This window comes from Jaculus jaculus, chromosome 6 (assembly GCF_020740685.1).
Source record: "Jaculus jaculus isolate mJacJac1 chromosome 6, mJacJac1.mat.Y.cur, whole genome shotgun sequence".
NCBI classification, from domain to species: domain Eukaryota; kingdom Metazoa; phylum Chordata; class Mammalia; order Rodentia; family Dipodidae; genus Jaculus; species Jaculus jaculus.
This window is the reverse complement of record NC_059107.1, coordinates 81509339-81581427: the sequence shown is the minus strand read 5'-3', so window position 1 is coordinate 81581427 and position 72089 is coordinate 81509339. Positions and strand designations below refer to the sequence as shown.

At 38.0% G+C, this 72089-nt stretch overlaps 1 protein-coding gene across 1 annotated transcript; it reads right to left on the bottom strand.

Moving 5' to 3' along the window:
- Positions 1-37589: 37589 nt before the first annotated feature.
- On the bottom strand, positions 37590-55148 carry LOC123461520 (apomucin-like). Its single transcript, XM_045152209.1, has 14 exons — positions 55124-55148; positions 54149-54202; positions 53195-53248; positions 52093-52131; positions 50631-50684; positions 48446-48499; positions 47857-47910; positions 42856-42887; positions 42610-42772; positions 42256-42293; positions 41063-41173; positions 39987-40026; positions 38834-38942; positions 37590-37764 (listed from the first exon to the last, which is right to left on the bottom strand). The coding sequence occupies exons 1-14, from the start codon at positions 55146-55148 to the stop codon at positions 37590-37592; spliced, it is 1002 nt and encodes a 333-aa protein (XP_045008144.1).
- Positions 55149-72089: the final 16941 nt, after the last annotated feature.

The following is a 72089-nucleotide window of genomic DNA, read 5'->3' as shown; positions in this document are numbered from 1 at the left end:
GTACATTCTCATCTACTCACAGCTTATTGCCCAGGCTATGTAAATCTAAATGCTGTTGCTGGGCTAAGTGGCTGACACCTATGGCAGGTGAGACAGAAATATTATTGACAGGAGGCCAATGGCTGAGCATTTATACCCTCAGCTGAGTGTCATGGAAAAAGTAGTTCTATAGGTTGGAGACAAGCACTAATTTTATGTCCTGCATTCCAAGGAGCATTGCCTTTGGTGCAGAGGTTTTTGCAGGGAACACCTGTCTGCTTGCAGGGTCTGTCTCTTACTGCACCACACTCTGCATTTCTTTTTAAACTGGCTCCACTCACTCATTATTCCCTTTACTTTGCTACAGCCCTGGGAGCCAAAAATAGAAAATAAAATAGTGGGGAAAGGGAGTGTTTCAGAATATGTTGCTCTTTTCTTATGGATCCATATAATATGTTAGTGATCAATTGTGGGCTGTTGGGAAAACAACACCATGCTCCTAATTATTTGTTCAGTGCACAAAGTTCAGACATAAATATATATTAAATCAAAGGGATAAAATAGATCACAGTTTAATGTTAATATCAGATATATATAATTAATGGATAAGTACAATTACATTATACATTTTATATTTTGCTTATAAGCATATGTATATGAATGTTTTTTGTGAATATTCATGGATATACTTAGTGACTAGTCCTTCTATAAAAATATTATTTGACAAATTCAAAGGAACTTTTTGCCAACTAGAACATTGAATTTTCAGATTTTAGTTTAATAGCATAAATATTAATACAATTTCTGAGTCAAAGTGGTTCATTTTAATTACCATACATCTGTAATTCTAAATTGGGATATGAGAAGACAGAAAAGCACTGGGGGAGTGTACTCCATTCTTACAGAAGTAATCATGACATAATATAATTGTTTTTACCTCACTTTTCTCTATTAATCCTACTGTGTTAATTATGATAAATATTTTTTCTCAGTAGAAAGACAACATATAATTATAAATGAAAATGAAATGACACTCTAGTATTTGGTCATGAGCAAACTATGATTTGAATATATCGTGTAGTCTATACTTACCTGTAAATTTAAGGAAATAATCCTCTAAGTTCCCAGTCAGCCTAAGAATTCTATAGATACAAGTGTGTATGCATCCAAATTTCATGCCTTATAACAGACATTTTCATATTACTATTATTATTATTCAAATGAGTTTTTCATGTTAATTTAACTTAATTTCACTTTATATATTTTATTACAGGTTATATTCTTTAATTTAATTTATATTCTCTTTCCTGCTTCCATTTCCCTGGGGCTCTCCTCAGTGAGGTTATGGTATTCACTGTGAAGTCATGAAGACCCCAGTCAGTCCCGGGAGAGAACCCACTCTGTGCTCTTACAATCTTTTTGCCCCTCCTCCTCAGTGTCTTCTGAACTGTGGCAGGCCTGTTGCCAGTATGATTTCATATTGATATCTCTGTAGCCTTTGGATTTTTGGCTTGATAGGTTTTGATTGATCACTATGCCTGTCACCATTTCCCTAGAGCTGGTTGTCAGGCTAGCAGTGAGGGCAGTATTCATATTGCCACTTTCTCTGCAATTTATCCTGAGCACTGGCAAATATGGTAGAGAAAGGTGGCACATTTCATGGTGGCCAGGTAGCTAATTTTGTCTTAAGCATGGATCTTGGTTTTCTTCTGTTTTCTCTGCTTTCTGTCTGTAAAACAAAACAGATTGTGCAACCAAGAGTGAGAGCAGCTTGGCTTAAAGGTGACATGCAAGTTATTTGCGAGACGTTTTGGTGTGCCAGCCCACTTGTATTCTCCAGAGGCCAGTGGGGCTTCTCTCTGAAGTCTATGAATTTCCTGACCATTGGATTCTGACTTGGTTCCAGTACCAGATATGAGTTATCTCCCACTGAGCATGCCTCATGTCCAATCAGAGAACAGTTGGTTAGCTGCAGAGGCTGTGTGTCATTATTTATTGCATAAGTGTGTACCGCTTGTTTACAGAGTCCCTTGCTGATTCATGCTGTTGGTGAGCATTGTCTTCTAGCAGCTCCCATCAGGGCTTCCTGAAACTAGAGGGCTAGCCAGGAAGGATCAAGCTTCTATTTCAATTCCACGTTGTTATTCTGATGTCCTGTGACCAAAGCCTGTGGTTTCTTCAGCAATGGGATCTTACGCATTAGCTCTGGCCGGTAATCAAGTGTTTTGGCAATAACTTACATTGTTTTGGGGACCTCTTCAATCTCTCTGACCAACAGCTCACTGTGGGTGAGTAACCCAATTCTGGGCCTGGGATTTTCCAGCCAAAGTCCATGCTTTTATGGTTAAGTTTCTCCACCTTCTTTCTGGGCTGTCTTCTCTCCCCCATTATTGGTGGTTATACAAAGGTTTTATTGTTCTTATCAGATCATTCTTTGGATAACATTAGACCAACCACTGAGGCCTGAAACCAACCAGTCAAGTCCCCAATGTGTTCACACCTCAGGAGGTATGATGAGTTGGGGATGCTTGCCACTTTTCTCTAATAAAACAAAGAAACTCTTTATTATCAACTCTTTAAACACCAGCAAAAGTACTGTTAGGAATGATTGAAAATCAGCAATATTAAAAGATCTTCTTTCAGATTTCTCAAATATATACATAGTAAAAAATCTAAATAGTTTTTAAATTAAAATAGGTCATAAGAGAAACATAAGAAATGCTTAGTTAAATGTTTCAGTATGATAAATTTTAATAAATATTGTTATTACTAAGTATTGTTGGATTACCCAGGAAAATTCATTACTGCATAAAATTATAATTAATTTATAATGAAAACTTGCTGACTCAATTTCAAAAAATTTAAACATTGTTGTGTTAAGTCAAATATAAATACTAGTAAAAATATCCCCAGTTTAGAGAAATTTGGTTTTCCTACATTGGCACAAATTGTCTCTTTAGTTCTTCTCGCTTTTATATTATCAATATTTCTCCTGTACAAGTATATGGGTACTCCTCCGAATCAAGCAGGTATCTCAGCACAGTAATAATAGGTGATTACCCAGATGAGTAGGGCTCAGAAACACATTCACTTATCATTGCAGTAAAGCCTGGTCATTGCAAACACTGCATCTTACAACAATTACCATTAATGGCTGATCAGTAGGAAAGAACTCAAGATTTCTTGCATTAGCTTTATTCACCATACTTTTTAATTTTTTTAAATAAAAGAGCTTATCAATGAGTTAATTAAAAATGGATGTGAAGAAATGATCTGCATAACATGTGGCATGAAGAAGTGGGCTTGGACCACCCTCAGCCTAAATCCAAACTCTGTCAGATCCCACATGATTGGACTTAAGAAAGTCACTTCATATCACTTCTCATTTTTAAATAATACAAAATTAAAAACATAGTTGTATATTATTCATTAGGTTGATCTGAAGATTGAATAAAAAAGTAGATTTAATATCCTAGAACAATTCTTGCTACAGAGTGAAATGTCAAAAAAGTAATCTTTTGTTTTTAAAGGCTTCATGCTGCAGAGCTCTTTTCATTTAAATTTGTTTCTTTGTTTGAGGAAGAGGGTGAGAGAGAGAGAGAGAGACAGAGAATGGGCATGCTAGGGCATCCAGCCACTGCAAACAAATTCCAGATGCTTGCACACCCTTGTGCATCTGGCTCACATGGGTCCCAATGAGTCAAACTGGGATCCTTTCCCTTTGCTGGCAAGTGCCTTAACCACTAAGCCATCTCTCCAGCCCAACAAAGTAATCTTAATCAGCATATGCTTAAGTGCTTCAAATATTATTGATAATAGGAATTTTTAATATAAGATAAAAACTGAGTTGGCTATGACTTAAATGGTCAGCACAAATTGAGACTGGTAAAAGGAGGTCAATTTCTGCTGTGGAAACACATATGCAAGCTAGATTTTGGGTTCTCAACCATAAGAAATAAGCTTTGTAGCAAAGAGGATTCATTCTAATGATATTCAAATGTCTGACATTTTCCAAAAGTAAAAATTATACAGTGGCAGAGTTCAATCAATGATAAAATAAATTAGAATGAGTGTGATAGTTTTCAGAAGATATATTTCCCTTTATCAGATTTTTAATTTTTGATGCATTTTAAACTTTTTATTGATGACTTCCATAAATATAGACAATATACCATGATCATAATCTCCTCCCACTTAACCTTCCTTTCCCCCTTCCCAAATATCCCCTTCTACTTTCTAACCAGTCTCTCTTCTATTTTGATATCATCATGTTTTCCCCCTAATATTCAGGTCTTATGTGGGTAGTATCATCAGCCACTGTGAGGTAATTTTGACACATTCTTAATGCTGATTTTCAGAATGCTGCGACAGTTAATCTGGATTGTTGACTTGATTGGATCTAGAATCACAAAGAAAATAAACCTCTAGGCATGTCTGTAAGGGAGTTTCTAAATTAGCTTAATTGAGATGGGAAGACCCAGGATAACCAGAGGAGGCATCATTCTATGGGCCAAGGCACTAGACAGAATGTAGAAGGAGAAAGCGCACAGCAGCACCAGCATTCATTGCTCTCCACTTCCTAACTGCCCAATGTGTCCAATTTGCTTCATGCTCTGTGACAGACTATGTGATCCATAATGTACTAGTTGTACAGGCATGACAGATACAAGATTGGAGTTTTTGCAGTTTTAGAGAGCCAGACAATATATGACAATGTAGGACTCCCTAAGAAGTCATTTCATGAAGCTGTGAAGATAAACCTATGTAGAAATAAATACTTTAGTGTGCTGGAGATACCAGGACCATGGGACATCTTCAGTCTCAGTTCAGACAACCCAAGGGAGAGGTTATATGAGCTGCAGGCAGCAGTATGGGAAGGGTAGCTCTATATAAGCCATGTGGAGTTCAGATGATTCCATCATAAGTCCCAGATGCTGTTAGAACTGCAGGAGTTATTTTTGCCCTGCTACGTTACAGACTTCCTTGGCCTGATCTTTCTTTGCTATGCCTTCGTCCTTCCCTTTTTGGAATAGAAGTGCTTACTCAGTGCCATTGGGTATTAGAAGTATGTAAGTGTTTATTCATTTTATAGGGTCTGTCATTTGAAAAATTGCTTTTGGTCTCTGAAGAGACTTTGGACTCTTGAACCATGTTGACACTGCTAAAAACTGTGGGGACTTCTGAAGTTGCACTGAATATATTTTGTATTATGAGATTGCCATCACATATGAGGACAAGAAATAGATAGTTAAGGATTAAAAGTAAAATCTTTGGGCATTAAGTTCATAGAATGTGGACTCGTAATAGTTAATGTGGGCTGTCAGTTTGGATCACTGTGAAACATTCTTCATTGAGTTAAGTGAGTTGGGTAAACACATCCTAATTGTGAGTGTCACCTTTCCATGGTCTAGGGTCTCAGTCTGAATAAAAAGGAGAAAGGGAACTCAGCACTAACACTCATTGCTATGTGCTTCCTGCCTTCTCATACAATGTGCCCAGTAGCCTCCTGCCGCCATGCCTTTTCCATCATTATGGAATTTACCCTCAAATTATAAGCCAAAATAAATCCTTCATTCCTTAAGTTCCTTTCATTATGTATATTTTACAGCAATAAGAACAACTAATACAAATGCATTGTGTTGAAAAATTGTCCTGTACAATCTTTGATTCAAAGCGAAAAAAAAATATTTGTTTACTAAAGTGCTTTAAAAAAAAGTTTCTTAATTGAGAAAAAAAGTTTGGGCTGACAAGATTGCTCTCCTCTTAAAAATGCTTGCTTACAAAGACTACTGGCCATGGTTCAGTTCCATAGCATCCACTTAAAGCCAAACTCAAAGAATGGTACATGTGTCTTACATTTCTTTGCAGCAGTAAGAACACTAATGTAGTTATGTACCACACACGTAAGCACATGCACACTCATGCAAACGCATAATATGTGCAGATAAATACATTAAAAATTTAAAAATAAACACAAGTCATCCAACCAAGATGATCCAATGTGAATGGACCCAGCATATTGCTTCATTTAATTTTGCTTTGCCTTACAACTCCTTGAATAAATTAATGGTAGAAATCGCTATTTTAATTTAACATTATATAGTTGGAAAGCTATTCCCTAGACAATATAGCATTCTTTTTCTCTGCAAGAAGTAGCTGGCAATTTCCATTAAACTATGATATCACATAAGAATAAGAAATATATTACATTTAGATGTAACATCTGAAAGTGTAAAGCTACTAGAAGAAAACATGGAGAAAGCTTTGTGACATTGGTCTGGTCAACACTTTGTTTGAACATGACTGAAAAGTACAGGGAACAAAAATTATGAGAAGGGGAACAAACAAAAAAATGTCTTCCACAGCATGGATTATTTTACATGTGATGAAGAACCAATACTCAAATTATGTAACACCTCATTGCAACAAAAATAATATTCCAATTAAAAACCAAGTGAAAAACAAAAAATTATATTCCAATTAAAAACTAGGTACAAACTCAGAGCAAAAATTTCTCAAAGAACAAATGAATGCCCATTAGGTCTGTGAAAACATGAAAAACATCACTAATGGCTTGAGAAATACAAATTAGATCACAAAGAAATAGCACTTCACTCTTCTTAGGATGAATATTGTCAAGAAGATAATAGTGTTGGCAAGGACATTGCTGGTGGGAATGCATGTTGGTACAGATATTATTCCAAAAAGAGTTTCCAAAAATAGTTAAAGTTGAATTACCAAATGTTCCATCATTCCCAGTTCTTCACGCCTAACCAAAGGAATTGAAACCAGGATTTGAAAGGGATATCTGCCCTTTTGTGTTTATTGGGGCACTATTCACAACAGCCATGCTGTAGCCTAGGTGTCTCCACCAACTGATGACTGGAGAAGAAAACTACATCACCTATATACAACAGAATATTACTTGGCCTCAAAATAGAGGAATAAATGTCTGCCATTTTGACAATATTGATGACCTTTGAGGATATTATGCTAAAGGAGATAATCCAGGCACAGAAAGACAAATATTTCTTGACCTCACATGGGGAATCTAAACACATTAAGCACTGAGAAGCAGAGAACAGAATAATTGTCAGTGACTGAAAGAGTGGAGGATGGAGACATGGAGAGATATCAGTCAAAGGGTACAAAGTTTCTACTAGAAAGGTTGAATTCCACATTGATTACTGGCTACAAGTAATAATAATAATACACTATGTAATTAAAAATTGATAAAAGAAGAGATTTTGAAGTTTCTCCCCATCAGATTATAAGTATGTGAGTTGATTGATAATTTATCTTGATTTCATCAGCCCAAAAAGTATTAATATGTCAAACTATCAATATGGCCTTAATGATATGTGATTTAAGTTGTTGTTTATATTTTAATAAACTTAGGAGGGAAAACTTGTGATAAAAGAAAAATAAGAAAGTGGAAGAGAGATGCTAAAATTTTAATACATCTAATATTGCTACTACTCTATCTCTGTTTATCTTTGAGTATTTTGCTTCAAATTATATGACTTTAATAATAATCTTGTCAGTAATAGTAATATTTTATGAATATCAACATAATTTCCACTGTAAACTTTTGTTCACTTTAGAAGATTTAATTGTTCTTGTGACTAATTCCTTTCTCAAAAGCCTTCAAAATTTAGTTTCTTGAGCTGGGTGTGGTAGTGCACGCCTTTAATCCCAGCCCTTGGGAGGCAGAGGTAGGAGGATCACTGAGAGTTCAAGGCCACCCTGAGACTACATACTTAATTCCAGGTCAGCCTGTACCAGAGTGAGACCCTACCTCAAAAAACAAACAAACAAACAAAAAATTTAGTTTCTTGTAATGGAACTGAATAAAATCGTTTTCAATCTTTTCAAGGAAATTTGTCAAACTTACACATTTTGAAATAATTAGGGTTTGTATTTAAAATTTCAAATTATCTTTTAACTTTTGCCATATTTAAAAAAATTAATGACATTTCCTACTAATTTAATAAGTCTTTTAGAAATCCTTGAGACTAAATTTGGTTGGGGGTTAGGATATAGTTTGTAAAAAATCAGAGTTAGTATGTGTTTTTAGGTTACTGATAACATGACTAATATCATGTTAACACTGATTGGCATGAGTTCCTGTAGTGGTAATATTTAGACACATGTGTATGTCTGGTTTGTAGACTTTCAGGGTATAAGTGTGAAGACAGAGTTATCTTCACATGGGTACTCATAGTTGAAAAGCATCCTTGGGCCTTCAATCTCTACTTTTTGGAATGCCTTAGGGATCTAACCTCAATACCTTGCTGTAGTGTGATTCAGTTGCCAACTGATTTCACAAAGGTCCATAGTTTCAAGATTGCCTGCAACCCGTGAATGATTCCCTAGTATGTATTTACTTCAGGTTCAGAAATCCGGCCTTCTCTGTGGCAGTTCTACCTGGTTGCAGACATTTTAAAGTTAACATATACAAAAATCCTCTTCCAGTGATCCTAGTTCAGAAAATGACTCCATTCAATTATTCATGACACAAACCTTAAAGTGATCACTAGGGCTTCTATACCTCACCCTGGCTATGTCTTATTCCCTCATGACTTCTGTCATGGCTCTGACCAATGTTAACCTTTGCCTGAACTGCTGCAACCTCAAAATGACCTCTGCCTGTGTCTCATAGTCCTTACACAATGAAACATAGGAGTATTACTGGTAACCCTTTTAAAATTCCATGTTCTCAGTGAGAGAGAGAGCTAGAAAGAAGGAAGGAGAGAGATATTTAATGTTTACCTATATGCCTAGATTCTTTCATTGCCTACTTTAGCTTTGTTTTGGGTCATTTTCCTCTCACTCACTCCTGTAGACACATTGGACACTTTGGAAATCCTTAACCATATTCTCAATTTCCATATTTAGTGCCTTTAAACTTAAGCATGGATATTTGGAATAGCCCCCACTAGATATATTTATGAAGCAGACTTCATTGTTTGTAGTTCAACAATCAATAATTGCTTTCTTAAAGAGTCCTCTTGGGACCCCATTCTAAAGTAGCCTTGTTCTGATTCTTCTTTATTACTCATATTTACTTAGTTAAAAGCAATGCTCTCCATTATAATATAGCTTTGTGGGGATTTGGAGATTTTAAAATAAGTGATATGTCATGAATATTAAAAACAGTACACCTTTTAATTAATAGTTAATAAATATTGTTAAAAGAACCAGTGAGGCTCCCCTGAACCCAGATTCCACTCCCCATCATCAGCTCCTAACAATAATATAGGCTGTTCCAACCCACTATGTATGGACCCTCAGGAACACACAGAGTAAAGAATGTCTTTAAGGTCTGCTCTAACATAGACAGCCATGTTTACATGCTCAGAGGGAGGGTACGGCAATGAAAGAAGTGTCACAGAGTGTGGAAAAAAGAGAAACAGGCACAAAATTCAGGAGGTGACAAAGCAGTTGTTTTTCTGGGAAAGATATTTGGCAGGATGGCTTTATGGTGAGATTATTGTTTGAAGAGACCTCAGATCTTGTGTTTGGTTACTAAACTCAATAAGCAGTAATAACATTATTGTTTCCCAAGAAGTTTGCTTCTGATAAAAAATGTTAATATTGTGAAATTTGATTTATGAACATTTCACAACAGTTGATCATTTCTGGTTCCATCTGTTAAAGTCATACTGCAGTTTTTGTCAGTTTACACTCTTTTCATATGAACAGGCTTTCATGTCCTGAAAAGGCATTAATGAAACCAACATGTGTGAATAATATAGCATTGTCACCAATGTTTGTGTCAGACTTCCCTTACTAGGATTTGACAGAATTCCAAGACACAAATCACCGTAAAACATTTCTTCAGTCTTAGCAGTTATGTCCTTGGTTATTGTGGATGAGTTAAATTGGTGGACTACAAATGGAATTTTTGAGAGTGAGGCTGAAGGCAGAGTAAACAGGTATAGGGATCGGAGCTGCAGGGTGGAACTAAGGATGTTCTGAGGAAGGAGTCTCTGGAGATAAAAATGAAATCTCATGCTTGTCTGACTCAGATATGGTTATGCAGAGGGTACAGAATGTGAACTGTAAAAACATCTGAATCTCCTGGAAGGGTGCCATGTGGCTTATGAAAGGGCCCCAGATAACAATGCAATCTGGTAGTCATTTGTTAACTGTGGACCACATATATACTCTCTTTCGGGGTGGGGGGCAATACAGCTTGAAATTTTACACTCTTTCCAGGAAATGTTCTTCCTTCAGCTGCCGTAAAGAACAGCCAGGAAAAGTCCCATTTCATGCCTTGACCTGGTCAATGACCTGGGGTGTACAATCCAATTTAAGTATCAGCCAATCAAGCCTGAGCTTCCATGCATTTCTCTTGTTTGGATAGCAGATTGACATGGGAACCTGGGCAAGAACTTTCTCTATAGAAACTACCCCTCTTTATGTTCCTTCTATTAGAGTTTGATTTTGTATGGCATACTGTATTTCTCTGCTTTGAAATTGCTTATTGAAAAACATACCACCTTTGTCTTAAGCTCTTTCTTGTTAATTTTTTAATAGACAACAGCTAAGAGAGAGAGATCTAAAATTGAAACAAAATGATTCATGGAGGAGGACAGAGGCAAAATTTGGATCTGTTTCTTGGGTTCATGAGCCTACAGATTTCTTTTGTGGGTTGCTCATCTATATGGCCCATGAGTAGAAAGAGGACAGTTAAGTACACTGAAGATAAAATTGCTTTACCTACATAATTTTCAAACCAATGTAAGTCTAAATATACTTGCATTAAGAAAACGTGCTGTCAGATACACAAAGCAGTGCATGTGTCTAGAGTTCATATCCAAGCCCTGGCATGCCCATACTTTCTCTCTCCTTCTCTCTCTCTCTCTCTCTCTCTCTCTCTCTCTTTCTCTCTCTCTCTCTCTCTCTCTCTCTCTCTCTCTCTCTCTCTCTCTCCCTCTCCCTCTCTGTCTCAAATAAATAAATAACATATTAAAAATCATGCTATAAATATGATCATCTAATAGTGTGAGTGCATACTTCATTATAATTATTATTCATTTAGGGTTTTTGTTTGAGGCAGGGTCTCACTCTACCTCAGGCTGACCTGGAATTAACTATGTAGTTTCAGGGTGTCCTTGAACTCACAGCAATCCTCCTACTTCTGCCTCCTGAGTGCTGAGATTAAAGGTGTGCACCACTACTCCCATCTCACACTTTATTTTTTTTATCACTTTTAATCCGGACACAAACGGCAATGGTACCATAAAATTCTACTTCCTAAAAGACAGACCAAATGGTTGAACCTTCACTAGACCCTTACAGGAAACACCTGAACTACAAGACACTGGAGAGGGTAGGATCAAAACTGACCTAAATCTTCTACATCTTCCCTCCCTCCCTCTCCCCCTCTCCCCTCTATCTCTATCCTCTCTAACTCTTGTATATTAGTTATCTTTTTCCTCAATTTCTTAGTGGACACTGACCTGTAACCCCCACTTCCAGCTTGGGCCTACCATCCACAATGAGCTTTTGATCAGAGAAACCTACAAGGTTTCCCAAAACAATGACAGACTTCTGTCAGAGTACTTGATGACCCACCACAGGCCAGTGGTAAGACCCTATTGCTGAAGACTCCATACACAGCTGACATGTAAAATGGAATGACATGGCCGGAAGCCAGGAGAGAGTCAGTCCCCAGACAGTCAGCATGTCTAGTGCCAGAAGGCACTACATAGGCGACTGGGGGAAATGACCAAGATCTGTCCAAGCAACACATTGTTTAACCTAATTAGCAACAAATAACCGGATGTGATGCCCACACAAGTGCAATAGTGGTACACAGCCATGGTGAGGAATCAATTGCTCTTGATTTGGCTAACTGATCCACTCAGTGGTACTAGACCCATAGCTGGAGCTGGGAAACAAGTCAGAACCATACCCAAACACAAGCCCACTCTTCAATATCAAGTTACCATCAATCACGGGGTATAAGAGGGCCTAAATCTACCATACTGTCTATCAAAAAAGTAAGTCTTATCTCAATTTTCCAGGTGATAACTTACTCTCCGTTAGAGAATCTGCTTCTCTTTTCCAGATAGATGCAGATCCTAAGAAGAGAGCTGCCCCAACATACCTCAAAAGGGGCCCGACTGAAACTAAGGACAACTGGCGAAATAAGCAAGGGTGATGTTTTCCTGTGAACCAGATACCAGCACAAAGGGGAAGGAGATCAACGCAGAGAAAAATCAACTCCTACCAAAGCAGAGAGTCAGAGCCTCAGAGGCCCCCAACACCTCAGCACTGAAGCAGACCAAAAATGAACCCAACATGGCTCAGGGAAATTTTGCGGAAGAGGGGGCAGAAAGAATGTCAGAGTCACATGTTGGGTCATGATTTGCAGAGACATTTATCATACCAATAACTGGGGGCTAACTCCACAGTGCACGGCCCATTTTCATTAACAAGGAGGGTCTAATGGGAAGGGGTAGATCACAGATGAGCCTAAATAATGGTACCAAACTGCCTGTATTTACTGAAAAGAAAACTAATAAATTAAATTAAAAAAAAATTCTCAATAAATATTTTCTAAATACTTTTCTATTATTGGTGGCTGGGGAGATTGCCTGGAAACCCTGATGGCCTGGGTTTAATTTTCCAGCCACTCAGATAAAGCCAGATATAAAAATGAAGCACAAGCACCTTTAACCTTTGGAAGAAACCCTGACATGCATGTGCATGTACATACACACACACACACACACACACACACACACACACTAAATGAAAAACAATTTTAATGTATATAATTTGCCATTTTATATGTGGACTTGGTTAATTCTTTTCTGATTTAATGAAAGATGATCCTTACTAATCTTATCTATTCATGTATTCTTTCTTGCATGAATGTTTGTCACAGACCAATTCCCACCTTTAGTTTCCATCATGCTATTTGCTAAAGGCAAGAGAGGTTATTGTTAATTAAGTCCCATTTCTTTACCTCTCCTTGTAGCTTTCCCTGAACCTCACGGCAATGTTGCTTACACAGTAGGTGAGCATCTTCACTTGCCCCTCAAGTTTGACCTGAGCCACACACACTGTCTCTCTTAATCAGTACAGTACAGATTTGACCCAGATAATGTGCTTTGGTGATTGCACATGTCGTCCTGTGCTTCTGCCATCACCATGAAAGGGTACTGAGGGTCACATATAGCAAAGCCCCTCACATGACATGAACTGAGACTAAGCTACTCAGTTTACCTGGAAATTCATGACCTGGAAAGAATGCTTATTGTTGCTTACCCACACAGACAAGAACTGATTCCTCTCCATGTTCAACTCTTGAAGCCATTCATTTACTCATTCGTGCATTCATTCATGGCATCAAAAACTCTTGGGATTCTACTCTGTATCATGCAATGTTTGATTCAGATATCTGATGCAAATACCCTAAGTACACACAGACACACACACACACACACACACTCACACACACTTGTGTGTGCCATATATATAACCCATATAATGTTATGTACAAATTTAATGGCATATATATATTCTGGTTTCTTATCACTTCCACACCAAATTACTATAACTGTAGTTGCTAAAATCATCACAAATGTATGATGTTACAGTTCTATAAGTAAAATACTCCAAAATGGATCCTACTTGACTCAAATCAAGGTGTAAATAAGTCTGTATATTTTTTGGAATTCTTAGAATATTTCCAGACGCTCTAGAAGAGAGCTGTTACCTTTTTCAGCTTTTAGATTATGCTCACATTCCTTGGCTCATGATCCATTTAACCCATTTTCAATGTCAACAATATTAAGTGAGTCTCATACTTCCATCTCCCTGGTTATCTCATCATCCTCCACTTATGAAGCCTTATAATTACATTGGACCCATCTCATGAAGTAATGATTATCTTTATCTAGGGGTCAGCTGTTTAGCAAGTTCAATCAATCTACAACCTTAATTTACTATTGCTAAGTAACTTAACACACTCTAAGATTACAGATTTAAAGATGTGGACATGTTTGGGGCAACCATAGGAACAAATACACATTTTAATTCAGAATTTCTAGCTATAAACTGGACATCTTCAGAGGTTTCCAAAATGGTATCCCATATGCTAGCACATTAACCTTTCCATCGGAAGTATGCAATTATTCACCCCAAATGGAATAAACAAAGACTATAAATAACTTCATGTCAGCTAGGGTCAGATGTTGTCACCAGATGAGTTCAATTAAAGTTGAATTTTGCTGTCAAGGGCACTATTTTTAAACCTTTGTTTTTGAAGTGTGTGCATGTTTAAATTTTGTTTGAAAGTAATAAAAATATTAACATTTATCCAACTTTTGTCCCTAAGCGCATGTTTAGCAAAGTCATAGATAAATTTTGTCTGATCTTGAGCTTTTAAAAATAGAATCATAAAGTATATGTTCCCTGGCATCTTCTTATTTGCCTTAATATTGTTTAGTTTAATCTATATCATTGCATGTATTTACTTGTTCATTGTATTTCCTAACATTTTTCATAGTATCAACTTTGTAGATTAATTATAGTTCATTTGTCCATTCTATCCATGGATGTCCATCAGTGGGTGTTTGACTCTCTTTCCACGATAATAAGAGTTTCATGCTCCACTGCCTGAGCTAGCTGGGTGTCCTTAGGAGATATTAAAATTAGCACAACTGTGCACATTCTTGTGTTTATAAGATAGGCCAATCAGATAGTTATTGATGTTTACTTAAAGCGGATAGTACCAAAACACTTTGTGAAACTATAGAATTCACATATTACTTGTGAAATTGGGGGAGGGAATAAGTAAAAATGCAAACTAAGGAATGAGTTCTATTGCTTGGAAAGAACACTGCATTCTATCACCAGTGGTTTATGGTTATGACTGTACCTTATAGCCTTGAGTCTCCCAGAACTGAGTTTTCTAAGTTAATTAGAAGATTGGAGTGGATGGGCACATTAGATCCAACTCTGAGTCTGTGGTAAACTGGAGAAGTAGGTTGTGCCTTCTGTCACCAAGCAGCCTATGTTCCCATGAGACTGAGCTATACTATTTCTTGGGCTGTGTTATAATGTTGTCCTCACTCATGGAATAGGTTTAGAGAAACATCCATTTATTTAAATGTAAGAAAACCTGTGGTAAAGCCTAAGGGATATATGGAAAAAGCTAGAATCCATAATAAAGCAGTGATCCCTCCAAATACGTTCAACTGATTTCAGTGGAGAGAGGTAATACTGGAGCAAAGACCAGTGGAAAGAGGTAGCAGTGGTAATTGTTGAAAGAACCAGCCAGGTGAGGACTAAAACGAATTTGTTGGGTTTGGTCACTCAAAGTTAATTAATCTTGGAAAAAAGCAGTTGCTCAACAGTTATAAGCATTCTGAAGTAGGAACACCTGAATCCTTAAAAATCTTACAAATATAAGTGGGCAGTATACTTCAATCTCAATTTGAATTTATCATGACCTTTAGTATTACAGAAGAACATATATTAACTTCTTAATTAGAATCTAGAAAAAAGTGTTCTAGTCTGGGATTTTGAGGTGGAATAGAGTCAGAAGAGCTCGGCATAGGATGGCATGCTCATAAGCTACAGCAGACAGTTCTCTCCAGCACCCTCACTGAAACTGCCTGTATCTAAAACTGCCATCTCCATTGGGACCTAATTGGGACAAGTGCTTAAGTTCTAGATGCTTGATTCCCATTAGAAATCTTCTCCCCTGCACTGCATGGGCTCAGTCTGCCCACTATTGGCTGTAGGATCCCATCTGAGGCCCAGCGTTCAAATGCCTAGCCAGGTATAGGAGGCATATAGAACACCAAATCAACCTAACCAGAAAAAAAAATGCCACATGAATAATACTCAAACAGTAAATATGAAGATTTAAAAAAAAAAAAAAAGATTAATGCTGGAAGAGGAAACATCTCATCATATACAAAGGCAGATCCATGACAATAGCAGCTAATTTTTCATCAGAAACATTAAAAGTCAGGAAGGTAGGGAATGATTTATGTATTTATTCATTTATTTGAGAGAGAGACAGAGAAAGAGAGAGAGGTGTGGAGGGAGGAAGAGAAAGGGCATGCCAGGGCCTCAGCCACTGTAATGGAACTCCAGACACTTGCACCACCTAGTGGCCACATGCGACCATGCACTTGCCTCATCTATGTGTTTGGCCAAAGTGGAATCTGGAGAGTGGAACATGGTCCTTCGGCTGCAGGTAACCACCTTAACTGCTCAGCCATCTCTCCAGCTTTATGCTGAGTTTTAAAAGATCACAACTTCCAAAACAAACTACTATACCAAACCACGACACAACACCAAGCAAAAGCCTAAGGTATAGTATCTATGTGCTTTAATGGAATCTTAGTCCCCAAAATCCCCTTGTTCTCTCTCCCTTTCCCCCTGCTTGTTGAAGTGTCTGCTACCATCACACCTTAAGTAAGACTCCTACCCATACCCTTGATCTCACATGAACCTGAATTTCCATGTTCTATGAATTTCTGCTTTGTATCTCTCATCCTATGCCATCTGATACACAGTGAACTGTACTTTGCTCTGATTCCAGTGCCCCAGGGCAGTGACTGACCTGGTTTATGGACACAATCCACCTAAAGATTAGGTGAAAAGAAGTTTTACCAGGGTTGGGGATACAGCACAGTAGTAGTGCTTGCCTAGCACATTCAAGGCCTTGTGTTCATCCTTCCAGACCAGCAAAAACCAGCTGCAATAACAAAAATAATAGCACTGAGGCAGCTGATAATAGGAGGGTATTGTAGTTACATTCTCACTGCTGGAAAAATTACCTGACAAGGTACCTGAACAAAAGCTTGCTTTCGATGCCTGTGAACTTGGGCTCACTTCCATAATACCCATATAAAGTCAGATGTACAGAATGGTGTTTGCATCAGGAGTTTATTTGCAATAGTAGAAGGCCCTGGCATGCCCATCTCCACACACTCTCATTCTAAGTGCAAACAATAAATAAAACTTTTAAAAATAAGTATAGGAACCTACTACATTAGCTCAAGCTAAAGAAAAGAATACCTAGTCAAAAAGATGATGATACAAGAAATGAATCCCTGTCTTTAGAACACAAAAGGTTGCTTGGGCTGAGAGTGGTTCACATCTATTTTATTTCTCTGACTCTTTCTCTAGAGCAGTGTGCTCTCTCAGTCCTGCTTCTTGCTTGTCTCCTCAATTCTCTCTAACACTTTTAGGTTCTGCCCTGATGTCATGTTGCTTTTTCGGGTTTTGGGTGATGTTTTATAGCAGTAAATATGAAAGTAGTTTGTGATGGAATCAGAATTTGCATTTTCTTTACCTTTTGAAATCAAACTTCTAGCAAAATCTATCTAGGACTTGTTTTTCTTTTTTCAATTTTTCTTATTAACAACCTCCATGATTTAAAAACATATATGATGTTAGTGCCCTCCCTCCCCCACTTTCCCCTTTGAAACTCCATTCTCCATCATATCCCCTCCCCCTCTCAAACAGTCTCTTTTATTTTGATGTCATGATCTTTTCCTCCTATTATGATGGTCTTTTGTAGGTAGTGTCAGGCACTATGAGGTCATGGATATCCAGGCCATTTTGTGTCTGGGGGAGCACGTTGTAAGGAGTCCTACCCTTCCTTTGGCTATTACATTCCTTCTACCACCTCTTCCACAATAGACCCTGAGCCTTGGAAGGTGGGGTAGATATATTGAAGTGCTGAGCAATCCTGTCACTTCTTTCCAGCACCATGATGCCTTCTGAGTCATCCCAAGATCACTGCCATCTGAAAAGAGAAGAATCTCTACAAAAAGTAAGAGTAGCATTAATAAAAGGTATGAACATTAAGAGAAGTGCTTACCAGGCAGTTTGATAAACACAGTATATGCACTTAGCCAGACAACATCAGATGTTACACCCCTAGGGTTCATGATTACTCCTGTTTTAAGTTTTCAGTATCAGGGATGTATTCCTTCCCATGGAGCACCCCTCCAGTCCAATTAGAGGGCATTTGGTTTCCACCATGACAGATATGCCACTATTGCACCTGATGCTTCATTTGGCCTGGCTGGCCAAACATAAGAATTGCAGTGTCCACTGTTGAGTATCATCACTGGTAATATCTCTTTCTCCCTCTGAACTGCATGCAGAATGACTTCTTCCAGCTTTCTGTCAGCTGGTCTACATGGAGGAGGTTATCAGCTCAGTTCCAACAGGAATTCTCAGTGACCTTGCAGCCCAAATATGTGGAGTGTTCATCAATAGGGTCTTACCATTTATTCCTGGTTAAAAACCAAGAGCCTCGACAATGGCCTATAATGTTTAGGGAACATCAGGGGCCTCCCTAGCCAACAACTCACTGGAAAGTATCCATCCCTACACTGAAAATTTTCTAGCAATAATCTATGGCTCCTGAATCCATTGTCCAAAAAGTAGGTTTCCATATGATTTATTTATATCCTCTTAGATTTTGATTAGCCCTCTGTGCCGGAGACTGCTGGCTGAAAGGGTTGGAACATGACGGGGAGTGAGGATTAAGGAAAGACAAAAGAAAGAGTGAAAGCATGGACTCCAGTCCAGGGCTGAAGCAAGGCCTCAAGCCAGGACTGAGGACATGGTTTATTTCACAGCATTCCTTTTTATATCTTTTTTACAAACAGTTTTTCCATGGACAAAGATTTTATGAGCTTTACAAGTTCCTTATCAAAAAACCTTCCTGTTACAGAGTTTTTGCATTTCAAACACTTCTCAGTACAAAAGACCAGCAAAATGGCTGAATATACATAATCTTGCTTATAGGTAGGCTGCTATAATTTTGCTAATGTCTTGCTGCCAGACAGCTTCTCAACACTGAAGATACATAATCTTGCTATAGTTTTGCTAATGTCTTGCTGCCAGAAGCCCAGAGCTATGGGTACAAGTCCAGCCAAAATGGCTCCCGACACCTCTCTCCACCTTTCCTTTCCTCAATCTATTCCCCGACCTCTCTTGGGCCTTTGCACCCCCAATAATCTATTCTTCTACTTACATATATACAATACCATCCTATTAAATACCCTCCTCCCTTGCTTCATCTTCCCTTTATATCTTTTTTTCTAGCTTACTGGCTTTTGCTACTGAGGTTTCTTCCTACTCACACAGAAGTCCAATCATCTGTTTCTAGGGTCCACATATGAGAGAGAACATGTGATCCTTGGCTTTCTGGGCCTGGGTTACCTCACTTAGTATAATCCTTTCCATATTGATCCATTTTTCTGCAAATTTAGATAACTTCATTTTTCTTTACCACTGAGTAGAACTCCATTGTATAAATGTGCCATATCTTCATTATCCACTCATCAGTTGAGGGAAATCTAGGCTGGTTCCATTTCCCAGCTATTGTGAATTGAGCAGCAATAAACATGGTTGAGCAAGTATCTCTAAGGTAATAAGATAAGTCCTTAGGATATATGCCTAGGAGTTCTTTAGCTGGTTCATATGGTAGATCTATTTTTAGCTGTCTTAGGAACCTCCACACTGATTGCCACAATGGCTGGACAAGATTTCATTCCCACCAGCAGTGTAGAAGGGTTCCTCTTTTTCCACATCCCCGCCAACATTTATGATCATTTGTTTTCATGATGGTGGCCAATCTGACAGGAGTGAGATGGAATCTCAACATAGTTTTAACCTGCATTTCCCTGATGACTAGGTATGTAGAACATTTTTAGAAGCTTATATGCCATCCATGTTTCTTCTTTTGAAAACTCTCTTTTTAATTCCATAGCCCATTTTTAAATTGGATTGTTTTATTTCTTATTACTTAACTTTTGAGTTCTTTGCATATCTTAGATATTAATCCTTTATCAGGTGTTTAGCTGGCAAAGATTTTCCCATTCTGTAGGTTGTGTCTTTATTTTATTCACAGTGTGCTTTGCCATACAAAATCTTTGTAATTTCATCTGGTCCAAGCAGTTAATCTGTGGTTTTATTGCCTGAGCAATTGGGGTTATATTCAGAAAGTCTTTGCCAAGACCAATATATTGAAGGGTTTCCCCTACTTTTTCCTCTAGCAGTTTCATGTCTAATGTTAAGGTCTTTGATCCATTTGGACTTAATCCTTGTGCATGGAGGAAGAGAAGAATCTATTTTCATCCTTCTACAGATACATATCCTGTTTTCCCAGCACCATTTGTTGAAGAGACTGTTGTTTCTCCAATAAGTACTTTTGGCATTGTTATCGAATATCAAGTGGCTATAGCTACCCAGACATACATCTGAGTCCTCTGTTCTGTTCCATTGATCTACATGTCTGCTTTTGTGCCAGTATCATGCTGTTTTTGTTACTATGGCTCTGTTGTATCGGCTAAAATCAGGTATGGTGATACCACCAACCTTATTTTTGTTGCTCAGTATTGTTTTAGATATTTGAGATTTTGTGATTCCAAATGAATTTTTTTACTGTTTTTTTTCTATTTCCGTGAAGAATGCCATTGGAATATTTATGAGGATTGCATTAAATGTGTAGATTGCTTTTGGTAAGATTGCAATATTCACAATATTGATTTTTCTGATCCAGGAGCAAGGGACGTTTTTCCATTTCTTAGTGTCTTCTCCAATTTCATGCTTGAGTGTTTAAAAGTTTGCATTATAGAGATTCTTCACTTCCTTGGTTAGGATTATTCCAAGGTACTTTATTGTTTTCGATGCAATTGTGAATGGGAGTGATTCTCTGATTTTATCCTTGGTGGGCTTGTTGTTTGCATATTGGAAGGCTACTGATTTCTGTGTATTTATTTTGTATCCTGCTACATGGCTGTAGGTGTTTATCAGCTCTGTTTACTGGTAGAGTCTTTAGGGTCCTTTATATATAGAACCATGCCATCTGCAAATCATGATAACTTGATCTCTTCCTTTCCCATTTGTATCCTTTTTATGTGTGTCTCTAGCCATATTTCTATGGCTAAGACTTCCAGTACCATATTAAATAAAAGTGGGGACAGTGAACACCCTTGTCTTGTTCCTGATTTTAGTGGAAAAGCTTCCAGATTTTCCCCATTTAGTAATATGTTGGCTATAGGCTTGTCATAAATAGCTTTTATTATATTGAGATGTGTTCCTTCTATTCCCAGTCTCTGAAGGACTTTTATCATGAAGGGATGTTGGATTTTGTCAAATGTTTTCTCTGCATCTAATGAGAAGATCATGTGATTTTTGTCTTACATTTATTGATTTGTGTATGTTGAACCATCCCTGCATCTCTGGGGTAAAGCTTACTTGGTCAGGGTGAATATATTCTGATATATTCTTCTATATTCTGTATTCTGTTTGCCAATATTTTGTTGAGAATTTTTGCATCTATGTTCATGAGGGAAATTGGTCTGTAATTTTCCATTTTTGTTCTATCTTTGCCTGGTTTTGGTATAAGGGTGATACTGGCTTTGTTGGAGGAGTTAGGTAGGATTCTTTCTTTTCTTATTTTATGGAAAAGCTTAAGAAGCAATGGTGTTAGTTTTTCTCTGAAGGTCTGATAAAATTCACCAGTGAATCCATCTGGGCCTGGACTTTTTTAGTTGGGAGAATTTTTTTTTTTTTTTTTTTTGCAAGGTAGGGTCTCACTCTAGCCCAAGCTTACCTGTAATTCACTATGGAGTCTCAAGGTGGCCTCAAACTCATGGGGATCCTCCTACCTATGCCTCCCAAGTGCTGGGATTAAAGGCATGCACCACCATGCCCAGTTTAGTTGGGAGATTTTTGATAGCTGTTCGGATCTCAATGCTTGTTATAGGTCTATTAAGTGATTAATCTCATCTTGATTTAATTTAGGTAGGTCATATAAAGCAAGGAAATCATTTTTTTTCAGATTTTCATACCTGGTGGAGTATATGTTTTTATAGTATGTCCCTATGATTTTTTGAATTTCTCTGGTATCTGTTGTGATGTTGCCTTTTTCATCTCCAATTTTATTAATTTGTGTCTCTTCTCTCTTTCTTTTAGTCAGATTTGCTAACGGTTTATCAATCTTGTTTATCCTTTCAAAGAACCAACTCTGTTTAATTGATTCTTTGGATTGTTTTTTAGGTTTCTATCTCATTAATTTCTTCCCTAATCTTTATTATTTCTTCCCATCTACTGATTTTTGGTTTGCTTTGTCTTCTTTTTCCAAGAATTTAAGGTGAAGTATTAGGTCGTTTACTTGAGACCTTTCTAATTTCTTAATAGAGGCACTTAAAGCTCTAAATTTCCCTGTTAGAACTGCCTTCATTGTGTTCCAAAGATTTCAATATATTGTGTTCTCATTATCATTTGACTCTATGAAATTTTTAATTTCCTTCTTGATTTCTTCATTTACTCACTCATCATTTAGTAGAGTGTTGTTTAGTTTCCATGATTTTGTCTATGCTCTATAGCTTTTCTTGCTATTGATTCCATTGTGGTCAGATAGAATGCAAGAAATTATTTCCATTTTCCTGTATTTGTTAAGATTTGCTTTGTGTCCTATTATATGGTCTATTTTAGAATGTTCCATATTCTGTGGAAAAGAATGTATGTTCATTTTAGTATTCTATGCAGTATTTGGATGAAATGTCCTGCATATATTTGTTAGGTTCATTTCTTATATGACCTCATTTAGTCCAGATGCCTCTCTGTTTATTTTTTGCCAGGATTACCTGTCAATTGATGAGAGTGGTGTGTTGAAATCTGTGACTTTATCTGTGACTTTATTTCTAATAGTGTTTGTTTGATGAAGTTGGGAACCCCCATGTTAGGTGCATATATGTTAAGGATTGTAATGTCCTCCTGTTGGATGGTGCTTTTAATCAATATAAAGTGGCCTTCCTTACCTTTCCTAACTAATGTTGGATTGAAGTCTACCTTGTCAGATATTAAGATAGCAACCCCTGTTTGTTTTCTAGGCCTATTTGTTTGAAACATTATTTTCCAACCTTTCACCCTAAGATAGTGTCCATCCTTTGTAGAAAGGTGAGTTTTTTTGAGGCAACAAATTGTAGGATCCTGCTTTTTAACCCAGTCTGCAAACCTATGTCTTTTGGTTGGGCATTAAGGCCATTGATATTAAGAGATATTATTGAAAGGTATGTTTTTATTTTGCCATGTTTTTGTAGCTCTTCCAATTTTACCTTTGCTCTCTTGTATTAACTAGTATTTGAGTATGGTTTGTTTTTTTCCAGGTTCCTTCTGTGTGTGCTTTTCTTTCTCTTCAGTATGGAGGATTCTTTTTTTATTTTCTGTAGAGCTGGTTTTGTCTTCAGATATTCTTTAGCCTGCTTTTGTTGTGCAATGTCCTTATTTCTCTGTCTATTTGAACGGATAGCTTTGCAGGATAAGGTAACCTTGGTTGACAGTTGTTATCTTTCAGAACTTGGAATACATCACTCCAAGCCCTTCTGGCTTTTAAAGTTTGTGTTGAGTAATCTGCTGTGATCCTGATGGGCTTGCCTTTGTAGGTAACTTGATTTTTCTCTTTAACTGCTTTCAATATTTTTTCTTTGGTTTGTATGTTTGGTAGTTTAATTATAATATGGCGAGGAGAGTTTCTTTCCAGGTTTTGTCTGGCTGGGGTTCTAAAGACTTCCTGTATCTGCATTGGCACCTCTTTCCCAATTTGGGGGAAGTTTTCTTCTATTATTTTGTAGAAAACACCTACTCTGCTTTTGGAGTGAGTGAAATTCTTCTACTTCTACCATACCCTGAATTCTTATATTTGATCTTTTCATAGTGTCCCAAATATCTTGAAATTCCCATTCATACTTTCCTATTAGTTTGTCTTTCTTTGTGTTGGACTGTAATAGATCTGCCACCTGGTCTTCTAGTTTAGATATTCGGTCCTCTCCTTCATCCATTCTACTGGTGAGATTTTCTATAGAGGTTTTTATTTCATTGACTATGTTCTTCATTGCTAGTAATTTTGACTTGTTTTTCTTTATTATTTCTATTTCCTTATTTATGTCTTGTATTGACCGTTTTATTTCATTAAATTGTTTTCCTGTGTATTCTTTGATTCCTTTGTTTTCCTCCTTGACTTCTTTGATCATATTTATAATCATTCTTGTATTTTTGCATCTTGGATTAATTTAATACTTGGACTTTCTAGTTAGCTGAAGTATTATTAGATGTATCGATCAATCTGATATTATATATTTTCAGGGTAGGAGCTTAAAGTGCAAGTTACAGCTCTTAAGACTCTCAGAGTATCTACAGTGTAAGACATTAAGCATTTTTGTAGTATGTTTGGATTTAAATTAAGTCCATGTCAGATGGTGACTAATTCATATAAAAGCAGGATGGGGAGATCAAAATTACTGTTGACATTTACAATAAATGGAGATTGATGTTGGGATAGCATGGTAGATTTTATACAGCTTCCCTCAATCCACATTCTCCATGACAGAAATCATTACTAGTATGGGTGGGCTTTGTTTTGTTGAATTATTATTAGCTCATGATTAGCCCTCAGGCAGATGGATGTAAGTTGATTTTATAAAAGACATAAGCATAGTTGATATTTGAGGGTTTCTGTATTTAGCTTCAAGCAACAATGACTCATCTGAAAACAGAATCCACAAACATTTCATGGAATATAAACATGAAACATGTTTATACATGATGTTGTTCCATGAGCTTCTTCCTTGGACCCATAATATATAAACATTAGTTTCAGCATTTTGTGTTTCTTCACTTGTCCTTTGCCCAAATCATTCTTCAGAGAGAAAAAGTAGAATGAAATTAACAGGCCATTAGACCTCAGATATTCAGCACTCCCAGTGGCTTCATCAAAGAACACTATCACAAAAATACTGAGCAGCATAGGCATGATTCTGGAAGAAGCTGAGCTTCCATGTTACATCTTCTGCCCATCATTCTCTATTCATGACTCTCAGCATGAACACCATGACCTCCAGTGGGAGGTTGTGGAGGAAGAAATATGAAATGCTAGAATAACAAGGTCAACACTTACTATTAAGATGGTACTATTTGGTGAGAGCCCAACTTTAAGGGAAAAAAATCATAAAAATAAGTTCAAAATTAGAGAACATGATAGGTTCAGGTCTCAGGAACATGATAGAATTTCAACTATCAGAGTTAAGGATCAAGATCAGCAATAAACTAGCAACAACAGTATAATATATTGGTTGTGTAGACCTTTGACATAGCAGTGCTCCCAAGACCACAGGGCTGTGACTACAGACATGCATCATCCAACTACAGGACTAAGGAGCATGAGTAGAAACAGGAAAGCAGATGTAGCTGAGTGTAAAATGGTGCTTATTGGGGTAGGGAAGGAGGTGAGGTGAGAATGAGAAAGGGGAGGCTGTGCTAAATCTGTACACATTATATGAACATTTTGCAATATTGCATCGAATCTTCATAAAATGTTAATATATTAACATTGGCTTAATTTTACTTTTTTTTTTAATTAAAGAGTAGGGCTGGAGAGATGGCTTAGCAGTTAAAGCATTTGCCTACAAAGCCAAAGGACCTCGGTTTGATTCCCCAGGGCCCACGTAAGACTGATGCACAAGGGGGCACATGCATCTAGAGTTTGTTTTCAGTGCCTGGAGGCCCTGGCACACCCATTCTCTCTCTCCCTATGTCTGCCTCCTTCTCTGTCATATAAATAAATAAAAATTAAAATTAAAGGGTAAAAAGAAAAGGAAAGCAGCTGTATGTTTTGTTTTTCTAATAAGCTAGTTTTAAAAAGTGACAAGAGCACCATTGCCACATTCAGAGCACAATGGGACTTTATGTTTACTTGTATTACTTTCATCTCTTCAATCCCAAAAATTTAAGTATTAATCACAAAACTCGATTATGACAAAGCATCTAGCTAATCTTAGATATCCTTACTGTCAGAAATGGGAACATCTAGTGAAGGTTCAGCCATTTGGTCTGTCTTTTAGGAAGTAGAATTTTATGGTACCATTGCCGTTTGCTAGACCCTTATAGGAAACACCTGAACCACAAGACACTGGAGAGGGTAGGATCAAGACTGACCTAAATCTCCTACATCTTCCCTCCCTCCCTCTCCCCCTCTCCCCTCTATCTCTCTCCTCTCTAACTCTTGTATATTAGTTATCTTTTTCCTCAATTTCTTAGTGGACACTGACCTGTAACCCCCACTTCCAGCTTGGGCCTACCATCCACAATGAGCTTTTGATCAGAGAAACCTACAAAGTTTCCCAAAACAATGACAGACTTCTGTCAGAGTACTTGATGACCCACCAAAGGCCAGTGATAAGACCCTATTGCTGAAGACTCCATACACAGCTGACGCGTAAAATGGAATGACATGGCTGGAAGCCAGGAGAGAGTCAGTCCCCAGACAGTCAGCGTGTCTAGTGCCAGAAGGTGCTACATAGGCGACTGGGGGAAATGACCAAGATCTGTCCAAGCAACACATTGTTTAACCTAATTAGCAACAAATAACCGGATGTGATGCCCACACAAGTGCAATAGTGGTACACAGCCATGGTGAGGAATCAATTGCTCTTGATTTGGCTAACTGATCCACTCAGTGGTACTAGACCCTTAGCTGGAGCTGGGAAACAAGTCAGAACCATACCCAAACACAAGCCCACTCTACAGTATCAAGCTACCATCAATCACGGGGTATAGGAGGGCCTACACCTATCAAACTGTCTAGCAAAAAAGTAAGTGTTATCTCAATTTTCTGGGTGCTAACTTACTCTCCGTTGGAGAATCTGCTTCTCTTTTCCAGATAGATGCAGATCCTAAGAAGAGAGCTGCCCCAACATACCTCAAAAGGGGCCCAACTGAAACTAAGGACAACTGGCGAAATTAGCAAGGGTGATGTTTTCCTGTGAACCGGATACCATCACAAAGGGGAAGGAGATCAACGCAGAGAAAAATCAACTCCTACCAAATCAGAGAGCCAAAGCCTCAGAGGCCCCCAACACCTCAGCACTGAAGCAGACCAAAAATGAACCCAACATGGCTCAGGGAAATCTTGCGGAAGAGGGGGCGGAAAGAATGTCAGAGTTACATGTTGGGTCATGATTTGCAGAGACATTTATCATACTAATAACTGGGGGCTAACTCCACAATGCACGACCCATTTTCATTAACAAGGAGGGTCTAATGGGAGGGAGTAGATCACAGATGAGCCTAAATAATGGTACCAAACTGCCTGTATTCACTGAAATGAAAACTAATAAATTAAATTAAAAAAAAAAAAAGAAAGAAAGTAGGAAAAAAGGAGGGAGGGGGCCGGAGAGATGACTTAGCGGTTAAGGCATATGCATGCAAAGCCTAAGGACTCAGGTTTGATTCTCCAAGTCCTATGTAAGCCAGATGCACATAGTAGCACATATGTCTGGAGTTCATTTGCAGTGGCTGGAGGCCCTGGCATGCCCATTCTCACTCTCTGTATCTCTGTCTCCCTCCCTCTCTCTGTCTCAAATAAATAAATAAATAAATAATTTTTAAAAAAAAGAAAAGAAAAGAAAGGAGAGAGGGAGAAAGGGAAACAGGAAGAGAAGGGGAGTGGAGAAGGAAGAAAAAGGGGTGGGGAGTTAGAAAAGTCCTTACACCTGGGGAGAGTGGTTCCATAAGTACATCCCAGGGTTGCCTCGGAATGGCCTACAGCTCCTCCTCACTAATTTCTTGCTCCCTAGGAGTGAGAATGGTGCAGGCAAGAACAAGAAGAATGACAAGAGCACCAGAGTGAAGTGCAGTCTGAGCTCCCTCTGCAACCGGGTCACCAGGCAGAAGGAGAAGGGTAAGAGTCCAGCACACCTAAAGGATAAGATTCAGGATGCTTGGGAGAGGAGCACGTGTGTCAACAGGCCCCAGCTGGTGCCAGAAAACTTCTTGGGTCACTCCAGTTGTCCCCTGTGTGGCAAACCTTTGCTGAGTTCTGGTCTCTGTGGCTCCCTAAACCAAACCAGGGTGCAATTAATCCCTAAGGATCCTTGGCTTACTCCTACCTGGAAAAGCTCCCTTTGTCTCAACTTTTGCCTTTGCAAGAATCCTGCAAAATCTATGGGACTGGGAATATGGCTCAGTTGGTAAAGTCTTGCATTGGGCATGATGGCACATGCTTGTAATTCCAGCACTGGGGAAGCAGAGGCAGGAGGATCCCTGGGACTCACTGCATTTTAGGATGTTGAGCCACAACCCTGACCTGTACCCTCTAGATGCCAATAGCATGTACCTAGCCTCCAGCCAGGACAAATGTCTCAAGACATTGTCCAATCTCTCTTGTGGGAGACAGCTAGGAAGCTCTACAGTGAACCTAGACTGTCTAATGAGAATAGCATGTCACTTAGACACCTGAGTGACAGGTTTTTCATGTTGTAGCTTCACTTGCTCCACATGTGGATATTTTCCTTCTTCCTCATTCCCCTTTCTTGTCAGAAGGCCATATTGCTAATTAGGGACTATGAGTGCCCTGTCTGTGGCTGCTTCTGTTAAGGGTGTCCCACTTAGACCTTTGTTGTTGCTATACCACAGATGGAACTCAGAGCCTTGGACAAGCTAGGTAAGTTCTCTTTTGCTGAGCTACACCTCAACCCCTCACTGGAAGATTCTAGGCAAGTGCTCTACCATTGAGCCATGCTGGAATTCTATATAAACATTCCATCAGAGTTGTATATATTCAGGGCTGTTTTTACTGTTTATTTTGAGCAGGTTCTTACTAAGTTGCTCATGCTACCCTTAAACTCACTCTAGTATAGTCTCTCTGAGATAATAGGCCTATACTCCAGGCCCAGTAGGTAGGATTAGAGTACATGGTTTCTTTTATCTTTATTTATTTTTTGTTTGGATTTGGGTTGTTTGAGACACGCTTTCATACTATGTACCCCAGTCTGGCTGGCCTCAAACTCACAATCTTCCTGCCTCAGACTCCTGAGTACAGGCTGTACAACCACATGAGGATTTTTCTTTAAGTGACTGAATATGGTTGTTTGGGGACACATGGGCATACTATGAAACTTATATTTGAGTATACAAATAAGATAAGGTTTTGTTGTGCACAGCCATGCCCTTTCATGTACATATTGCCTGCTGCTGCTGCTTTCTGGCAACATGGGTAGAAATGTGAATTGTTTGTATCATTGCCTGCAAAGTTGGAAACATTTACTGGAAGGATCTTTAGAAAGATAAACCAGTAGCGAGCAAGGCGAACCTAGGGAGCAGCTTGCCAGAGCCTGAAGATCAATAAACCCTTTAAAAATATAGCCTTGATGGGCATGGATTCCAGCAAAAAAAAAAAAAAAAAAAAAGAAATAGGAACATCTGCAGTTGGCAGGAGGTGGGGTGGTGAGAGGGGTGGATCTTACAACACTGAGGGAAAACAGAAAGTATCTGTAAAATACAGGCAAAATGATAGTGGCTGTAGATGTTTTCATTCTGTTTTATAACTGGGAAAACTACAGTTTTAAAAAGAAGTTAAATAACCTGTTAGAATGACTAGTAAGAGACAGGTAATAATAAATGTCAATAAGGATGTAGAGAGACTTGCTGGTGGGAACATAAAATGCTACAGACATTTTGGAAAACAACTTGAAAGTACCTCAAAATGTTAAGTAGTAAGTTAGCATAAGACCTGGAAATTGCACTCTACATAAATGATAAAGAGAACTGACAAATATGTATATAACATATATTCACCTAGAAGCTATACATGATGTTTCTGGCAGTATTAGTCATGATAGTCAAAAGTGGAAATCTGTTCAAATACTCATAGTTAAACAAAATGTATATCCAGATAATGAGGGATTATTAAAGCACAATAGGGAATAAAAAAACTGTGACATATTTCAATAGAGATGAACTCTGAAAGCAATGTGATAAGAAGACAACACAAAATACCACATACAATGATCATCTAGTATAATGAAATATATAGACCAAGAAAACCCATACACACAGAGTACAGCTTAATGCTTTGCAGGGGATAAGGAGTTGGGGATGAAGGATGGCTGGTAATGGGCATGGGATATTATTTGAGTGATGAAAATCTTGCGTCTCCCCCTCCCATTTTCGATGTGTTGTTGAGTTTTAATTTTAGTTTTTTTAATTATTTTCTTAGTTTCCAATTCATTAATTTCTGTTGTAACCTGGAACTCTTTTGGTTGGATTCTTCTTATTTTGTCCAGTGCCTTGAGGTGGACTGTCATGTTATTAATTTGGAATCTCCCTGTCTTTGTAATTAAGGCATTTAGGACTATGAATTTTCCCCTTAGGACTCCCTTCATTGTGTCCCATAAGTTTTGGTAGGTTGTGATTTCATTATCATTCAATTATAGGAATTTGACAATTTCTTTTGTTATTTCTTCCACATTCATTGTTTAATAGTGTGTTATTTAGTCTCCAGTACCTTTTGGAGTTATAGATGTGCCTCTTGTTCTTGATTTCTAGCCTTAAAGCATTGTGATCTAATATGATGCAGGAAGTTATTTCATTTTTCCTGAATTTATGGAGGCATGTTTTATATATATATATATATATATATATATATATATATATATATATATATATATATATATATGTCTAATATATAGTCTATTTTGGAGAAGGTTCCATGGACTGCTGAGAAGAATGTGTACTCTGCGGAGTTGGGGTGGAAAGTTCTATAGATGTCTGTTACATCTAGTTGGTCTGTGATGTTAAATTCTATAATTTTCCTTTGGTTTTCTGCTTGGATTATCTTTTTATTGATAATAATGGAGTATTGAAATCCATTTTTTTTGATCCACCCTGATAACTTGTGTCTTTTTTAAAAAAGATTTATTTTTATTTATTTATTGGAGAAAGAGAGAGAGATAGAGAGAAAATGGGCACACCAGGACCTCTAGCCACTGCAAGTAAACTCCACACACATATGCTACCATGTGCATTTGGCTTACATAGGACCTGGAGAATTGAACCTGGGTCCTCAGGCTTCACAGCCATGTGCCTTAACCCCTAAGCCATCTCTCCAAAAAGCCTTTTTGAGGTTATTACTGGGAGTTTTGATTTAATCCCTGTCATGGTGAGGTGCTTTATGGGGTTTGGAGCTTCCTTATGTTTTATACTTTTTGAACCTGGTCTATTTTTGATTATTATAATCTTCTTCTTTTTGGCTCTTGATATCAGTTGTTTGTTCTGTATGGAGTATTCCCTGAAGTATTCTCTGTAGGTTTGGCTTTGTGTTCATATAATCATAGAATTGACATTTTTCATGGAAAATTTTCCTTTCACCATCTATTATGAGGGATACTTTTGCTAGGTAGAGTAGCTTGGGTTGTAAGCCATAGCTTTTTAGACTTTACAGTGTTCCATTCTAGGCCCTTTTGGCTTTCAGGGTATCCATTTAGAAATCTGAGGTAATTATGTTGGAGTTACTTTTGAATGTATTGAGTTGTTTCTCTCTTTCTGCTTTTAGCACTCTCTCTTTGCTTTCATTGTTAATAATTTTTACTATGATTTCCCTTGGAGATTTTATTCTTTTTCCATGTCTGTTTAGTGTTCCATGGGCTTCTTATATCTGGACTGGCCTCTCTTTTGAGAGATTCAGAAATTTTTCTTCAATAATGTTGTTGAATATGTTATCTATGCCTTTGGCCTGGGAATTATTCTGCTGGTATATCCATGACCTGGATGTTTGGTCGTTTTAGAGTACCCTACAGTCCCTTCACATTCTGTTCACTTGGTTTTTGTTGTTGTTGTTGTTTGTTTGTTTGTTTGTTTGTTTAACTTAGTAATGTTATTGGCCTCCCAATCAATTTCTTCCGTCTTGTCTTCCAGGTCAAATGTTCTGTCTTCCATATGAGTAAAACTGTTAATGAGAGGTTCTAGAGAAGTTTTTATAAGTTCTATTTGATTTTTGTTCTCTGTTTTATTATTTTGCATCCTGTCAATATCTTTTTTAAGATACAATTTCAGTTTAAGTTCTGATTTTTTTTTTTTTTTTTTTTGAGGTAGGGTTTCACTCTAGCTCAGGCTGACCTAGAATTCACTATGTAATCTCAGGGTGGCCTCAAACTCACAGTGATCCTCCTACCTCTGCCTCCCAAATGCTAGGATTAAAGGCATACACCACCATGCCCAGCTGTGTTCTGATTTTCTTGATGCTTCCTGGAATTTATTCTTGAATTTGATCAAGTCTTCATTAAGCTTAATCAATTGGTTATTGAGATCTTCCATTTGCTGACTCATCTTCAATTTATTTATAACTCGTTTGAGGGTTCTAACATTTTCTTCCATCAAGTTAAGCCTACTGTCAAAAGCTGAATACTCTAAGAGACAATTCTCAGTTTCATTGATATCATTACTGATTTTTTTGATGGTTTTCTTCAAGCTTAGCAATTCTTTTGATTGGGATCTCATTGATTGTTGTGTTGTCATTTGTAGGATTGATTTTTTTTTTTTTTGATTTCTCTATGATTTCATTGCAGGCTTCCGTTGTGGGACTAGGAATCCTTTGTGGAGATCTCTCAGTTTTATGACTTTCATTGGCATTTTTGTATTGTGGTCTACTCACCTTGGGGAATCACTTTATTCTGCTGAGGAAGAAACAAGATTTTGTCCATGTAGGATCTTCAGAAGTGTTCTGTTTTAAATGTGAACTGGATTGGCATACTGATGTACAAAGAGGTTATAACCACAGATGCACAGATTGTGGAGATTGCAGGTATATCAAAGGTTCTTGGGGAACTGGAAGCTGTAGCCTACTCACTACACTTGAACATACTCTTCAGCACACAGGGATCACGGGTTGAAGAACCAGGAGCCATGAAGCTGGACAGCTACAGTGGCCTGTGTACACTCTGACTCAGGGAAATAGGGATGTGGTTACCCAGGGCCTACTCAGGATACCAGATCAAAAGGCCTGCTTCCATAGCTCACACCCAGGGACCAGGCTTCTCCAAGACAGCAGCAGGGATACCAGAACCAGTGAACTGTGAGGTGGGGGAGCAACTAGGAGTCCTGGCCTACTCAGCCTGTGCCATCACACCCTCTGGCCCACAGTATCCAAGAACTGGGAACCTAGGGGCACTTCAATCCAGATGGTGACACAAAGGACCTACTTTTGCAGCAAGCTCACAGCGTCCAAGCAGCTCCAAGCCAGCCAAAGTGTCACTGTGGTACTTTGAATAGATGGATCCCCAATATATTCAGTGTTTTATTAGTTTGTAGTTTGCATCTGCAGCCACCTGGCTGAAGGCAGTGTCACTGGGTAGATCTTAGGGTTCAGCCCTAAGGTGTGGTGGGGGGTTTGAAATTCCAATCTAAAAATGTGCAAAGTGTGACTAGCTGGTGCTCCTGAAGTGTTATGTGTAGCTTTTGACTTTTAGGTTTGTGGGCATTTCTATCTCTATCTCTTTTTTCTCTGTCTCTGCTTGGACCTGTGGAAGCAGGGCCAGCTTCTTCTACCATTATGGAACTTCCCCTGCATCTTTAATAAATATATCTTCCTCCATAACTGTTCCTGGTTTGGAAGTTCATCTCCATGAACCTGAAGCTGTCTACTACAGAAATTGGTATCAGGAGTAGGATAAGATGAACCTGAACATGTGGATGTTGATTTTTTGGAATTTTGGATTTGGAGCAATGGTTAAGGACTTAGTGCTTGCTCTAAAGGTAAGCCAAGTTTCATGGACTATTCTGATGAGAGTTTGAGAATGGTATGTGCAGACAGCATCGAACTTTGAGGCTTGGCTTACGAGCTTTCTAAGGAGAAGAAAAGACTGCAGAGGACTTTGTTGGAACTGGGCTATTGGCATAAAAGCTGGCTGCATTCTTCTGCCCAGGCCCAGAGAGTTTGATCAAGGTTAAATTTGTAATGGACTGATGTGCTTGGTTAAAGATACTGGATTGAGAGATTTAAGATTTTAAGTTGGAAAACCTCAAGCAAGTTAAAATTACAGGCACTGAAACTGGTTATAGGTTACTGAAGCTGCTATTACCAAAACATTAGCAACCTTAAGGAAGAAGGCCTAACTGATTTACATTAAAACAATGGAGAGGATGCATGGGAAAAGACTTATAGAAATGCAAACTCTGTTGAAAAGAGTTGACTGGAGAAGAAATCTACTTTTCAAGGTTGTGATTTATTTTGTCCCTGAATTAGGAATATGGCTATGTTCTGCACACCTGGTGTTAGTTTTGGAAGCATACAGTTCCAGGATCCACTGCTGAGATGTGGCAGGGCCTCATGTCATAATAGGTTGGAAGAACCTTTGGAAAATGGACCACAGTTTGCATGGAGACCTGAAGATGTTTTGTATATATCAGGACTGTACAAGAGCTACCATGGAGGTGGTTAGCTTGGGATGGAAATTTTCCTTGGATACTCAGCCCAGCTTGAGGGGAAGACTTGGAAAATCTGGAGACTACCATTCACTGGCTTGGATCTGTGAAAGCAGGGCCAGCTTCTTCTGCCATTATGGAACTTCCCTTAAATCTGTAAGCTTTAATAAATATCCCTTCCTCCATAAGTGTTCCTGGTTTGTAAGTTCCTCTCAGTGAGCCTGAAGCTGTCTACTACCCAAAGCCAGTATAGAGTGAGCTACGGGGACCAGGGAACTGGGAGAGTTGGGAAACAGGGAAATGTGGCCTACTTACTCAGTACCACATGCACCCTCTGTGGCAGGGTTTCTGGGAATTCAACTTGGTGCCTCTTGATCAATCTCTCTCCCACTCTCCCTGGATTCTCTGGAAACCACTATGTTTTTATATTTCATGTTTCAGTTAAAAAAAAAAAAGTTAGCTTTATTCCTTACTTATTTTGTTCACCATAATGGCCTCCTGCTTCACTTGTGTTGTTGAAATGTCAGCACTTCTCTTTTAATGATTAATGGGATTCTGCAGATCTTTTCAACATATTGATTTCATTTTTTTTGGCATATATAACCACATATGCCATTACAAGAAGTGTTTTTTTTTTTTTTTTTGAGTGTCAAGTATGAAAGGAGGTACACTACTTTTAAATATTTTTATTTATTTATTTGAGAGGGAGAGAGAGGAGAGAGAGAGAGAAAGAGAGAGAGAGAGAGAGGGAGAGAGAGAAAATGGGCATGACAAGGCCTCTAACCACTGCAAACGCAAACAAACTCCAGATGCATGAGCCAACTTGGTCATCAGGCTTACGTGGGTACTGTGGACTAAAACCTGGATCCTTTTGCTTTGACAGAAAATGCCTTAACTGCTAAGCCATCTCTCCAGCCCCAGAAAAGGGATCAACTTTTGTGCATCATCTGCATCATCTTTATTGTCAACTTGTTTGGATTGAGAAACCTAGGGAATTAGCAAAGAACACCTTTGGGTGTGTCTGTAAGAGGAGTTTCTAGAGACTATTTGTTCATGAAGGACCTCACCTAGTAAATGGTTTCATCCATTGTTGGAGTTGTGGAAGGTAGGGCCTAAGTAGGCATAGGTCACAGAGTGGTGGGGCATGATTTTGGTATTATACTTTGCTGTGGTCTCTTCTTGCTATTATTTTGCTCTGTCACCTGCCCACTGGGATAGCTGGCCCTTCTGCCCTCTCCATCATGGAAGACTGAAATTTCTAAGAGTGAGCTAAATAAGTCCTTTTTTCCTTGTTTCTACTAAGAATTTGGTCACAGTTACTATCTCAAACCAGGAGCTAGATTGCTGCATTAATGTAGGTTTAGTTAATGGATTTTTGCCACTTCCCCATTCAGTTTTCCATGACAGTTGAATGAGCTACCATTCCTGCCAACAGCTTGCAGAGATTCCTTTTTCTTCACACTCTTGCACACAGTTCCCATCTTGTGTCTTTTGATAAGGGCCATGCTTACTGTAGTGAAGTGATACCTCATTGAAAAATTATGATTTTTATTTCAAATCACCTGATAATTAGTTGTTGATTACATTCATTTCTTCTTATGAAAATGCCTAGGTCTATTGCCCATTTTTAAAATTTGGTGTGTTGATATTTTCACTGGTGAATTTTTTTTTCAAATTTGTTATGTGTTGTGTATGTCAATTCATTGCCAAATAATGCTAGGTAAAATTTTTCTCCCATACTGTAGAATGTGTCTTCACTCTGTTATTACCTTTGCTACACAAAGATGTTTTAGTTTGATGTAGTCCCAATTTTCTATTTAGTCTGTTTCTGCTTTTTATTTTGTTGGTTTGGTGTTTGTTTTATGTAGAACAGTTTGACCTTATAGAGGGATATTCTTGCTTTGCCTTCAGAGTGCTGGGACTATATGTATGGACCACCACACCATGTTTTCTTCACATAGCTTCCAGCCTTTCATTTAAGCATATTTTTGCATGTGACAAAAGAGAAAGGTCCAAGTTCAATTTTCCATATACACTGAATGTTCTTAGCACCATCAGTTGAAAAGACCATGTTTCTCTCTCATATGAGTTCTTAGAACCTTTACTGAAAATAAGTTGGTAATAGATGTACAGGTTTACTTCTAGAATATATGTTCTATATCTCTCTTTTGATTTTAATATCAGCCTCCTCCTGAGTCTTGTGCACACCCAAACACCCCCTCCATAGTCACTGGGCTGTGATATTCTACTTCTGACTGAGGATAGTCATCAATAAGACACTATTTCAAGCTATCATAGATTGTAGCTACCAACAAAAGCAAGCTCTGTCAGAACCTGGGTCTACAGCCTACACTGCTCTTTCTTCCTCATGCTTTATAGGATTCATGGATCAAAAACTGTTACAAATATCCAGAGGTGGTACTAGCCAGAAGACTGATGGACTGGGGCCATGTTTCTGCATTTGGAAGGCATCTAACCTCCTCTAGGGAGTTCCATCTACAAGTAGGCCTTTATGATGCCATTATAGTATTCTCTGTGTTGGGTTTCACTTTCTTGGTGCTAAGTTCCAAGACAAAGTCTTGTGCTTACTACTCTAAAACTCAGAGAGAATTGCTGAAGCCAGTTTCTTGACCACAAAGGCTGATATAAAGGTGTGTTACACCTGAGTTTCATAACAATATGATCAGCATAGCTTCAGTGATGCACTAAGACCCATGCTGTAGCTGTGTAGTAGTTTAAATGTATGTCTCCTAATATATTCAGCTTATTAAAGATTTTTATTTAGATCTTCAACCTCCTTGATGAAAAAGGTATCACTGTGGGCAGATCCTAGGGTCTAGCCCTAAGGTGGTCTGAATTCCAACCTAAGATATGCAAAATGCCTCAGTTCCTGAAGTGTGCTTGCCTGTGGTGCTGATGGTGGCTTTTCTCTCTGTGTGTGAATTTGGTAAAGGGGGCCAACTTCTTTCATCATTATGGAACTTCCCCTGGTTCTTTGATTTTCAAATAAATCCCTTCCTTCGTAACTGTACACATAGTGAGGGGACCAAGGGAATGAACAAGGTAGTGGCTTAAGAAGGTGAAGGGGACAGGGAGAAGAATATTTTGAAGAGTAATGACATGACTTGTGACTGTGTCTTGTTAAGGTGCTGAAATCTTACTACCATAAAATGAATACACATGCTCACCCAATTGCAGGCAAAGTTGTATTTATTTTTTCAGACACATTCTACAAGAGAATAGAATATCCCGTTATGAGTCTCACTTTTTGAGTAAGATACACTTGTATTTAGTTAGTTTCACTGTTGGAAAATAAATAAAATGAATTCAACTGGAAAGGTAATGTAGAATTAACTGGCTGTAGACTGCTCACACTGGTCCAAACAAGAGCAGGCTGTGGTGTGCCTGTATCTGTAAGGGGCTGTGCTTCCATCAGAACAGTCAAGCTCAGCATCCCTGAACTCATAGCTTTCTTCACGGCAGCAAAGACAAGAATTTTCCAGTTGAAAGTGATCATAATTGTATCTAAAAGAAAAATATTCAATTATAAAAATTTTAGGATAAATATTTTATTTTATTTACTTATTTATGAAAGAGAGAGAGAGAGAAAGAGAGAGAGAGAGAGAGAGGGAGGGAGAGAGAGAGAAGGAGGGAGAGGGCCTATAGCCACTGCAAATGAATTCCAGATGCATGTGCCAACATACGCATGTGTATTAAGTGGGTTCCAGGGAGTTGAACCTGGGTCCTTAGGCTTCACAGGCTAAGCCATCTCCCATACCCATGGATATCTTTTGACATTACTTTACATCAGTAGTCACATTACAATTACTTTCTTATGTGGCTTAATAGCCTTTTAAACAATGTATTCTTTTCCCAGAGCTTGCATTCTCTCCCCCTATCCCCACACACAATAAACTTCTAATGTAGTGAGACCAAAAACCAAAAAAAAAAAAAAAAAAATAAATCAACCAGGAAGACTTATAATTGCTTGAGAACATAGTATTATAAAAATGACAATAAGAAACCAGGCGTGGTGGCACATGCCTTTAATCCCAGCACTTGGGAGGCAGAGGTAAGAGGATTGCTGTGAGTTCAAGGCCATCCTAAAACTACATAGTGAATTCCAGTTCAGCCTGGGTTACAGTGAGACCCTACCCCCAAAAATTTTAGAAAATGTTAATAAGAGATTTAAAATACCCCATTCATTCAATACCAAATATAATATATTCTTAATAAATTAACTGATCTGCAAAACTATACATGAAGGAAAATAGATAATGCTAATAAACTTAAAATTCAAAACACTTTAGAAAATGTACTTCTTTGTGTAAATGCCAGTATAGTCACTGTAGGAAAATGAATACATTTTCTACAGATTTTAAGTGTGTTTAGAAACTACTTTAGAATAACTCATTGATATTTGAAATTATTCTTTTTAGTTGTCATTTCTTATTATTTTACATGCCTGTTTCATTATGTCCTGACAAGATAATATCTCTTTCATATACACTCTCCCATGCCCTGTTTGGGAAAAGTAAATCCCTGCCTATGGCTGCAAAGCTAAAGCAGAGCACACCTTCAAAGAACAACTCACCTGACAGTCCTTTTGCACTCCCCTAAGCATCTTGCCATTTCAATTTTCTTCCTGCAACCATTATACTTAATAGTCACATTTATAGGGGAAGTTCTGCAATCATTCTTACCTAAACCAAATTAGATAGGAGGCAGAAAAAAAATTAACATTTAACTGACTACCCTATATTTTCATTTTTAAATATACATTTTGCCACTCTAAAAATATATTTTATTTATTTATTTGAGAGAGAGGAAGAGGCAGATCGTGAGAAAGGGAGAATGGATACACCAGGGCCTCCAGCCACTGCAAATGAACTCCAGACACATGCGACCCCTTGTGCATCTGCCTTATGTGGGTCTTGGGGAATCGAAATGTGGTTCCTAGGCTTCACAGTCAAATGTCTTAACCACCAAGCCATTTCCCCAGCCCTACCCTCCATTTTCTTAATAAAATGAAGTACCTCAGCATACAGTGAAAGCACCTGGCTAATATTTGAATAAATATTATCTTACTGCTGCTTTTATTGCATTACAGATGAAGGAGAAATAAACCAATAGATAGGAGGGAAGAAGAGAGGGGAAGTCAAAGAAGGAGAGTGGAGAAAAATAGTTTTTTCCTAACTAGCATTTTCCTAATGATGCTTATACACATATGCTCTGATGTACCATTTTACAACACAGCTTGCTGGTGTTAGGACACAGAAAGCTAATCTTTTTCCATAAAAAAAAATCCCTTGCAAACTCTCTCTTAAAATAGGGAAGACTGCTGACTTAATAACTATAATATGCTCTATAAGAATATCAGTTGGGGCTGGAGAGATGGCTTAGTGGTTAAGCGCTTGCCTGTGAAGCCTAAGGACCCCGGTTCAAGTCTCGGTTCCCCGGGTCCCACGTTAGCCAGATGTACAAGGGGGCACACGCGTCTGGAGTTCGTTTGCAGAGGCTGGAAGCCCTGGTGCGCCCATTCTCTCTCTCTTCCTCTATCTGTCTTTCTCTCTGTGTCTGTTGCTCTCAAATCAATAAATAAAATTTTTTTTTAAAAAGAATATCAGTTGGTTAGTTTATATTATTTGTTAATTCCCTGTATCTGAAAACAATCTAGAAACATTTTATTAGTGACCTGTAATTTTTGAACAGTTTAGATATTTTTCTATATAGAGAGATTAACTTACATGTATAACAGCAATTTTTGGAATCATAGACTCTGTCTCTCTGTAAGAGTAAGAGGTAAGGAAAAAAGATAGAAAATGCCATTAGAATTTATCAATAAAACACCTGATACTTTAGTGTCTTGAAATAGCATTAAAAGTTAGGACATGGGACAGATGACATCAGACCCAGTGCCAGGGCAGGAAGAGGGAAGTGAGCAGGGTAAGAAAGCAGAGACTATTCAGACTAACACTTTTCAACAAGTAAAAAAGGAAAAACAATATTCAAAGCCTGAAAACCAATTATTCCTCACTTAATATAAGTGAAAAACACTGAAACAATGACACCAGACATTACTTTTAGTTATGATCTATACCAAAACCTCACCTAGTATTAGAGTTTTAAAATAACATTTAAAAAATATTTATTAATTATATATTTAGCTTCAGAAAGAAAATGATAATATTATGTATTCATTAAAATGAAACCCTCATCACTATTTGGGAACAGAAAAATGATTACAGCAGAGAGAAAAACAAATAATTCTGATATGTTTAATTCCAGAAAGTTTCTATTTGTTTTTCTTGTTGTTGTTGTTGGCTTTCGAGGTAGGGTCTCGCACTAGTCCAGGTTGACCTGAAATTCACTATGGAGTCTCAGGGTGGCCTTGAACTCATGGCAATCCTCCTACCTCTGCCTCCCAAGTGCTGGGATTAAAGGCATGTGCCACCACGCCCGGCAAACAAGTTTCTATTTTTATAGTAAATGATTAACCTGCATATGTGAGCTTTTGGGGAAAACAGTGTGGGTTTTCTATTTGTTAAAAAAAAAAAAAACACTAAAATGTTTTCTGTATTTATCTACTTTTGGAATAGCAGTGCATTGCATTTGACAGAGTCACCAAAAGAACTTTTCTTGATATGAAAAAATATACTTAATAGAAGGTGACATCTCTGGAGCCATCTGGCTCTGAACACAATAAATACTTTTTAAAGATTATGGAATTTACAAAACTTTCGAAATGAGAAAGCCGGTGAGCTGGGTCTGTGTTTAACATGAGCAGGGATAGTATTGTCTATTAGTAAAAGTAATGACTTACTTCTGCACACCAGGTTTGCTTTGGGCAGTCTTGAACCACTGCCACCAAGCCAGAGCTGTTACAGGAGTAGGAGAGGCATGGGTTGCTGGGGTCATGAATAGAAGCACCAATCTGCAATGTACAGATGGAGGAAAAACTGTTTGCCTTGATGTAGTTTTAATTTAACACTTAAACCAGAAAAAAAATCAATCAAATTAATAATTTGGTGACTGCCAAGAGTTACTTTTAGGCATTAGGTTAACTTTGAAGAGAAGATCATTTGTATATTACTACTTCCATGAATAAAGTCAACATTTGTTACTGAGAGCATATATTGTACAAAGACTTCCACTCTTCAAAATAAAACTCACTGACAGTCACTGTTTTACATTTTTAATATTTTTTAAAGAAAGGTTATTTTATCATAGGTAAGAAGTTCACCAATTGTTGTGCTGTAAGCTTAAAGGTAAATAAGATACATCAGTGGGGAAAATATAGAAATTAATTTTATCAACTTAGGAAAAATATAACTCCAAGATGCTTGTATGGCTAGCTCCCTTTTATAATTAGTTTTTTTTTTTTTTGAATACCCCAACCACAGTTTGAAAAACAGCATTTAATTTTGAACTGTAGGCTTCAAGACAAACTTTCTGTTCAACTTAAATTTCACTATCTCATAGGCTGTTTCATGTGTTTCCTAACAGGCACCATATTTTTAAAATAGTATTACTAAATTAAATGTATTAACATCAGGTTGAGAATTACTTGGCTTTTTTTACTGTCCAAAATGTCAAATCAGTTACCAGCATTCAGCTCTGCACAAACTGTGTTGCCAAACACACATTCACTGGGATTCTAATCCTTTAGGTCTTCCTTTTTGTCTCTGTCAGGTTGGCCATGTGATATTTCTACTTATAATAACAGTCGAATGCTATTTGCTATTTGTTGATTTTGCTGTGACAAACATGTCTTTTCAATCCAGGGGTGGCAGGTGGTGCTGATTAGTGTAAGCTCTACCACTAAGTGGCAATGACCAAGTGCACCCGTTTGAAGAAAGCATGACTGGTGTCCTGTTAAGGCTCTCTTAACTTACTCTTTGGTCTTTACCAGAGGGTTTTGGTTTGGTTTGTTTTTTAGTCATTTGTTCATATTATATGCTTAACATTGGATTTAGTCATATAATTATATCAACAAAATAGAGAAGAAAGCCTTACCTTATAATCAGTATTGTTAAATAAACATGTTCTTGGTTCTGAAAAATAAATGAGTATTTTATTCTAAACAATGTTTCTTTATTATTTATAAAAAAGTAATTGTAGATGATATTATATTAATCAACTAATTATGCTTCTCATATCTTTTAATCTATTGATTATATGAATATTTCCTAATTCTTAGTATCCCTTATTCTCAAAATGGCAAGTTGGCAAGTTTTAAGAAGTACAAATTCTGTTTTATTTATCATACTCCAATATCATGTATATCCCATATTGATACAAATAATCTCTTGCTTGTTCAAATAAGAAGAAAATGGATAGATTCAGTTCATATGAGTGATGAATGCATACCACAGTGTCCAATTTCACAGCAGGTATCATTAGATGTGAGTGTTATGAGCTTCTGATCCGCGCTGCACTTGGGTGGGGAGGGGCACTCTCTAGGCGTACATTCTACAGCGTTTGCATTAGTGCAGGTGCATTCATGGCAATTAGATGTCCATGTGTCCCCAGGCTACAAATATAAACCAAGTTTAGAATTCTAGTCAGTAAGAGTATTATCAAAGCAAATTTAGATTAAAATAGAATTCAACTTACAAATTTTTCTTCTCCCAGTGGACCATGACAGACTGTTAACATGAAATAATAAATGTTTATTAAATTTGGCCAAATATAACTATCTGATATTTATAGATAACCAGCAGATGGTCAATACTATAATTGATCCCAGGGTCTCAAAGGCACAGCATTATGGAGGATTATATACTGCCTGGAAGTGGATAAATTACATCAACTACTTCAAGCAAACAATACTGTGTGTGTGTGTGTGTGTGTGTGTGTGTGTGTGTGTGTGTGTGTGTGTAGTTCTGAATTTTAAAGTCAGCAGTAAAGAATAATCCCTGACTTCTCCTAGCAGCCAATAAATTATGTGGTTATATGTAACTTGTTATACTCTGGTTTCTCTTCAGGTCATATAAATCTTTCACCTTTTACTATGTAACTTATTTATTTATTTATGCATTTATTTAACAGAAATGGGAGAGAGAGAGAAAGAGAGAAGGGGGGGGAGGGAGAGAGAGAGAGAGAGAGAGAGAGAGAGCACATGCAAATGGCATACCAGGGTCCCTAGCTACTGCAAGGGAACTCCAGACACATGTGCCACCTTGTGCATCTGGTGTATATGGGTTCTGGGGAATTGAACCTGGGCCCTTGGACTTTGCAGGCCAGTGCCTTAACTGCTAAGCCATCTCTCCAGCCCTAACTTAATCTTTTATAAACTTCCTTATGTCTCTAATGTCCAGTAAGTCACCATGATTTGATCATGACCAAAGGCCCTTTGTCCATTACTTGAATTCCCTACCACAATTGACTTATTAACTTTTTTGTTTTATTTATTTATTTATTTGTTTGTTTATTTATTTATTTGAGAGAGAGAGAAAGAGGAAGATAGAGATAGAGAGAATGGGCATGCTAGGGCCTCTAGCTACTACAAAGAAACTCCAGATGCATGTGCTACCTTGTGCATCTGGCTTACTTAGGTGCTAGGGATCCAAACCTTGGTCCTTAGGCTTCACAAGCAAGCACCCCAACCTCCAAACCAGCCCAACTTTATTAACTTTCATTTTAATGAAAATGTTCACCTTTCTTTAAATTTAACAATAAGAAAACCCTGTCTTTACCAGAATCTCTTACTCCTCTCATTTTGTTTATATTTTTCCTCATAGGATTTTCTCCACAATGTCCTACATCAAGTGTAAGGCTCTCAGCCTTCTATCTCCATGTCAGACCTTTCTCATGAGCTACAGAAATGATTATCTCTTCACAGATATAAATCATCCTAATATATCTGTAAGGACCTCATGCTCAAAGTGTTCAAAACAGATTGTGTGATTTTGACCCTTAGAATAGTTTTGTAATAGATCAAATGATTTTTCAAATATTAGATAACAAGACAGGATCCAGGTTGATTCTTTCATACTTTGTCATCCACATACTTTGCCAAATCCTGCTTCCTCACTGTCAATTGTTTTCTCTCCTTGTTCTTGCTACAACATTACCTTATTATAACCATTGACTTAGCAACTATATTTGATTATATCTCTTCCTGATCCAATCAATTTTCTATTCCACTGGTAAAGCAATTTTAATTAGCAAGTGCTTTGATCTAAAATTCTGCTCTTATAAAATAAACACCTTATTCTAGTTTCTAAGTTCTCTCATCCTGTGATCCAAAGCCATATTCATAATTGTCTCACTTCTCTCATTTACTTGCTCTAGTGTATATATTATTACCAAATCCTATAATGAAACACCCTGGATCCCTAACACACACACACACACACACACACACACACACACACACACACACACACACACATTCTCTATATAGTACATATTTTACTTTGTATAATAAACTCTGTAATCTACCTTATATGAAAAATGCTTATTTCTCTGAAATTTTCCCTTTTCCCTGCTAAATGAGGTCAAAATAATTTTTTAGTATTTTTCTTAGTTGCTACAAAGTATATATCAAATTATCTTGAGAATACTAGGGACTCCATAAAGTTCTCTAAAGTTATTGAACTGTGATAATCCTGAATTCTTCTTGCTACAATTCAACCCTAAAAGCTTGTATTTACTAGTTTGTTACAGATTATTAAGAACTAAATATCATTATCAATTTTTGAGCAAGGTAAAAAATTATGTGAAGAAACTAGTAGGTCAACCATCTCTGAGTCATGATAAAGTACACTGCTTAGCTATAACTGTTTGTCATGACCATTATACATTTGTGGTGAAAATGCTAAATTCATTTATTCAACTTATTTTATTGTATCTTTATGACCAGTGACTTATGCTGGAGTGACCTCTGGCATTTGATGGAAAGTCACAGGAAGTGACCTCTGACATTTGATGGACAGTCATGGGAAGAATGACTCAGCCATAGGAGTGCTCTCACCTGTAGCTGGTGGAAGTATTGCTGGACACCCTGTGTGAAAACAGAGAATTCATTAGTCTCTGAAGGTTTTGGAACAGTGTCACATTGTTGGGAAAAGTATAGTTTCCTCGTACATTATTATACTGCTGAAAAGCATTGGTGACATATCTAGTCAGTCATATAGATTTATCTCCATCCATTTCCCCTTTCTACTCCTCATGACAATTGAAGTTCCATAATTGCAGAGCTTTCTTTAGACCCATTTTAATAGGAGGGGAACCTAATAAGAATAGACACACCACGCTGGGTGTGGTGGTGCACGCCTTTAATCCCAGCACTCAGGAGGCAGAGGTAGGAGGATTGCTGTGAGTTTGAGGCCATCCTGAGACTCCATAGTGAATTCCAGGTCAGCCTGGGCTAGAGTGAGATCCTAACTTGAAAAACCAATAAAAAAGAATAGACACACCAATATAATCTTAAAAAGAATTCTGATTCACTGGACAATCAGGAAATAAAGAAATGGTTGATTGAGACACATAGAAGTATAACTATAAATTACCTATTATTAATCCCTTAAAACATGTATCACATTTTATCTTCTTGAAATCTACTTCAATTTTGTTCTATGTCCTGCCCTACTGAAGCAGGAATGGGAGAAAGATAGCTTTTGATGGGAGTCAGCCAGGGACAGAGGCCTGCTCTGGTAGGAATAGAACCTGCGTTGGATCCAGTCTCATCCAAGTTGGCTATAAGCAGTAACTCAACAATTCTGTTTCTTCTTCAAATTTTCCCAGTTTAGTATACCTGGATGGACTGTTTCCCCCTGAGTCAACATCTTGAGTACACCAACCAGTCAGGTCTCTCTCTTACACATCTGAGTCTGATGATGAGGCTCATTCTGATTTGGTGAGCCCAATCACATGTATAAATCGCTTGATCCCTTTTCACTCTCCTGGCACCTGACTATCCTGATCCTTGCTTTGGAAAGCTCTCTCCCTTCTCAGCTAGGATTTTTTTTTTTCCTGTCACTCTTCTGTCTTTTTTTTTTTTTTTTTTTTTTGAGGAGGAGGAGAGTATCTTCTTCCTTATGACATACATTACCTCTCTTTCAACTCTGGTTCCTTTACTTTCTCTTAAGCCTCTCCAATGTCTTATGTTGGAGGGAACATGTGCCTTGAGCTCTGAAGCATTGCTTTCCATGCATTCATGTACCTTCTCTAGAGGCTTCTTACCTAGAGTTGTGAAGAATATTTTCTCCATCTTGCCTTCACCTTTCCGGACAAGCAAGGGAGAGAATTCCTTTCATCTCACCTTTCCTGTAAAACCCAACTCTCCCAAAAGTAAAACTCATAATTCACAATTTATCTGTTTAGAGTTCATGTTTTGTTTGCTAACTCAGATAAGAATCCAAAAGTTGGGGTCACAAGGCTGGGGATTTCCTGCATCTTTATAAAATTTAATCTCTCCCTTGAACTGCATCAGTGTCAAGTGATTTTAGAGTATCCATATATAACAAACTTTGGACAACTGAATATTCTACTAATAAGTTTAAAATTTGACTTCAAAGCTACTAAAAATAAAATTAATATTATTATATCTACTGAAAAAAACTGGCCCATTATATATAAGCAATGAAATACTTGAAAAGAAAAAAAATCTACATGTTTAGATAAAGCAATTCCAACAATTAATTTCACCAAAGTATTACTAAGAGCTAAGTAAATAAAAGTGTCTCTAACTTTTTGTTAAGGTAGTCTATGGTAGCTCCTAATTATCAACAACCTGTAAAAAACAAGAATACAAGTGAATTGGATATAAATATGTCAGAAAATCTCCCCTGATAACAAAAACTTCACAAGTTCATTAGATATAAGAGGGGTCAAAAGTCTAATCTTCTAATCTCCATTTTCTGTCAGAGTCATTTCTCTAAAACCCTCTGAGTATGTCATTCTCGTGATTATAATTTTGAAAGGGATTTTAGTTACAATAAGGATGGAGTCTAAGGTAAGTTTGGCACTATAAAATTTTGTGTTCTTTCTATTCACCTCTCTACTTAAATCTCACATGTTCATTGCCAGCATCTAGCTGATCCTTGAGCTCACCCATGTACTTACATGACTGATCTATCCCTACCTCAGCCAATATCAAACTCAATCACCTCCTTTCTGATGACACTACTAACCAGCAGAAATGACCACTGTACTCTCTCCTCCATATGGAATCATAATTTATATATATATACTTTTGGGTTAATATTAAAAATACTATAAAATAATATGAATAAGTATAATTTCTCTCCCTCCACACAAAGTATCACAGAATGGAAGGTGGTATATCTTGTCATTATATTTTGCTTTTAATGCATACTACAGAATCTAGCACATGTTAAGTATGAACAAAATATTGGTTAAGTTCGTAATGAAGTAATTGAATCTCTCCCCATACTGACCTGTTTTATTTTCAGTCTCTTGATCTTCTGTTGCTCCTATTGTAATTTCTAGGGTAGAGAAGATGACACTGAGTTTTTAAAAATTAGAATTACAAGAATACCTTGTAACTCCTGTGTGTGCATGCCTGAAATATGGCAGAGATTTATGTGCAAGCAATGCCTTATTTGAACTGGCAACTCATGCTAGTACATTTGGACTTATTCATTTTACCTGACTGATCTATGTGGGGGCCTGTTGTGGCTCTAGCTGCAACTGAAGTGGAAACTGAACAAGGAAATAAAATAGAAGATTTCAGGAACAGCAATGGCCATAATTCCCTTCTTAGAAGTATCAAATTTAGCAGGTGTGGTGGTACATCCTAAAGTTTAGGAGGACAAGGTAGGAGAACTGTAAGGTCAAGGACAGCCTAAGCTATATAGTAAGAGCCTATCTCTCTCAGAACAAGCTGCATGATCCATCTTTAGGAGAAGAGCCTAGCAGAAACCTAGTTGAACTTTAAAACTGTGTTACAAAAGGCAAATTTCCCTCATTTTCTTGGCCTTCTTTCTCATGCTTCTTTTCCAGCAACCCTCTCCCCTAAACTCAGCTCCTGGCAAATAACTAAAGTCACAATGATCTCTGAAGAGGTTTATGGCTGTTGGCACTCCAGTTCCAGGCACTTCTTTAATTCTTGTGGAAGTATGGCCGTCAAGAAAGAAGAAAATTGGTGAGTCCCATAGACTGGAGATATTTAAAATAAGCCAGTCTTTCCTCTGAGATGCTACCAAGAAAAGGTCATGTACCCCTAACTCTCACTTACCTGTGGTGGTAACTCCAGGGGCAGTGGTTGTCTCAGATGCTTTCAGGGTGGCACCTAAAGCAAGCCAGGAAGAAGTACTAAACCTTCTGTGCTGTAGACAGAGCTTTTGCTATGTCAAGCCTCTGCCACTGAAGCACGCTCAACTCCCTGCCAGAGAGATGAATTGAATTGTGATCCTATGGCCCTGGTCAGTTTTCCACACTAGGTCTTCCTCCTCTAAGTGACAAGGGTTGCAAGAGGTTTTTCACACCTGACTCTTTTGATTGGTGGAACATGGTTTTCTGGTTCTCCCATATCAGTTTTTGGGGAGAGAAAAGTTCTATGAGAGTCAAAATATGAGAAAAAATCTATCATAGCCAAGATGGCCTAATGTTGCCCTGTTTGTTTAAAATTTAGGTAGGTTTTTTTTTTTTTCTTAGATTTGGTGTTCTTTTTTAGATTATTTACTTTTTTTTTGAGATATGTAATTGTCTCCCAGTATCATGTGAGTCTGATAATTTAGGAAACGTTTTTCTCAAGGGCTAGGAAACATGTAATTACTGATTAGTGCTAGGTGTGCAGACATAAGTCTGTAACCCAGAATTTAGGAGGCTAAAGCAGAAGAATTTCTAGCTCAAGGCCAACCTGAGTTACATAGCATTATCCTATCTCAGAAAGTAAAAAAAAAAAACAACAATAAGAAAGCCAGCAAGTTATGAGGGTGATGATCCATTCCCAACACTTGAGAGTCTGGCAAAAGAATTGAGAGATCAAGATTCTAGCCTGAGTTATATGGAGCCCAGGCCATCTTGGTGATGCTTTGTTTAAAAAAATAATAATAAATAAGGAAGAAGGAAGGGGAAAAGGGAAGAAAGGGGAAGGGAGGGAACTCCATACCTTAGTCTCTCAAATTCTATGAGAAGATAGGAGCTTAACTTTAACCACATTAAGTGTTAGTTAAACACACACACACACACACACACACACACACACACACACACAACACGGGGCTGGAGGGATTGCTCAGTGGTTAGGGCACTTGCCTGCAAACTAAAGGGACATAGGTTTGATTCCCCAGGACCCATGTAAGCCAGATGCACAAGGTGGCACATGCATGGAGAGTTTGTTTGTAGTGGCTGGAGGGCCTGTTACACCCATTCTCCCTCTTTCTGTCTCTCTCTCTCTCATTATATAAGATCTTTACCCCATTTATTTACCACAGGATAAATAAAACACTTAAAATCAATTTACCTGTTGTTTTTTCAGTGAACTGTTTGTCTGATTCTTCAGGTGTGGTTCCTGATGATTGACAGTAGAAAAGTAATTTGAGTATAGTCTAATCCTTCATCACTGAGGCAACCATTAGGCAGTTAATTATCCCACTGCCTTCTCCAGAAGTGCACTCCTACTACATAGGCTAGGTACTGAAAAAAGCTGCAGGGCTGTCCACTGAAGCATGGAGTATGGCTGGAGCACCTGCCAGTCCTGAACTAGGCACTTTAGACCTAGAGTAAGGACACTATGACACTCAGTGACAGTGCTAAATAGGCCTCACTAGACTTATAGAGGAAAAAAATGAGACAAGAAAAGAAAAAAATACATTTAGGGCCAAAATCTTCCTGACTGAAAGTAAACAAAGGTGATCACCTTTGAAAACATTCACTTGCCTGAAATGGAACTTCCAGCTGTGGCAGAGACAGTTCCACTGGAACCTAGAATGGAATTACAAGTTATTTTCAAAGGCAGTAGGACACAAAGGGTACTTTTAGAACAAACTCCTTTGTCAAGTCAGGGTCATATTTGTCTTTTTCATGCTTACCTCTTTGACTTCCAGGGTCTTCACCATGCTGAGCAGTAGTCTTGGCTTCTGAAGAAAGAGAACATTCTCTTGTGTGTAAGCATATGGATTTGAATAAAAGCACAGGGAACCAAGGATTTTAATTCTCAGGCAAAGATTTCCATAGGCAGAAATTGTTCTGTTATTTCAATGAATTCAAAATTTTAGACAGAGTGCATTAACTGATCATTTTTTTTTTAAACTTGGGACTGTAACTGTTTTACTGATCTCTCAGAGAGTTTGTATAACCTCTTACACAAAAAAGTATACAAAAAGAATATCAAAGGCAGATATTCAAAGATTCTTGGGGAAGATGGAACATTGTGGAGTCCCTTCCAAGCAGCTTTCCTTCCCAGTCTGGCCACTTACCTGAGTTGGGGCTCCCAGGTGCAGCTGTGGTAGAAGAGGGGGCCCCAGGAGTGCCTAGGCAGGAGGAAAGAGACAATATCATGGCTTTCATACCCTTATAACAATATAGCCAACATCATGCCTGCCTGCATCTCTGAGATAGTAAAAGATACTCCATGCACCTATAACCAAAGGGGAGAAAATGGAGAGACAGAGCTTATATGTTTATCATGTGCCTATGCAAGACCATCAGTAAAGCAGTGACTAACATTCCTGCCCTCTAATTTTTCAAAGCTAGACCAAGGATATTTTCAGTTTACCTGTCTTACCTTTTTGTGTTCCAGGGATATCTCTAATAAAAAAAAATAGATCTACAAGTATATTTTGTATTTAAATACCTTGATGTTATTATATTCTAATGATTTTATGCTGACTATGTCACAGTGTTATACAGTATTCTTTGTAAACTTTCTGTAATTTAAAATTAGTCCAAACTGTGTGTGTGCATATGTATGTGTGTCACTTTTCTCTAATAAATCTATCAACCTGTTTTCAAACTACAACAAATAGTCAAAAGCCTAAACTTTGCATCTAATTTCATTTCTGCTGTAGTGGTGCCATTTTCTCCATAGAAAAATGTGGTTTCTTGAAAAGGAAAGAGATCTGAAATGAAGTAAGTATGAAAGAAGAGGTTTGAGCCCTGGTGGTGTTACTGCATTTAGCCAGCACAAACTGAAACTTCATGTCACCTCATAAGAAGTCAGAACAGAAGCCTCCTCTCAGGGGCAAAAGCAATGGAATGTCCAGTCTACCATAATTTTGTAGAAAATGAGGATATGTTTTAAATTCATATGGTACTTAACTGGGCCTAACTTCATATGTAAATATAATGCTTATAGAATCATGTATAAGATCAGGATATACTAACCACTGTTAGAGTTCTTATTTATTGCCTCAAGTATTATACTTTTCATGTACATGAATTTTATCATATTGGCAGATAAGGAAATAGTAGAGAATAGTAGGAACAAATGTGTCAACTTTTAAAACCATAATGAGGAAAAAATTGGCCAAAGATATAGCTAAGTAGATACTACCATAGTTTGTGTTGCCAACAAGCTCTTCTCAACATTTTTTAGTAGTTCAATTAATCTGCAATGTTTTCCATGTGCCATTTCTACCTTATAGAACACTTAGTGATAAAGTTTTAACAAGTTAATTACTTCCTTTCACTACAGTGAAAGGAATGAGGGAATTTCTTTCTCAGTAGCCCAGCTCATTCAGAGTGCCTTGGCCTGGCTGTGAAGTCTCCTTTAAGCAGAGGAAAGTAGGAGAAACAGTTGGAGCAGGTGACTTTTTGTTACTAGGTCAGGTCCCAGCTACATAGCAATTGTATTCAGAATGTGTTCTAATAAACACATAGTAGGTGCAAGTCAAGCAACTTCATCTGCTGGGCAGTTGGCTCTGAGTGCTCAGTGTTTACCTGTGGTGGTTCCACTTGCTGCATGGGAAGTTGTGGCTGCTAAGAGAAAAAGACATATCTGAAAAAGACTCAGAGAATTTGGAATAAAACTGTGATATTTTTGCCTATAAGCTTCAAAAGGGAAGACATCAATGCAAGAAATACTCAGAAAGGAGTCTTTGCCAAAGTGTGAACTCACCTGGCCTAGAACTTCCAGGGACAACTTTTTTTCCAGATTCTACCCAAGAGGTTTTTGAAAGACAAAGGGGCTGAACGTTTCATGATGGCTCACTTAATCAAAGGTGGGTCTGCATCTTAAAGAGACTTGTGCAAGCACACTTTCACTTAGTGATTCGCCTATACAGAAGTCTCTGTTGGAATGCATGGTAAAATAATGTATTTTATGCTTTCAAACTATAATGTTGATGCAAAAAAGAGAAATTATGTTTTCAGTTTGAGGTACTTCTGTTTAGGACTTGACGAAAGAAAAACTAAATGCTTCCATGCATTTGTTTGGTCTCCTGTTGCTACAGTAATCTTGGTGATTTATAGTGAAGCAGGAATAAAAAAGGTTTAACTGTATTGAAAACTTTGAATCTGACAACACTCAAATATAACTCAAATACATATATACATGAATGTGCCCCATGGCTCTGTGATCGATTTTTTTAAATTTATTTGAGAGGGAGGGAGAGAGAGAGAGAGAGAGAATGGGTGCGCCAGGGCCTTCAGCAACTGCAAAGGAACTCCAGATGCATGCACCACCCTCTGCATCTGGCTTATGTGGGTCCTGGGGAATTGATCCTCAAACTGGGGTCCTTAGGCTTCATAGGCAATGCCTAACCACTAAGCCATCTCTCCAGCCCTCTGTGATCTATTTTTTACACATACTGAAAACTTTGTGGGTTTCAGCTAAACTTCTGGTGAAATTTTTAGGTCCTATAGAGAAATCCCATCCTAGTTTTGGGGCTATCATTCTCACTTCTACAGTCAGGAGACTTTCTGTTATTTCTAATAACAAGTCTATTCTGACCCACGTATAACATAGTTCTCTTAGGAAGGAAGGTTGAGAAAAACCTAGTCCTGATGATCCCACATCATGGGCTATCAGTTGTCTTCTTACCTGTTTTGTGTCCAGTTGCTGTGGTTCCAATCTCCTCTGTGGAACCTGGGATCTCTAGGGGAAGAAACAGGAAGATGATATAGTCTGAGAATCTATAGTATTGGGAGGAGTTTTCATGTGTTATTTAATCATATCAGCTCCCAAAAAGGTACCATGAAACCTAATATTAATTCAAAGGTATTGTCTTCTTGTTAGCCTATGTGTTAGACAGTCTTGATGTGAAGGTTGTTCTGGAAAAGTCTCCAGTGGCAGCTAAAATGCAAAAATGTAAATGGAACAAGAGAGTGTTACATCTCTATGAATCTTGAAAACATCAGTGGCTCTAAAACACCAAAAGACCTTGCTAATGACTCTCAATCTCTGAAGAGAATAGTCACTAAACCACTTCCTAGCACTGCATTTTCAAGCTAAACCTGAGATGGATATATTACTGTTGAATTTCCCTTCTGCTATGAGATGAGAACAGAAGTTTAAGTCTTTGTTTCACTTCATGTCCAGAGATATGTTGCCCTGGTGTGCAGAGGGCAAGAACAAAGCAAGGTTTAAAAAGAGGGTAACTTGATCAAATACAGGGCACTTTAACAACCATTTGCCTTCATGAGGCTTTTTGGTGAATAAATTAAAAAAAATAACTAAAAACCTGTAAGTAAACAATAAAAATGAAAGAAAAGCTATAGAGAAAGAACAAACATGGTGAGTAGTGGATGCTCTAAGGACTCAAATATATGCTACATATGGTCATACCTTTGTGGAGAAAAATGCCTCTATAAGCCTGTACAATGAGGGTAACTTGGCTGAGATATTGGAAGCCATAAATTTGTGCTTAATTTGGTATGATACAATATGGACACCCCCAAAAGCAAGTCCCTCCATCATCCTACATATTATTTGTTCACTGTAGCAACATCAATAGAGAAAGGAAGATATACCCATGTGTCAGAGTGAAAAGCTTACCTTCTGCAAGTCCTGCAAAGGTGGTCCCACTGCTTCTGAGGAAAGTTGTGGTATCTGAAAGATGAAAAAATAAAAACCCTGAAGTTTTAAAGACTGAGCAAAATATGGTGGGTCTCATCCCAGGGCCTGTTTATTGCCCAAGGAGCCAGAATCTCTGACCTGTGCTAGAATGTCCACGTGCCAGAGTCGTGCCAGAAGTGGTTTTAGTAGTAGCTTAAAGAAGAAGGAACAGTGGTCACTTGGTATCCCACATAAAATGAGTATAATCTCTAAAAGATAACAAAGAGCCGGGGGTGGTGGCACACGCCTTTAATCCCAGCACTCGGGAGGCAGAGGTAGGAGGATTGCCATGAGTTCAAGGTCACCCTGAGATGACAGAGTTAATTCCAGGTCAGCCTGGACCAGAGTGAGACCCTACCTCGAAAAACCAAAAAAAAAAAAAAAAAAAAAACAACAAAAAAAATACTTTGTTTTCTCAATATACCAATATAGCCCTTATGTAAGGTTTTGTCATAGAATTTGGGCCCAAGTCACCATTTAAGTTCTAAAGGCTGGGTCTCATGATGCTCTGATGATAGGTCTTTCCAACACAAGAAATAAGGAATATTCATGTCTGCATAGTACTTACTGAAAACAAATATTGAACATTTGACAATGTGTCTACTATGAAAAAAGAGATTGAAAGACTTTCAGGCAAGACTCTGAGAAGTTATAAGAAGGACTGTTGATGGCTTTGCAGAGCTCACCTGTGGTTATTTTGACTCTTGGTGTCCTAATTTTTCCTACAGAAGTTGTGGCCTCTGAGAAGAGAGGAAAATGAGAGGTGACTGGAGAGGATATGGTAGTTCCCCTACACAGAAAACCCTGGAGGATCAATCTCATTCATGGATGGACTGTTGGGAAAGTTATGGCAGCTTATTAACCCACCTGTGTTGAACCTGCCAGGGCAACCCTAGTGCTGATTAGAAAACAAACAATCAAATTCATCATGATGATTCATGTTTGTCTCCTAGAGACCTGTCTATAGAAGGACTCTGACTATGTTTGTCATAGGGCCCCCTGACTGCTTTCCAATGATGTGAGAATCGTGTGCACTTTCTGTGACCCATATTATAACCAAGTATAATAATGTACCCAAACTGAAGCCCTTCCCCTGAAATCCCATCTATGATGGGAACAAAGTGGTTTTCTCCCAGGTTCACCTGTTACAATCCCAGTTGTTTGGCCTCCTGATGCCACAGTAGTGCCTATCATGGAATAAAAACCAAAACAAATTAACTGCCAAGAATATGGCACAAAAGGATTGATTTTTAGGTGAAAAAACATTCATATAGAATAGGACTGCTTCCAAAATTCTGATTTTCTATTAATCTCTCTAGAAATATACATTCCTCTGCTCTTCTAATGTGTGTGTGTGTGTGTGTGTGTGTGTGTGTGTGTGTTTATAGGAAATTCTCCTCATGCTATCTACAGAGCTAGCCAATTTTTAGTAAGTTAAAGCTATGAGACCAAATACTGCTATTGAAGAATCTTCTAAAATATATTCAGATGTAAGAAAATACTGAAGTAACTGAAAACTACTGTTAAGGAGTACCTCCCAACAAGCAAGCCCATGGGGAGTCACAGCCCATAGTAAAGCCCAACACTGAGGTGTTCAGCCTCAATTGCTAGGGCTCACTTCCAAGGGTGCCATCAACCTCTGCTTTTTAATGGCCTCTAAGGGAGTAAAATGATGAGTGGTGAAGTCAGTGTGATAGGTATTACTTAGTATGCACCTTTCAAGATATAAAAATCAAATTGTATGTAAGGATTAAGGCATGCTATATAGGAGCTGGCCAATAGGTTGCTGTCATGCCTGCAAGCTTCACAGCCTACAAATTTATGAGTCTAAGACCATAGATACAGAGGGAGACCCACTTGTGTTTGCAGGGGAAATACAGACCCTTTTCCTCAGCCAACCTTCTCACTCATGTATGTAGTGCAGCATGCTGAAGAAAGACTTGATAAAAATCCCAACTGCAAAGACTGAACAAGCTTACCTGCTGGAATTTCTGCATGGGTGGAATGACTGCCTCCTGTAGAAATTGTTAATTCTAAGAGAGAAAATGAGAAAGTATTCAAGATGAACTTATGGTAAGTATATACTATGCTGCTGTCAAATTTTAACACCCAAAACACCAATTTTTGCATGTTGCATATGCTTTAAGACTCACTTGTGTTGTGTCTTCCAGGTTCCACAGTTCTCAAAGAGACTATACCAGTGGCACCTAAAATGAGAAAGTGGTGATGAATTATGTCCTTGTCTGTCACTTAATTCCAATAAGAATCATCCTTTTCCATGTAATATTAAAGTCCAATCAGAGACATGCCATGCAAGAATTAATATATATTTGTCCCAAGTAACATTTATTTCCACATCAGTTTTACTGAGACAATTCTTAACCACCATGTCCATTTCTTTGAAAGAAGGTAGGAAATTTCTTTCCATATCACTTGTTATTAGTTGATTTCATGAAGATCTAGCAAAAGTCCATTTGAAGCTCATAGCAAAAAGAAGGTACTAGGCTAGAGAGATTGCTTAGTTGTTAAAGTGCTTTCCTGAAAAGCCCAAGGACACATGTCTGACTCTCCAGGTCCAATGTAAGTCAGGCATACTGTACCACAACTACACAAGGTTACACATGTGCACAAGGGGGTACACATCTCTGGAGTTTGATTGCAATGACTGGAGGCCCTGGTGTACCAATTCTCTCCCTCTCTCACTCTCACATAAAAAGAATGCACTGAAATAACTCTTCTGACTTTCTCCATTGTGCTTATGAATATAGCTAATAAGAGTAATATAGTTTCAGAAGGCTTTGAAGGAGTTACTAGGAATGAGATCAGTTCACCAGTGCTCACCTGTGGCTATTCCACTCCACGTTGTCTCACTTGCTCTGGGGAAAGTTGAAGCCTCTGAAAAACAAAGGATAAAATAGTTTATTAGAGAACATTTAAGAACTATGAAAAATATCCTATGGTATTCCTGCAAAGAGTAGCACCAAAGGAGATATCTAGGGATGGGATGGGAAGATATGTGGAATATTTCATGCCATCCTGCTAACTCACCTGTGTTGGAACTACCTGGGGAAATAGTTGTACCTAGAACAACCCCCGTGGTGGCTGAAATACAAAAAGGACTGGAGTTATCACAATGACATTTGTCTCCTGAACTCATTCTAGGGAAATCTATAGTTTTGCTATATCAAAATTCCCTTTGTCTGGTTCCTACTCTATGGCACATTGTCCCACTGTTTATCATACCATCAAAGTGATTAATGGCATCAACTGCTCTGCTTGAAGCAATATTCCCAGCATTCCATGTGGGGAAGGCAGGCCATTTTCTCCTATACTCACTCATTCCAACACAGAAGTAAAAGACAAAACAAGTTGAGTTTGCTGAGAACCTTAGACATCAAGATGAACTAATTATTAATATTGCTTCAGAGGCACAGAAACTTTTTCACATCATGCAAGGCTCATGCATTTTATCAATACTTTCCAGGATCCAACAGTTTTTACCTTCCATGAGTACCTTAGCATGAATTGTATTTTTAGGAAAAATTCCTCAGAAAAGTTGCATCAGCCATCTTATTTCAAAAGAGGTTATTGATAAGTTCTTAGAAATGTTAAATGTCAGCCAGTTGTCATGTATCACAACTTTATTCCCAGCACTCAAGGATGATGTAGGAAGAGGGCCCTGAGTTGAAGGCCAGCTTGATCTACAGAGTGAGTTCTTCATCAGCCTGGGATAGAGTAAGTCTCTCTCAAAATAACAATAAAACATTTAAATATCAAAGAAATATATTTAGCCTAAGATGCTCAATAAACCCTAGATAACTGCACAGTGGTCTGCAAGAAAGCCCACCTGCAAACTACTATAACAAGAAGTACTATTTACAGTATGCACAAATCAGGGATTGTTCATACTCACCTGTGGTCGATTCAGTTCTAGTACTGCTCCTGCCTTCTGTGACAGTTGTGGTCTCTGAGAAAATAAAAAGGAGAACCATGATGTTTGGGAGATGTGAGAAAAGTGAAACAGCTAATGGGGCAAGCAATGTTGGAGACAGAGATGTGTTTCCGATGTCTAGAAGATATTATCTGGTAATTTCTGTGCTAAAAGAAAATCAATCATCAGTAATTCTCCTTGCCCTTGGCCAACTCAGTGATAGTTTTGATATTAACTTTCTTCCAACTTCATCCTATTCAAAACATGGAAGGGAGCTCAATATTATTTTTCTTCTTTTACTTCCACTGACTTTCTTATTCTCCAACAAAAAAGAAACAAGTCTAAGTTCTTTGTACACTGGTGATATTGTGATAACTAAGGGTTTAAGAACAGACAGTTATGAGACATTCGTACCATCCCTGGTAATCGTAAGTCATTCATACTACCTGGAGTGGAGCCCGGTGAACTGCTGATCCCATGTGAAACTGTGGTGGTACCTGTTGAAATAAAACAGAGGGGCACTCAAAAGATATGCTTGTCACTTCGATATTTTAAGCATTTCCCCAATGACTAACACTCTTCTCTCAGGGAAATGAACAGAGATCTCTGCTTCATATGTTTAGATGTGTGGGAGAAAGAATGCAGAAAACAAACAAGTTACAGATAAATGTTACCACATGGTAAGCATCCTACTTCAGGTCATCATGACAAGCTCAGCAAACATAATGATGGGTAGTGTAAGCAGTCTGCTGCAGGCCAGACCTCAACCAAGCATGCAAAGAGGTAGCAACATCAAACAGGATGTAGAAGGAAGACTGACACAGAGAAATATATCTCAGATGCTTTGACAGAACTCTCCACTGGGTCAGAGGCATATACTTCCAGACAAAATGTTAACAGTCTCTGCCTGGTTCACTTTTGTACTAAATTATCTATTCTAGCACACAAAGTAAGGGATATAGTAGGACCCTGAAGCCTCATATTAACATAGCATACCTCCTGTCTCCTCTGACTGGGTGGTCCTGATGGCTGCTGTGGAACTTGTGGTGGCCTCTGAGAACAAAACAAAGGATCCTGAAGTCTGGGATATAGGGGGGTACATGGCTATCTTGGTGATAGATAGTCCCGATGACCCACTGTGAAGAACCCTGCATGCTTTCTGGCTCACCTGTGTTATAATTTCCAAACTCCAGAGACTTTATAGTAACATCAGTGATAGCTATTATAAAATAGGAGTCATGTATTATCATGACTCTCTTACCATGAACTGAGAACAAGCTAACAAGTAAATAAGCAGATTAAAATCTATATATTTAACTGACATTTCAGAAAGCTGAGTAGACTTTGTAAAGAAATTGGCTATTTGTTTATGAAAATAAGATTATATATATAATACAGGTATATTTTCTAGGGTTTTAAAGTCTTGCATATCTCTCTCTCTCTCTATCTGTCTCTCTCTTGAGAATGGGAAGTTTTATTTTCCTTTATAAAGCTTTTGGGGATTGAAGTCTTATACCATGAATATAATTAGTATAACCATTCTATCTTCAAGGATTACAGCTATCACTTTGGATTCTACTTTGGTTGCTTTTTGGCAAAAGGAGAAAAAGAAACAAAAATAGTGAGTTGGCCACATACAACATTGGTAAATACCAACTGCTCTCTGTATGTAGCCGGTGCCTGTGTTTGGCAACAAAGTGAGGCCTCTCTGCTTCTGTCCCTTACCTGTTCTGAATCCAGTGATCCTAACACCTTCTGTAGAAGTTGTAGCCACTAAGGGAGAAAATGGGACAACACTAAGTTCTGGAATTGTGGATAATGGGAAGAGATGTTTCACATTGTTTTGTCAGAGCAAATCTATGATATCATTTCCTCTTGGTGTCTGTAGAGATATTTTTAGTATCTCAACCCTATGTTAGCAATTCCCATTTGATCAAATGTGTCAGAGCCTATTCCAATGATAACTAAAACAAAGGAAAGTAATTTAATAGTATGTCTCAACTCTTCACAGAACCAAGATAATGACCTCACATGTTTATAAGATCCATTCTAAGGATGGAATGATCCTAATTATAAATCATAAGTACCCTTCTCTCATATTATCACCCAGGAATTCATATCTGTCTTGTAAATGAACATCTCTATAACTCTAGGTCTCATTCTTCTTGCTACAGTGCCATGAGCAAATATAGAGGGAAGGAATGGAATTAAAGTTCCTTCCAAATACTACTTCCTATGATACTGACATAATTAGTTATCTCAAAGCATGCAGATATGTTTCCTAAATCCACTGAGGAGAACAAAATCTAGCTTATATTGCATTTATATAATAGTACCTGTGTTGGAAGCTTCTGAACTGTTCCTGGCTTTGGGAGAAATGATGGTGGTACCTGGGAATAGAAATTCTGTAAACTTCAAATAATAACTCACTCATCCTTGGCTTTTGGGAGCCAAGATTCAGGACCCCCATTGGTGATGGGTCTAAATGAAGGCAAATTAGGAGGGATTAACAACTGGACTTGGCCTTGTGTGTTGTGTTGCCTGAGAAAATATGTTCTCAGTCTTTACATTCTACTGTTCTTTATTGAAGCCTCAAACAATGTGCTAGTGAAACCTAAGTTCTCAGGACACCACTTACCACTGGGTAGTCCCGTTCTGCTGAACTCTGTCACTGTCGTGGCCTCTGAGAGAGACAAAAGGTACTAATTAAGTAAGAACTTGCCTGACCTACTAGATTCCCTCCATGGACCCTCCTGGCTCCCGTTGTATGTGGTGAGGTACCTGTTCTATGGCTTCCAGGTTCAAGGGTTTGTTCTGAGACACTGCCAGAAGTTCCTAAAATCAGAAGTGGTTGTGCTGTGAGTTGAAGTTGTTGATTTTAAATTTGATATTTCTTTTCACATTTGTAAATTGCTCCTTTGAGCTTTCTAATATCAATAATTAGTTCACAGGTTCCCTATGTAGTCACAATAAATGGGCTTTTGATCAGAGACCTACAAGGTTTCCTAAAGGAAAGACAGATTTCTGTCAGATTACTTGATGACCCACCAAAGGTTAGTGGTAAGACCCTACTGCTGAAGACACCATATGCTGCTGTTGGCACACAACATGGACTGACATGACTGGAAGCTGGAAGAGAGTCAGTCCCCAGACAATCAGCCCATCTGGTGCCAGAAGGTGCTACATGGGTGACTGGGGTAAAATGACCAATATATGTCCAAGCAACACATGGTCTAACCTAATTAGCAACAAATAACCTGTCATGATGCTCACACAAGTGCGTAGTGGTACACAGCCATTGTGGGAAACCAACTGCTCTTGATTTGGCTAACTGATCCCCTCAGTGGAATGGGACCCATACCTGGAGCTGGGAAACAAATCAGAACCATATCCAAACATGAGCCTGCTCTCCATTATCAAGCTACCACAAATCGTAGGCTACAAGCCTGCCTACACCTATTAAATTCTCTATAAAAAAATAAGAGTTATTTCATTTGTCCAGTGCTAACTTTACTCTCCATCAGAGAATCTGCTGCTCTTTTTCAGATAGACACAGATCCTCAGGAGAGAACCACCCCATCATACCTCAAAAGGGCCCCAACTGAAACTAAGAATCATTGGCGAAACAAGCAAGGGTGCTGTTTTCTTGGTGAACCTGATACTAGCACAAAGGTGAAGGAGACCAACACAGAGAACAATTAACTCCTACCAAATCAGATATCCAGAGACACAGAGGCCCCAACACCTCATCACTGAAGCAAACCAAAAATGAACCCAACATGGCTCAGGGAAATTTTGTGGAAGAGGGGGAAGAAAGAATGTCAGAGCCACACATTGGGTCATGATATACAGAGACATTTCTACTACCCATAACTGTGAGCTAACTCCACAATGCATGACTCATATACCTCAACAAGGAGGGACCAGGGGGAGGGGGTAGGACATGGGCAAGCCTAACAGTGGTACCAACTTGCTGTATTCACTGAGTATAAGACTAATTAATAAAAAATAAATTAATTTGGGCTGGAGAGATGGCTTAGCAGTTAAGCGCTTGCCTGTGAAACCTAAGGACCCCGGTTCGAGGCTCGGTTCCCCAGGTCCCACGTTAGCCAGATGCACAAGGGGGCGCACGCATCTGGAGTTCGTTTGCAGTGGCTGGAAGCCCTGGCTCGCCCATTCTCTCTCTTTCCCTCTATGTGTCTTTCTCTCTATGTCTGTTGCTCTCAAATAAATAAATAAATAATGAACCAAAAAATAAATAAATAAATAAAATATAAAATAAATTGATTTAAAATTTTTTAAAAATATCTCTCAATCCTCTGCAGAAGGAAAATGCATATCTCATGGGAGCAAAAATTGGCCATGTAACCAATTTGTAAACCCAGAAAGCAATGAAGACACACAAGTCCATGTCCAGCTTGAACTGGCCCTCCAAAATTTTTAATCCTGAAAAATAGAATAGTCAAATGACAAAAAAAAAAAAGAAAGTAAATTGGAACTCAAATAAAGGACTAAAGGATTTAGAATTGATTTAAAGGTGAGTGTGTGGCTTCTAAAGTATGTTGATAAAAAAAAAACAAAAAACTATACATACAGTTATAATACTCAATATGGGGCCATTGGCTCTTCTTTTGTATGAAATATGTCCAAGACTAGGAAAAAGCTAATGAGAGGCATTTTGCCTACAGTAGTCCAGTGAAGACTAGTTGGCATGTGAATGGGGTGATAATGGGAATGTGTCAGAAACACAGTTGACCAGAGATAAATTTGATTGTGAAATCAAGCAGATCTGGTATTAGGCAGTTTAAAATCTCGAAACTTCAGTATTTCACCAAAAAATTAGGGAAAATAATGCCTGCATAATTAAAATGAGGCACTGGCTAACAGCCAGCTGCTATTCAAGTGTACTGAGTGTGGGATGCACAGCTGTGGGAGAATACACCAGTGGGTGAAGTATTAAAGCCAAACACTGTGTCAATTAATGAATTCTGATAAAAATGTCTGAGTACTCAGTCCTATATGGGCCATGCATATCATCTTCTCCAAGGTTCAGGGAACATTGAGAAAGAGGTGGCAGAAAGAATGTAAGAGGGAGGGAAGAGGGGTACTTTAAAACCTTCCTGTAGACTCATTATGTCATAGCAGCTGTGGTTACCTGGAGATTAGATTCATTAGCATTAGCATTCCATGATGGAGGGGAGAGAGGCTTGTGAGGCCCACCCCTCCCTGAGGAGCTAATGGTTGTTAATGATAGGGGGGAAGGAGGAGTCAGTTCCTTCAATGTTATTTCCACCATTTGTAGGTGGTAAGAAGGGGATCAGTGAGAATAGGGGTTTCATGATCAAAATATGACATTCATTTCTTAAAGTCAAACAAAATGCCTGTTTTTAGGAAGTTAATGTTCTAATGTAAATGCTAAAAGAATACAGAAGAGGTCATAGTTGACAAAACATGAGATTATGAAGAATAAACTTCTATAGTCACTATCTTTTAAAGTCATTTAGTTAAGAAAGAGATACCAGAATATAATACAATCTACACAATCATACCAATACCAATATACCAACATACCAATAGTGGGTGAAAATAACACTAATATGCTAAGAGATATACAATTATTTTCAATAAATAGGGAAGATTTTTTATATACAAGTAGTGTATATTTTAACTATTATATAAAGTATCAACGTGTATTGATTATGATTTCAGAAGGCATAAGAAAAGACAAAGAAAAATCCCTAAAATACCAAGATTTAATTCAAACTCTTCTCATTAATATGATAAAGAGACCATGCTTCCTATTTGATTTAATGAAACATCATTTGTTTTCATTTATAAAGGTACATATTTATTTAATAAATATAACTTATATATTAGATTATAATTTCAGAAAATTGTCACATTCCCTTAGATAAATGTTCTTTGTTTCCTTTCATGGAACTGGTGATTTAAACCAGGGCTTGTGCATGTCAGGCAATGGTTCTATCACTGAGTTACATCAACAGCCCTCTTTTTTTGGACAAGGATTTGTGAAGTAGGTTCTCTCTCTAGCCCAGGCTGACCTGGAATTCATTATGTAATCTCAGAGTGACCTCAAACTCAAAGTGATCCAACTACCTCTGCCTCCTGAGTGCTGAGATTAAAGGTGTGTACCACCATACCTGCCTGTCTTTCTTTCTTTATTTCTCTCTTTCTTTCTTTTGTTGGCCTTTTTCTTCCTTTTCATTTTGTAATAGACTATCTTTAAGTTGTTCAAGCAGTTCTTTTAATTTTCTTTTTTAAAAAATTATTGACAACCTCCATGCATATACAGAATGTACCCTGATCACAACCTCCTACCACCTTTCTTTGTCTCTTCTCCCATTTGCCTCCTTCACTAAACTCCTCTCCTGTCCAACTATTTTGATCTCTTTGATTTTGCCGTCCTTCATCACCCATGACAACACGTTGATGGGGCCAGTATTATGCAGGTTCAAGCAGGTCTTGAGCTTGAGAAACCCTGTCTCAGCCTCCCCTATTTCATCCTCCACAGTAGTTGGGAATACAAGTCTAAGTCACCCTGCCCAGCTGATATTTTCCAGTATTGAAATGGAAAAGATAAATCTGTTATATAAATGCACATTGGGCACAAACATATTTTGTGTTATATCAATTTCAACTTACTTGCAATGAATATATATGGAAATTCATCAAATGGACCTATTTTAAAAAAAGATTAAGTCAGTATAAGATAACTTTTAAGAGGTAAGTTATAAGGAGCTCTTCTAAGAAATAATTTCTATTATAAATTAGCAAGCTGGAAATAAATCATTATCTTCCTCCCAAGAAGTGTTTGCTTACATGTAAATCTTGTTTGGCTTTGTTTAATTACAGATTAAGTGTTATACTTGAAAATGCTAAAAATGATGTAAAAACTAAGAAGGCCCTTTGGTTACCTGTAGCCATGAATTACCTTATAACAATAGTGCTCAATATTAATACAACTCATTTACATAGTCCGAATGAAGAATGGTTATGAAATTTAGTTTGATTTAAATTCTTGAATATTTTTCTAATTCCTAGTTGCAACAACAAATATAGTGTAAATAGTTGCCAGAGGAAAAATATGCTCAATTTACTCCATAAAAATCTATCAATGTATGCCTAAAATATAAACCTACATTCTTCTTGAAACTCTGCAAACAGAAATGATAATTTTCTCAGGTACTATCATACCATACTGAGTGTATTACAACTTTGGAAACTGAAATAATTCATTAAATCTTTGAAAAGATAGTTCTGCTTATTGATGTGGCATTAAGAAAAATGAATAACCATATTAATTTGTAAATTTAATATCAGTTGAAGTGACATAGAAAAAAATTAAAAACCCTTTGATTAATAAAACTACAGTATTGTTACTTTATCATTTTGTTAAATAAAATCCTTCAGCCCTTGTTTCAGAATCTCAGGTGGTACATTAAAAGGTGCTCTTCTCATCACATGCTCCTGTAGTTCGCATATTCACCAACGGGAAACAGTTGAACTGTTTAAAAGCAAGCTTTGTGGCTGGGTTATTAATGAACACCGGGCATTTTGCTTTGGAGAGGATGGTATCACGCCATGAAGCCTGTTTGGGTCACCACATACACACTGGTTCATCATCTGACTTGTCAAGAACCTAAGCCAAGTAGATTATATCCTTGGCAATCTTAGAAAATGGTAACAATTCAAATAATTGAGACACTGTCTCTAACATTCTTTCACTACTTTTAATTCTCAAATGAGTGTGAAAATACATCAAAAAGTACATCTGATGCCCCTTGCTCAATTATGAGTAGTAGCAATTCTCAGTACAGTTGTTGAATGGGGTACAGTTTTTGTGGAACCTGAGAATAAAACTAGGAAATCCATAAGCAATGTTCTCATTTTTCTGCAGTACCCTGCTGATCCTTGCTAGCACACTCTTTCTAGTTACTGGGCTCCCCTTACCTAGTGGGACAGATGTGCGTTCATCATTCACTCCTGTGGAAGTCACAGCAAGTACCGTGGTTGCACCTGAAAATAATATAAATGAAAAGAATTTTAATTACAGGGAGAATTTTCATTTGGATTTCTCCTCAATATCTTGAGTTTAACTTATTCAAGAACACTTAAATATAAATGTAATTATATTTTTGCAGCATTTATTATGACTAGCTAAAGGGACCTTGTCTAATTTCTTCACTTCTTTCCCCATATACCTATCATACAGTGATTGGCATACAGTTGATAAAATAATAAAAATAAATAAAATATAATAAAATGATAAAATCTGAGGTAGTGTTGTTATAGAATATTTCAAACTATGTCCCAGTACATAGGTTTTTGTAGAACCTTTTGTACTTACTTGATTGAGACATTAAATGTAATGTGAGTCCCATGGGGTTTCCCTTAAGATAATAAAGTCCTTTCTGCCTAAGTTTACATCTGCTACCATAAGATGGGCAATCAATGGTGGTGCCATGAGGAACATAGTCTGCTGCCAACTGTGCAAGCTGCTCATAGCCACTTGCACCTGATAACTAACATTGCCCTAACTTCCTCATTTGAACAGGTTTATTAAAATTAATTAAAAAGTGCACTTTTTCTCATTGGCTACTGTGAAAATTAATTAAACATTAAATAACTTAAATGGTGGCATGCTGTCAAATAGAACTCAATATTGTCACCTCTCCTTGTTAATTCATCTTATGAATAAGAATGGAGGAGTCAGTCCTCCATATACTCAGTGCAGCCTCATACCACCTAATAAGAGACACAGTACTAAATCCTAAATGGTTTTCCTCTGACCTGATTTCCTTACTTAAAAGGCACTGAATAGATTTATCAGAAAACCTAGTGCTGATCTACAGTCTGGACCAGAAGCCTCTTCCTCCCTGTCCTGGTTTTGCAGGTGAGGTGACATGGTCATGCCTGCACCTGGGCCAGTGCTAGAGCCATATGGGCCTTCCTTGGCTCCTGGCTAAAACAATCATGATTCTTTTAACATGGTACATTTTAGTAAAACAATGGACTTTCTGCCAAGACACTGTAACTGATGGGCTTGTTGTTTTCCCATCTGATGATCCAGTTGTACCTGTGCCTCCAGATGATGGTTCTGTTGTTCCTGGTCCTGTAACAGATGGCCCAGTTGTCACAGATCTTATGTCTGAAAGGCCATTGAGCCCAGTAACTCCAGATGATTGTCCAGATGTCACTGTCCCTTCAACTAGTGATCCAGTTGTACTTGATTCTCTGATTGATGGTAAAGTTGTCTCTGTAACTCTAGCTGACAGACCAGTTTTTCCTGTTCCATTAGTAGTTGTTTTAGTTGTCCCTGGTCCACTTGAGCCTGTTCCTCCAGATGATGGTCTGGTTGATTCTGATTCTATGGCATCTGACCTGGTTGTCATTGATACTATAGCTGATAGCTTATATGTCCCAGTCACCCCAGCTGATAGACCAGTTGTTGTCATTCTAGATGATAGTCTGGTTGTTCCTGATCCTCCTGATGATCCATTTGTCACATATTCTCTAGATGGTGCAGTTTTGTCTGATCCTTCAGATGATAGCCCAGTCACCTCTGTTATTCCAGCAGACAATATGACTGTCCCTGTGCCTCCAACTGACTGACTAGTTGGATCTAACTCTAGAACTGATGGTCCTGTTATTTTTGATTGGGCTGATGATGTCCAAATTGTTCCTGTTACTCCAGATGACTGTTCCAAATTCCCTGTAACTTTAGTAGATGTTCCAGTTATCTCTCTCACTCCAGATGATGGTCCAGTTGTCTTTGATCCTATAGTAGATGGCTCAGTTATTCCTAATTCTCCCACTGATTGTACTTTTGTCCTGGTCACTCCTAAAGTTTGTCCAGAAGACAAAGACCCTGTTACTTTAGTTGTAAGTCTTGTTGTCCCTAATCCTCCATCCAGTGATTTTGTTGTTTCTAAAACTTCAGCTGATCCAGTTGTACCTGGAACTCTAGATGATTGCACAAAATTCTGTGTCCCTTCAGTTGATGGTCCAGTTTTCTCTGTCACTCTTGCCAATGATCCAGTTGTCTCTGATAATATAACAGATGGCCCAGTTGTCTCTGTTTCAACAATTGATGGACCAGTTGTTCTTGCCTCTCCAGATGAAAGTTCGCTTGTTTCTAATCCTACAACAGATGATCCAGATGTTTCTGATTCCACAAATGATTGTCTAGTTATCTTTGTTACTTCTGACAACTGCCCAGAAGTCTCTGACACTCTAGCTAACAGTTGAGTTGTTCCTAATTTTCCATCTACTAATTCTGTTGTTCCCAAAATTCTAACTGATGATGTAGTTGTCTCTGGTACTGTAGCTGATAGTCTCATTGCTTCTGACCCAACAATAGATGGTTGAATTGTTTCTGATTGTTCAGCCAGTGGGGCAGTTGTCTTTATCACTTCTGAAAATTGTCTAGAAATCTCTGTTACTTTAGCTGATTGTCTCATTGTTTCTGGTGATTCTGTTATTCTTGAATCTTTAATAGATGATCTAGTTGTTTCACTTACTTTAGTTGATTGTCCAGAAATTTTGGTCATTCCATCTGTTGGGCCAGTTGTACTTCCTATGATAGATGTTTCTATAATTGATGACATAGTTGTACCTGTCACACTTGATGATGGCCCATAAGTCCGTGTCACTCCAACTGGTAGCCCACTTATTCGCGCTCCTCCATCCAGTGATCCTGTCGTTCCTATATCTCTGGATGATGACCTTATTGTCCTATTCTCTACAGATGATTGTCTCACAGTCCTTGTCACAGCCTCTGATGGCCCAGTTGTTCTTGGAATTACAACAGATGTTACAGTCATTTCTGTCTGTCCAACTGATGGTCCAATTGTCTTTGTCACTCCTGATGATTGTCTAGAAGTCTCTGTCACTTCAATTGGTGGTCTAGTTGACTCTGTCAAAAAGAAGCAGGAAAAGTAGAATGGCATTAACAACCAGTGTGGTTTTTGGTGAATTTGAAGAAATGTTACCTTCTTTCTTCACTATTTGTTTCATTCATACAGAAGCACTAAAGACCCCAAAGAGCAAAAGCAGTCTTGAGCAAAAAGGGAAATGTTGGGGTTATCATAATACCGGATATCAAACTATAATACAGAGCCATATACTACAGATACAAAGCCAGATGCTTGGCCAAAGGAATGAAGTGTACTCATCAAAATTCCAATGATATTCGTTGCAGAAATACATTAAGATTCATACAGAATGCCAGGTGTGGTGGCATACACCTTTAATCCCAGTACTTGGGAAACAGAGGTAAAAGGATCATATAAGATTGAGGCCCCCCTGAGACTAGATCATGAATTACAGGTCAGCCTGGGCCAGAGTGAGACCCTACCTTAAAACCACTTACCCAGCCAGACGTGGTTGCACATGCCTCTAATCCCAGCACTAGGGAGGCAAAGGTAGGAGGATTGCCATGTGCTCGAGGCCACCCTGAGACCACATAGTTAATTGCAGGTCAGCCTGGACCAGAGTGAGACCCTACCTCGAAAAAACAAAAAGCAACCCTCCCCCCAAAATACAGATTCATACAGAAACACTGAAGACTCCAACTACACAAACAGTCCTGAGCAAAAAAGAGTAATGATGGAGTTATCTTAATACCTGATATCAAATAATACTACAGAACCATATATTGCAGGAAAACAGATCTTGACCAAAGTATAAAAGACCTAGAAATAAATATGCACAGATGTGGTCAATTATTTACAAAGATGCCAAAAATATACATTAGAGAAAAGATGGTCTTGTCAATAAATGGCACTGGGAAAACTGGATATCCACATGTAGAATAATAAAGCTAGATCCCTGTTTTTTACCCTGTACAAAAATCAATTCCAAATTGATCAGAAACATCAAATAAAAGCTGAAATACACACACACACACACACACACACACACACACACACACACACACGCTGAAATTGTTAAAGAAAAACCACAGAGAAAGTACTTCAAGGCTTTAGCAGTTACTTTTTTTTTTTGGGGGGGGCGTTGTTCATATGTTTTTAGAGGGAGGGTTTTGCTCTAGCTCAGATTTACCCAGAATTCACTATGTAGTTGCAGGGTGGTTTTGAACTCATGACAATTATCCTACCTCTATCTCCTGAGTGCTGGGATTAAAAGTTTGGGTCAACACACCAGGCTTTGGCAACTGCTTTTAGAAAGGACCCTAACAGCTCAGAAAATGATAGCAAGAATTGACAAGGATTATATGAAATTTAAAAGCTTCTTCACAGCAAAGACAACAACTAAGTGAAGAGACTTCCTACAGAAATGGAGAAAATCTTGTCAGCTATTAATCCATGAATATGTGTGTGTGTGTGTGTGTGTGTGTGTGCACGTGGGTGCGCAAGCACATGTGCATGCATGCATGTGTGTGTGTAATACAAAGGACAAAATAAAATTAAAACATTACAAAAATCAATAGGCAAGTGAAATGAGCAGTTAGTCCTCAATAGATGAATTGCAAATGATAAATAAATATATGGAAAAATGTTTAACATGCTTAGCCAATAGGAAAATATAGAACAATATTAGCTTATTATCAATCTCACCTCAGTCAGAATAGCTATTATCATGAAAACTCAGTAGCAAAGGCCAGTAAGCTAGACAAGAGATATAAAGGGAAAAGAAAGGAAGGAAGGGGCTACTTAGTATATATGTAAGTGGAAGAACAGATTAATGGGGGTGAAAAGGCCCAAGTAAGATCAGGGGAAGAGATTGAGTAAAGGAAAGGTAGGGGGAGGGCTAATCAAAATTTAAAAGGATATAAATAAATCATATGGAAGCCTACTTTTTTGGACAATGGAACACTCAGGAGCCATAAATTGTTGCTAGAAAATTTTCAGTGCCAGGGATGGAATACCTTCCAGTCAGTTGTTGGTCAGAGAGGTCCCTGATGCCCACAAAACATTATAGGCCATTGCCAAGGCCCTTGGTTTCCCACCTGGAGTAGATGGTAAGACCCTATTGCTGAAGACTCCATATACTTGGGCTGCAAGGCCACAAAGAAATCCTACTGGAGCTGAGCTAATAACCTTCTCCATATAGACCAGCTGACAGAAAGCTGGAAGAAGCCCTTCTGCATGCAGTTCAATGGGAGAAAGAGAAATCACCAGTGAAGATACTTAACAGTGGACACTGCAAGCCTTATTTTGCCACCCAGGCCAAATGAGTCAATGAGTGCAATAGTGGCACATCTGTCATGGTGGAAACCAACTGCCCTCTAATTGGACTGGAGGCCCACTCCATGGGAGGGAGTACATCCCTGACACTCAAAACTTAAAACAGGGTTAGTCATGAGCACTAGGGTTATAATGTCTGCTGCTATCTGGCTAAATGTATATACTATGCTTATCAAACTGCCCAGTAAGCACTACTCTTGATGTTCATACCCTTATATTAATGCTACTTTCACTTTTGGTAGAGAATCTTCTCTTTTTATATGGCAGTGACCTTGGGATGACTCAGAAGGCATCATGGTGCTGGAAAGAAGTAACAGGAGTGCTCAGCACTGCAATATCTCTATCAAACCTTCCAAGGCTCAGGGTCTATTGTGGAAGAGGTGGCAGAAAGAATGTAACAGCCAAGGAAAGGGTAGTACTCCTTACAATGTTCTCTTCCCAGACACAAAATTTCCTGGATAGCCATGACTTTACAGTGCCTGACACTACCTACACAAGACCATCATAATAGGAGAAAAAGATCATGATATCAAAATAAAAGAAAGACTGATTAAGATGGGGATGGAATATGATGGAGAATGGGGTTTCAAAAGAGAAAGTGGGGGGAGCAAGGGCATTATCATATTATAATTTTTATAATTATGGAAGTTGTTAATAAAAAATTTGTAAAGAAAATAAAGAAAACCAATGACAGATAATATTGGCTAGTGTGGCTGGAATT

Bases quoted from the DNA above. Each gene is read 5' to 3' on its own strand.
- LOC123461520 (XM_045152209.1), bottom strand. From the start codon at position 55,148: ATGAATCATCATGATGAATTTGATT. The intron at 52,132-53,194 runs GTAAGAAGACAA...TTTTTCTCTTAG, and splicing joins AGCAACTGGACACAAAACAG to CAGCCACAACTTCCCATGCA. The intron at 47,911-48,445 runs GTAAGTGAGAGT...TTCCTTGTTCAG, and splicing joins CCCTGGAGTTACCACCACAG to TTTCCACTTCAGTTGCAGCT.